General features: G+C 29.8%; 5 protein-coding genes across 6 annotated transcripts; 4 read left to right on the top strand and 1 right to left on the bottom strand.

Annotated features, from left to right (window-relative positions):
- Positions 1-1,884: 1,884 nt before the first annotated feature.
- On the top strand, positions 1,885-5,330 carry LOC112685371 (cell division cycle protein 20 homolog). Its single transcript, XM_025557226.1, has 10 exons — positions 1,885-2,285; positions 2,367-2,503; positions 3,461-3,564; positions 3,637-3,777; positions 3,836-3,965; positions 4,027-4,220; positions 4,284-4,463; positions 4,562-4,689; positions 4,749-4,998; positions 5,085-5,330. Exons 1-10 carry the CDS (start codon positions 2,173-2,175, stop codon positions 5,274-5,276), a joined length of 1,569 nt encoding a protein of 522 aa, XP_025413011.1. The 5' UTR covers positions 1,885-2,172; the 3' UTR covers positions 5,277-5,330.
- Positions 5,331-6,836: 1,506 nt separating this feature from the next.
- Positions 6,837-25,001, bottom strand: LOC112685358 (blastoderm-specific protein 25D). Of its 2 annotated transcripts, none has more exons than XM_025557213.1 (18): positions 15,657-15,830; positions 15,078-15,358; positions 13,148-13,302; positions 13,012-13,084; positions 12,637-12,946; positions 12,303-12,566; positions 12,097-12,237; positions 11,845-12,007; positions 11,651-11,767; positions 11,217-11,347; positions 10,940-11,132; positions 10,248-10,844; positions 9,955-10,083; positions 9,708-9,890; positions 9,500-9,643; positions 7,549-7,681; positions 7,085-7,185; positions 6,837-7,019 (listed from the first exon to the last, which is right to left on the bottom strand). In XM_025557213.1, the coding sequence occupies exons 2-18, from the start codon at positions 15,328-15,330 to the stop codon at positions 6,894-6,896; spliced, it is 3,213 nt and encodes a 1,070-aa protein (XP_025412998.1). In that variant the 5' UTR covers positions 15,331-15,358; positions 15,657-15,830; the 3' UTR covers positions 6,837-6,893. The 2 variants fall into 2 exon arrangements, with proteins under 2 accessions (XP_025412998.1, XP_025412997.1); XM_025557212.1 differs by lacking the exon at positions 15,657-15,830 and adding an exon at positions 24,729-25,001 and having other exon boundaries at positions 6,894-7,019.
- LOC112685360 (ribosome biogenesis protein NSA2 homolog) lies at positions 15,945-17,391 on the top strand. The gene is made up of 2 exons (XM_025557215.1): positions 15,945-16,097; positions 16,552-17,391. Exon 2 carries the CDS (start codon positions 16,561-16,563, stop codon positions 17,338-17,340), a length of 780 nt encoding a protein of 259 aa, XP_025413000.1. The 5' UTR covers positions 15,945-16,097; positions 16,552-16,560; the 3' UTR covers positions 17,341-17,391.
- LOC112685359 (retinol dehydrogenase 11-like) lies at positions 22,156-28,982 on the top strand. The gene is made up of 7 exons (XM_025557214.1): positions 22,156-22,338; positions 24,316-24,437; positions 25,784-25,987; positions 26,070-26,228; positions 26,373-26,498; positions 26,603-26,810; positions 28,728-28,982. The coding sequence occupies exons 2-7, from the start codon at positions 24,317-24,319 to the stop codon at positions 28,852-28,854; spliced, it is 945 nt and encodes a 314-aa protein (XP_025412999.1). The 5' UTR covers positions 22,156-22,338; position 24,316; the 3' UTR covers positions 28,855-28,982.
- Positions 28,983-48,448: 19,466 nt separating this feature from the next.
- Positions 48,449-50,669, top strand: LOC112685377 (RNA-binding motif protein, X-linked 2-like). The gene is given in 3 exon segments (XM_025557234.1): positions 48,449-48,462; positions 50,203-50,355; positions 50,444-50,669. Coding segments are annotated over 3 exon segments (393 nt in total).
- Positions 50,670-72,089: the final 21,420 nt, after the last annotated feature.

The following is a 72,089-nucleotide window of genomic DNA, read 5'->3' on the forward strand; positions in this document are numbered from 1 at the left end:
CCGGGCACCCGGGCCTGAATGTTAAAAATAATTATTTTCACCGAAAAAAAAAATAATCTCTTATATATAAATATAAAAATGATAATAAGTATATCATTTTGAAATACAAGTCTTAGGAGGAATGCGTTATTCTAGACAAAACAAGTAGATGGATGAAAACTGTAGTTCTACAAAAGTAGAGGGATGCCATCCTTCCATATCCCCCCCCACTTCGAGCTCTGGGGTACACATTTTAAAAGTAGTTGTTTTCACAGGGATTTTAAAGATTACGGTCACCGGTTCAAAGAAACCGTCACCAACCATTTCCTTGCGTGCACTTCCGTGGATCGAAACAACGAGACAAGTTCACGTAGGAAACATAATGTTATTAGATTAGATTTATTGTTGATACGATAAAGATAGGAACATTATAGGAATTTGTACTGGATCGAGTACGTTGCTCGATTGTCATATTATTCTGGGATTAATGTTTTTGGGCAATACCCTAGTGGTTCTGCTTTGTATAAGCGCCTCGCGGTGTATTTCGCCAGTGCCTCGCAAAAGCTTGCATCGGCCCAGGGGTGGTTTCAGGAGGGTTCCTAGGAGCCACGGCCCCCTCCCATGCTCGTACTGTATTTATAAAAAATTGTATATTGTTAACAAAAAATGCATATTATAATATGTACTATCATACTACACGCACAAGTATGTAGTTAGAGCCATAGAGGTATGACGGTTGAAAGGAGTTTTTCCACACTTCGGAGACTAAAAACCTAGCTTCGTTCAATGATGATTGAAGATAGGCTATCAGCATTATGTCCAATTAATGTATATCATAAAGTAGATATTCTAGATAAAATAGATCATATTATTGATATTTTTGCCAATTTTAAAAATAGACGACTTGAATTTGTGTTGTAAAAATTGTTGTTTTCTTTTTGTTATAAAATTTTGTAAAATTATAACTTGCCCTTTCCCCCCCCCTAACCAAGGTTCTGGAGCCGCTCCATCACCGGCCCTAATACTGATCCACATAGACATGCACTTTATGCGTCCGGGAATGTCGAAAAAGTGTGAACCGTCGGTTTATCTCGTATTCAGTATGTAGTAGTTACCGCGATGTTTACGGGCTACGGAGATGTGGATATTCATTCGGATGTTATTATCGTGCTCCTAAGTGAGACACAATATTGTGTTCAACGACGGCGGCGGGTGCTAAATTGTACTTTGCATATTTTTACATAATATTTTTGACAATTCGAATGGATTTATTCTGGTTTTAACGCACACGCGAACGCACTACTAACAGTGTACACCTGCGCAGCCCATTACTAATATTATTATTTTTTTTTTTCGACAACCACTTGTTCACGTTTTCCATTGTTTACGTGACATCGGTCATTACCGTCATTGACGAAACGCGTTTATTTATTGTCACGAGCTGTGTGTACGGGTGCCGCGGCGGGAACCGCTCGTCGTTAGTTTTCCAATTATGAATTAATCACCTTTTGTTTGATTTCCCGTTCGCGGGACGATTGGTTTTCGAATAATCACAAGTCGCGAGAGAAAAAAAAAATATGTAAGATCGACGTCGCCTCTCGCGTGATTTTAGAGGACGCCACTGATGACGGGTTAAGAAACTGACGTAAATAAAACCGCCATGTTGTCACTGAAGAATATATCCATTTGTTGTGTGAACCTTAAATTAAACATGAAAATGAATTCAGAATCTATGAGTTGTGAAAAAATAATATTATTTTATAAATCGTATGTGCCCGATAAACTCTACCAGTTCGTACACACCAGTAGGGCCGTAATCGCCGAACGTGGTCACACTGGTACGACCGTGAGATTTCCCCGCGAACCTTTATCAACACGTTACGGGTGCGTAGAAGATGAAATAATAACGGTCGTTTGATTTGGTGTACCTTGTACGCCTGTTGTGAATATTGTAAGGCCTGTGGATCAATTGAACAAATCATAGCCCACAGTTGCACCTTACTTTTGTGGTGCCATTATCCGTCTAGACTGTTGAAAAACCCATAATTATTTTTATTTTTTTTTTAAGTAATATAATACAATTTTTAATCGTTACGTTTGGTCCGTCATCGTCATCACCATTGTTGGTTTTATTTCATTTCCTTTATTTTCCCTTAGTTTTACTCGCAAAGCGTTGAAGATATTAATTTTAGAATGTCTCAATTCGCGTTTGTCAATGATCTTAAAAGCGCCGTCAGGATGGACGAACCAATAACTAATGGTCCAGCTCCGCGCTGGATGAAAAAAAGTGTTGAATCGACTTCAAGGTGTGTGTGGTTTGCTTAATTTTTTCATTACACTTGATATATTATATATATATATATATATATAAATATATTCTCTATTAGCTCATCCAACACTTCTAGAAACAAAATATCGACTTCGGGTTCATTCAGTGGACACATGAAACTTTCTAAAGAAACTATTGACTTGATGGCTGCTAAAAGAACACCATCAAAAACACCTAAAAAATCAAAATCACCAGGTTAGTAAAGTTGTATCTATGTTACTGAGGTTATCTAAAAGTTAAAATCTGTTTTATATCCAAATGATAAACTAGATTTAATTAATCTATGTAATAACCCTTTATCCAGCTTATAAAATATAAATCATACTTTATAAATGTTTTATAATTATCTGGTATAAAATGAGTGAAAATCATATTGATAGGTTTTTCAAAATAAATAAATTAACCCCACGAAAACTAATTAATGTTCTTGTTAACTCTCCTGAATCATCAGTAAATAATAGTTTAAAAAAATTATTCACAATTGTAAAAGGTGAGAAATTAAATTTTACTTATGATTTTTATAGATTAAATAATAGATAAATTAATCTAAAATTATGATTCCATTTAAATATAAATTACTAATTTTTTAAAAAGATAATAGCAGTGATTTTAAAATATAATTATATTATATAGGGGTGGCAAACCTTTTTTGATTTAAGTGCCAAATTTTTCTTTTTTAGGTTTTGAAAATTGTTCACGTACCCAAAGAAAATTACAGATTTATTATATTATTTTTATTAAATTTCAGTCATTCTTAATGAAATGCAGGCAGCAATTGTTTCATTGGTCAAAATGTTTCTTTCCTTCGATTTAATTAAATTTGTTATGGCGAATAAGCTTTCACAAACATAAGTTGATGAAAAATATGAAAGAATAGTGAATGTTGTAATTTTTTAAACATATATAATTTGTTTATTTTAATTTTTTACTACCAACATTTTATAAGTAGTATAATTTTTTTTTTTTTGTGTACAATTTTTAATAATTTCAATTTTTTACACATGCCATAGATTCACCACCTGTGATATAATATATAATATCTATATTCTAAAATCAATGATAATAGGTACCTATTTATGAAATACATAAAAAATATAAGTGTCATCGATTGTTATCCAATGAAAATATTTATAGTAAATCATTCATTTTTAGCTTCAAGATCAGCATCTAATACACCAGCTAAACCAAAAACCCCCGGTGGTGATAGATTCATTCCTTCCAGAATGTCTACAAATTTTGACATGAGTCATTTTAAAGTAAGTCAAAAATGTATACTCAATGTATTAATAATATTTATCTCAATAAAATTATAAAATTTATTCATTTAGATGAATCAAGAAAATGAAAACTTAGACTTGAGTCCAACTCAAGCGGATTATAGAAAAGCCATGTCTGAAAATCTCCATGGTTGTGACATTAATAATGTCAGAGTTTTATCCTATCAGAACAAAGCACCAGCTCCTCCAGAGGTAAGGTAAAATCTTAAGTATATTTAATTAATTTTATAAAATTAATAATTTATTTTAGGGTTATCAAAATGCTTTGAAAGTAGTTTATAGCCAATCTAAGACTCCCATGAATGTACGTGGAAATACTCGTTACATACCACATGCACCAGACCGTATATTGGATGCTCCTGAAATTGTTGACGACTATTGTATAGTATTCCATTAATTTAGATGACTATAAATCATTAATAATATTTATATTTTAAACAGATTTAAATTTAATTGACTGGAGTTTTTCCAACATATTGGCTGTCGCCCTGGGTACAAGTGTTTATCTATGGAATGCTGACACAGGTGCAATTGATCAGTTGTTGGATTTAGAAGGTGCTGATTATATTACATCTTTGAGCTGGATACCTAATGGACACTTATTAGCAGTTGGAACTTCCCTAGGACCTGTCCAAGTAAGTACATGTCTGCTTTTAGTTTGTAGAACATGGCGTAAATTTAATTATTTATTTGTGTAGCTATGGGATGTGTCACAGACAAAGCGGCTACGTATAATGAACAGTCATAGTTCAAGAGTAGGTGCCATGTCATGGAACAATCATATATTAACCACAGGTTCTAGAAATGGACAACTTGTTCACAATGATGTCAGACATAGAGAACACATTATTACTATAATTCAATCCCATACACAAGAAGTAAATACAATACAATACAACGCTAAGTTTCTAATGAATATTTTGTTAACATTAATAACATTTATAATACTATATTAACATATACTTTTTTCTTGCAGGTTTGTGGTTTGAAATGGTCAACTGACGGTCGTTACCTAGCCAGTGGTGGCAATGATAATCTGCTAAATGTGTATAGTGGCTTACCCGGTCAAACAACTTACCATTCTGAACCCATATATAGTTTTAGGTAAGTTTGTGGTTAAAAATAAGAATTAATAATTGAAAATAATTTCATACTTGTATTAGTCAACATCAAGCAGCGGTCAAAGCTTTAGATTGGTGCCCATGGCAAACTAATGTATTGGCCAGTGGTGGTGGTACAGCTGACAGGACTATTAGATTTTGGAATTGTAATAATGGTCAGTGTATTAATTCTGTCAATGCCAACTCACAAGTATGCGCTATTCTGTGGTCTAAAACATACAGGGAATTGGTATCAGCACATGGGTTTGCAAACAATCAGCTTACCATATGGAAGTACCCATCACTGACAAAGGTATATTCCAACATCGATAAAATAACAATTTGTTAATAAGATTTGATCAGCTGTTTCAAAATTCTGATTTTATTACTTCCCTTAAGGTTGCTGAGCTAACTGGACACACCAATCGTATTCTTAACTTAGCCATGTCACCAGATGGTTCTACAGTACTCTCAGCTGGAGCTGATGAGACCTTAAGAATGTGGAAGTGCTTCTTGCCAGATCCAAACAAGAAGAAAGAGAAAGAGAAGCGATCTTCTAGACCCACTTTGCTGGGTCCGGGCTTAAGATAATTAGTGAGCATTTGTTTTTCAATATTTGTTTGTCAATTAGATTTGTATACAATATTTGTGTGTTTTTTTTTATTATTATTATTATTACACAGCTTTAGCTTTTTATTTTACTTTTTACGACTTAATTGTACTTTTCTAATTGTATTTTTTTCACTTTATATTTTTCATTATTACTTATGAACTAAACTGTATTTAAATTTTATAATTTCTATGTGAACGAGTTTTCATAAACAAGTCATTTTAAATTTTTTTGCCTTCTTAATATTGGATTTATGCAGAATTAGTGTGTACGTAAAATATGACTACAAAGATAATTTTTATTATTTTTTATATAATAACTTTAATTAGTAATTACTTATATTAATAAACAAGTCTTTGGCTAATAAACGTTTACATTTAAAATAATATATGCTCAAAGTAAATTATGATATTGAGGAGTAACAAAAACAAAAGAAAATATGAAAAAATAATGATTGAAAGAAATAATTCGGTTGGTTTCTTGTACCGCTGGTGTGCAATCAATACTACTACAACTAGTCACGTATTAATAATGTAGATGGCTGCCAGCGGTAGCACAATTCAACACAACCATTCAATGCTTAATATTATACACTATTTAAAGGTGTTTTGTATAAAATAATTATCAACATAAAAAAATGGTAAGCAAACATCACTATTACGTGCACTTAGAGATGAGGTATGGGGAAAGGTGAACTGACAAGTATTCAATTTAACCTTGCTGTAACAGTTTTCACTAAAAGATGAATAAAGTTGAAGAAAATGACTAGATATTAAACACATGCATAGGAAGGTTTATCAAAATGTCACTCGCGTGAAGAATATCATTGTGGCAATATTGAATTTTACAATAATATTACCTCATCTCCAAGTTTACAAAAGAAACTACAATTCGAGTTATATGCGCATAAAAGTATATATAAAGTAAAAAATAAAAACTTACAATTTAATATACATAATCATAGTGAACGCAAAACCATTGATTATAAATTAAGAATTTATAATTAATGGTTTAACAAAAATAGTCTAGTGAGATTTTAATGAAGCTTATGTTGGTTATAATTAACTGGAGAACAGTTTTTACCAGAGAAAAACTGATCAAAGACCAAATATATAGGTACTAATATAATTGTTATTGCAACGATCTATATAATATATAACAGTTAATATGAAAATAGTGCACTATTAATGTATATCAATAATATATATATATATAACTTAAATTTAATTTGACTAATATACAATAGATTATATTGTTTTTTTTTTTTTTTTAGGATTTTTGTCAGTTTCAAAATAACCCTGCAAAATTTTACGTATATAAACTCGATAGGATGAGTCTATATAATAAGCTCCTCATTTAAGGCACTGTTTTCAGTAGTTTTATAATTAGGAGAAACGTTAAGTCTAAACTTATTTTAACAAAAAAAAAAAAAAGTAGAAATAACACAACAACAAAAAAACCACACCTTAAATTAAAAAAAACAGTGTTTAAGTCCTTAAAAATACAATAAGCTGAACAACATTTTGCAGTATTTCAATAATATATAGAGGGGGAAAAACGTAAAAAATAATTAAAATAGTAGTACATTACAATTCCATTTACATTGAATTATAATTTGACGAGCGATCAATTTGAGTTTGGAGGTTATGAATTATAGACACAAGTTTGGCGTTTTCGATGAATAAATCTTTAACAATCATATCAGCGCTCATGAGTTGTTTATTCTGAAAAATTATATTAGATAAGCATTGCAATGAACTACCAATTATTAAGATCAGATGACATTTACTTGTTCATGTCTCATTTTAATTTGTTCTTCAAGCTTATCTTGGGCTGTACGCAATAACTTGTGAGCCACATCTATTTTTGTTTGATGTTCATTCCATATGGCTATACAAAAAATAATCATATACAATTAAATTTAAATTAAAACATGATTATATTCATAAGTGATGAAAAATGATCATAAATTCTTGAATTTTAGTAATATTTTATATTAATAACATTATTTTTGTACGAATTGATAGATTAAATTATAAAAAAAAATGTATGAATATGTATTAAAATGTAATTAAATCATTTAATTTAATTAACTAAAAATTTTTCAATTAATGATAATATAATCTACAAAATGATATTGTAAGCAAAATTACATTAACATCAGGAAAATGTTTACAAGACATTGTGACCCAACCATTGTAAGTTTTATTTTACTTAAGGAGTAAAATTAATAAAACATTAAACTATACCAACCATTGGTTAACTTTTGATGTCTGGCCTGTTCATCATGAAGCTTCTGCTCAAGTTCTTTGCATTTCCTGGTATCTACAGACATCTGGTTTGCTTGATTCATTTCTTTCCGCACAAATAATTCTTTGTGGGTGTTCTGCAATATAAATATTCAATAAATTTATATTCGCACAAATAAAAATATAACTAATCCATTTATTTCATATCAGCTATAAACTCAAAATAATTAAACCATAAATCATAATAAATAGTTATTTTCTTTAACTCCAACATTAACTTAATTTAGCATAATTTTTCTTCATTAAAACTATTTGATGTATTGACATTATATTGTTATTTGATGAAAAATTAAGAGTAATATAATCTATTATAATAATTATATTTGAAATAATGAGTTTAATTTATTCCTTACAAAATAATTTAATTTGGTATACTTTAAATTTTTGATTAATTTTAAATTAATAATAGATTATAATTTTAATTCTAATTGATTTATAAATTAATTTAAATTATATTCAATATTGTATTTAAAATTAGATTAAATAGTTTGTAAAATATGTAATTACTTCATAGTGTACTAAGAAGTATATAAAATGTAATTTTGTGTTACAATTATAAAATTTACATTGAGCTAAGGTTTTATAGAGAAAATCAATTTAATTTAGTAATTATAATTAATTAACTAAAAGATTTTTGTTGGCATGGATGTGAAACATAGGATTAAGTGCGGTTGGATGAAATAGAAGCGTATGGCATTTTATGTAATAAGAGAATTCCAATGAGGCTGAAAAGTATTTTACAGGAGTGTAGCAAAACCAACTACGTTATATAGTTTGGAGTGTCGGATGATACACAAAAGAATTTATATGATAAGAGAATTTCAATGAGCTTGAAAGTTAAATTTTACAGGAGTCTAACGATACTAATTATATGTAGGCGTAAACTGGGGGGGGGCAATTGTCCCACCCCTAGAATAAATTAGGAGAGGCAGTGCTCCCTCTGATATTTAACACACTCTGTTTTAAAATAATTACAAAACAGCTGGTTATAGCTATTACTATACAATTTTTTTTTTTAAATCTTAATTTTAAATGTTAGCTTATCTAACATATGTTAGAAAATGAATAATTATATATAATTATACGTTAGGTTAGTAATATGTTAGGTAGTAAAGCGGCACTTAGCTTCGGACACCCTTTTTGTTAGATATGTAATTATATATTTGCCCCCCCCCCCCCTTAATAAATTTTCAAGTTACACCTATTCAACTATGCTATATAATTCGGAGTGTTGGGCGGTTGATAGAAGAATAAAACAGAGTATGGGTGTTGGGAAAATGAGAATGCTTAGATGGATGAATGGAGTGACAAGAGAAAGTAGAATGAGGAACAAATATGTAAGAGGTAGTACTAGTGTAGCTCAGATAGTGGATAAGATGAGAGAAAATAGATTGATATGATTTGGGCATGTGATGTGATAAAAGAAAACAAATGCAGTAAGTTATTATAATGAACATAAAGAAAAAGAGGAAGAGGAACACCAAAAAAGAGATGGTTGGAAACAATTGAGAATGATATGAGGGCTGTGGTGGTGTATGTGTAAGGGATGTAGAAAATCAAAATGAGTGGAGGTTTAGGACAACGATATCTGACCCCAAATAGTTGGGAGAAAGGTGAAGGAGAGAAAGAAGAAAAGATTGTTGTTTCAAAGGCTGAGAGAAAACAAAGAGTCAAAGTATTTTATATAAGATAGTGTATACTAATAATCTAGACTGAAGTATTACAATCTTAGCATTAAAATAATTTTTGCAGTTAATTAAGTAGTTAAATAGAATATTAATTTAAAAGAAAACCATTTTTGAATAACATTAAATTTTATACCAAATATATCCAAATTGTATCATTATTTAATTACTTCAAACTCAATGAATATATTTTTATATTAAAGTACTTACTGAAAGTACATTTAGATATTCTTGTAGTTGTAATATTTCATTTTTAAGTGTACTCCTTCGTTGCAACAAATTACGGCATTCCACACCTAATTTTTCACGATTTTTTCTTAAGTCAAACATTTTATTTTTTAAATCACTGTACACCTAAACAATAAATAAAATATAAAGTTAAAATAAATAAACACAAGATTATGAAAATAATGCATACTTTTGCATTTTCATAACATTTTTCACATGGTTCCTTAAATTGACAATTTGGTACTTCACGATCTATTTTTTCAACCGGTAAGATGATTTGAGATTTTAATTTATCATTTTCATTCTTAATCTTTTGCATTTCTTCTTCTATTTTAACACGATAACTTGAAAATTCTTGTTGAATACAGTTTATCTGTAGAGAAATAAAGATTAAATAATATTATTTAATTTAAAATATTTTGGAATAATAAAATTACTTGTTCTTCAAGTTCAGCATTTTCATCAATTGGAGGTAATCTTTTAACAGTGGTTGACTCCATCATTTCACTATATTCTTTGATCTTTGCTTCTAGATCATTCAATTTTTCTTCACTTACTTTCTTCTCCTATTTAAAAAAAAAAAAAAAATGAAATAATAACAATTTAATGATAATATAATTATGGTACTATTGATTAATTATAACCGAATGATAAATATTTATTCCATTTATATAACATATAATCAGAATTAATGATCTTTAAATATCATCTAAAAATGAATAACACTTACTAATTCATTTAATTTACGTTCTTCATCCAATTTTTGTGACCAATATTCTTCACATTCAAAGTATTCATTACGTAATGCATCGATACCATTTTCCAGATCAGTGCATTCATCTTTCAACCGTTTAGCTTCGTCTAAAGCTTTGTCTGCTACATTGCATATCTCATTATATCTAGATTCCCAATCTTTCTCAATTTTTTCACATTTTTCATACAGTTCATGATTATCTGATTTACACTGGTTGAACATTTGTTTCAATTGTTCTACACTACCATTTGTCACTTCCATCAAAGTAGTATCCATAAATTCCATTTCTAATGAACTCTCAAATTGCTTATTTAATGACCTTCTTGTTGGATATTTATTTAAAGGCGATGAAGTCGCAAAACTATCTAGAGACTCTTGTAATAGTAACTTATTTTTGTTAACTTGTATCGAATTAATGACTTGAGGAGTATGTTTCAAATATTCCAAATAGTCAATCAATTCATCTAAATGAGAAGAATCAATTTGTGTCTGGGATGATAGTGTTGTTTTTATACTAGTAACAAGCATTGAAGACTGAGAACACTTTTTATCTGATTCTCCCATATTTTCACACTATCAAATACAATCAAAATAAATATAAAATATAAATAATTTATAGTTGTATACGTCATTATTAAGAATAACCTAAGATATATTATTTTACTTACTTTATTCCATGTTTCAAAGTCAGATTCAATGGTATATGTTTCAGAAGTATTTGTACTATCATTCTCTCCAACCTCCAAAGAGGACTCAATAGGAAATTCTTTCACTTTGCCAAAACAGTTGGGACTATTTTCTTCAGCCAAAAAATTCCTGACATTAGTTTCAAATGACCTATCAGCTTCCAAATTTTCAATTCTAAAAGTATAAAAAGAAAAGAAAAATAATAGCATAAATAAAACATTTTATAAGTGTCAAAAATACTATTATTGTATAATATACCTTTTAGTTGCTTCAAGTTCAATAACTAGTTCATCATTTTGATCTCTGAGAAATTTGTTATCATTTTTTAAAGTATCAATTTTTTCCACGAGATCTAAAATTTGCTCATTATTTGATTCCAATTCCAATGTCTATGATTCATTGAAAATCATAATATAATTATATATTTAAATTTCAATTCTGATTTACATTAAATTAAATAAATATATGAAAAAAATTAATATAAAATTGAAAATAAAATTATATTTTGATTTTTAAACTATTTGATAAAACTAAAAATAATGTTTGTTATCAGTGATATAGCATGAGATTTTTTTTATTACAATTAACTATAGAACAGTTTGTTCATACTATCACTAATTTGTTTAACAATATTCAGAGAAAATCAAAATTAATATATATTTAATTTTCATTAATAAAATAATCATGTTTACCTTCAATTTTAACTGTGGAATTTCTTGAACTTGAATTTCTAAGCACACATTTTTTTCTTTTATTTCTTCTAATTGTTCATTCAATCGTGTATTTTCATTTTCTAATAGACTCAGTTGTTAAAAAAAAAAAAAAATTGTTTATTAATAAATTATAAATTAATTAAATTGCAATTAAGTATTAATACTAAACATACTTTTTTGTTTTTAAAGAGTTCAGATTGTAATTCATTTTCATAATCTTGTACTTGCTGTAATTTATCTTTGAGCAAAATATTTTGATTCAACAATTGGTCTTTTTCTGAATCCCATTGATCAATAAGTGTTTTCCGTTCTTCATGATGTTTGTGTTCTAGAGCACTTAAATAAAATTACTTAATTAGATTATCTAATCATAATACATTTAATTTTTTGAAATCTTAAAAAATAATTTAATGTAGAACCCTTACGCAATTTTATCAGCTGATGATTTTTCTAGTCGCATATGATTTTCATCAACTTCTTGCGCAAGCATTGCTGCTCTATTATTAGCAGTATCAACATCATCCTTTAATTTCTCTCTCTCACAGTTCATCTGTTCAATAATCATTCTATAATCAAACAAATTAAAATTACAAAAAATTTAATATACATACATTAATATTATTTTTCTTACTTTAGCCATTTTACTTGATATTCATTTAATGAACTTAAAGCTTTAAGTAAAATAAATGGTGAGTTAATCAAATCATATTCTGGTAATGATGAGTCAACAAAGTTATTTCGTACTTTATTGAGTTGGTTGTTCACAATAGTTACTAGATCAGGTACATATACTGTATCTAAAGAAGTGTCAATCCCTAGTTCTTGTAACAAGTTAACTGATTCAGGTATACCACTACTTTCCCATAATTCAATAAGAGTGCAAACATTTACCACCCTAATAAAAATCATTAAATATAGTTAAATATAAATTAAAGTTATGGTATTTAGTTATGAATGACGATTACATTGAATTTGGTGAATTATCTTCTCTATGATAATATGACGTTGATGAAATTCCAGAAGTTGATGTTTCAGAATTTGGTGAAACAGACCGGAAATCAAGACTGCTAATTAATTCCAAAACTTCTTTAATTGTTATATTATCATTAGAATATTTTTCATTGATCTTCTCAAATAATTTTTCATTACAGTCAAAGTGTTGGATTATACTGATTAGTTGAGGTTTTGATACAAGTCCATTGGATGTGATACCCATGTTTTCACAGACTAAACTTAAATTGTGTTTATCCATAATCAACCGTTCTCTTAATAAATCTAAAAACCATCATTTATTTTTTAATAAAAAATAACTAAGTAAAAGTTTATTTTTATAAACTTACCATGTTTGTCATCACATTGTGATAATAGGTTTTTATTTAGTGTTTCATCATCAGGTTTTATATCTGAATGTACCTGTAATTAAATAATTATCAATATCATTAAAACGTTGAACTAAATAATATACAAGAAACTTACATTGACATATTCTAGTTTTCGAGGAGATAACGGTAAGCTACTATTTAAATCTTGAGTAATTTCTGATTGATTTAGAGTAAAACTATCGTCTCGAGGCTTTGTTCGACGGCCATATTTTTTTTCACCAAAAACATACTTAGGTGATATTTCCCTAACTGTAATGTAAGAAAAAATATTTAACTATTTAAGAACTATATAAAATCAAACATTAATGAGATAATGATTTGTTTATTAAGGTCACACAATGTTATGTTAACGTCCTTCACAATCAGATTATTGAAATTGAATAACCTTTCACTATTGTCATGATATATATCTAACTTATGATTAATGACATAAATTATTGATTTTCAAGTTATTTATACTTTATCTAAAATTTTTAATGTTAAAATTAAGATTATTGAATTGAAATAGTATAAATTAATCGACAAAAAATAAGAACCTATATTTTTCATTATTATAAGCATAATTTTAATTTGTAAATTTCAAAATAACTGATTAATTAACTTTTTAAATTTCCGCATTAAAATTCAAGTTTATATCTTGGTTAATTTAATAGGTATATGTAAATGTATATTTATGTATATAATATCTCCCATTCACTGTACTTTTAATACTGATTATACTAGTTCCTTTAAAAGTTATTTGTTTTATCATTTTTTAGGAGCTTCAGTTATAATTTTTTAATATGATTTTAGGTATTGTTGATTAATTGTAAGTTGCTAAATTAACATAATATTTTTCATTGTTGATAAATAATGACAATGTTTTACAATTTTATGTTTTGTTTTATATAAATAATAATTAAACTATAATTTAAATTTATTTTAAATGCTTTGATAATTTATTATCAATATAAAATAGGTTTATTATTTACACAACTTATTTATTTTGTTATATTATACATAATTTATTAAATTATTATTTTGATATATAAAAATATTTTTAAGTTCACACTAAAAACAAGAAAAGTAGAATCAATAATTTGATCATTTCTATTTGAGTTAACATTTTTTTTAGGGCGAAGATATTAAAATAAATAAACATTAGTTTTTCATTATTATTATTTACTCAACAAAAAAAAACTATTTTCTATATTATATGTAAAATAATGTATTGTATATTATTCATAGACAGAGAAATAATTTTAAGTCATCTAATTATTTTTAATAATGTTAATTAACTGAATAATTACTAAACAGCTTAAAAATTAATGTCTATAATTATAAAACTTAATTTATAATTAAATTAATATGGTAAAATTCACATTAAAAAAATGAATCAACATTCAGTACTATACACTATATATAATAAGTACATTTAATATTCTATATTTTAAAATTCATAAGAAGTTATTAAGTATTTTGAGAAATTTTAACTTATCATAAATTGTTTTCAGGTAAATAAAATTCATTTAAAAACATAAATATTATTCCAGTTTTTACTTCACTGTTTTTTTTTTATCTTTCAGTGAATGGAGGGAATAATTACATAGATATAAAAAATAATAAAAACATTTTCCTAATTGAAAGTATATTTACCTAACAATTTAATATTATTAAAATTATCATTTAATAAATTCTAATCATAAATTATTAACTTATCAGATCGACAAGACTTAATATTTTAAGAATGTATCAATCAGTACACATCAGTTTATACACAATTAAGCTATTGCTGTAAGTTTAGTTAGTAAATATTCATAACATGTCAATAATAGCTTATGATGATAAAATAATATAATAGGCTTATCTATATAACATACATAATAAAAGGTAGGTGAAAGGAGTAAAGAAAACAAGGTCAAGTAGTACCAAAAAACAGAATATTTGACAACAATTTCATATAATATGTATCCTGTATGTCCATTTTAGAAAGCAATTGTTAAATTGATCGATAAAATAAAAAAAAAATACTTGAAAATTCTTACCCGGGGAAATATCTCTAGAATAAATTTCTTCTTTTAAACCATTATTGGCCAAACAAATCAAAGCATCTCGAAATTGTTCAAAAGAAACAGTTGAATTCTGATCCAAGAACGACCATAATTGTTTACGTTGGCCAAAATCCAATTGTAGTGTATCACAAAGAGCATTTACTCCTTTATGGTCCAACTCATCATTTTCATCACTTTCAAAACTTTTAAAAATATTATACAATTCTTTTTCATATGGTTCTTCCATGACTGCATGTAAAAATCATCACCAGTATCTATTGAAACAATAAAACAATATTAAAGTTAACGTTAGAAAAATTAATAATATATACTACACAGCAAAAATAAAAATAAATTGTAAATGATACACTTTTAAGGTAAAAAAAAAAAATAGATAAATGGTATTTAAATTAAGATAATCAAAATTCAAGATGTTTTTGGTCACGGTATTGAAATGTGAACATATTGAACGTTATTGGTATAATTTTTTCCATTTTCAGGACAGCTATGATAATATGTCAATCATTTTCACTTTTGATTTGAATTTTATTTATTATTAAAAATATTACTCACCGAATTTTACAAACATATGATATTACAGAGGTTGTCTAAAATTGCAAAATTAGTTATGACGGACGAATGAAACGTTTAATAATGAAACGAATTGATTACGAATAGAAAACATTTGTATCCCCAAAGAACACAATATTGAAATTAGTAATTGCTTTTATCAGTGTTTCGCTAAAAATTAGTAATAAAATGTATTTATTCTGTGCCACACGACTTTATCATTTTACCAAATACATGGAGGTCGTATAGTATCTAGTAAAATCTCACCGACCTCATGAGTTTATTTGAGGTTATCTCCTTTTGAAAATAATAAACATTAAAAAATATTGAAAATACAATTTAGAAGAAAAACAAACTAATCCAACTGTCAATTTTTGCTCAATGTTTATTTTTATTGAATTGTGAACAGTTTTTATTATTCCTCATAAGCCGTAACACAACAAAGTACATCTATAATTATTCTTAACGTTTTGTACAACTTCTGATGTATACTGTATTGCGTATTGATTATGTTTCAGTAAATAATTAATAATACATTTTGATATAGAATATATTTTTAGTATTAAAAATTTAATTATCAAACAGTCAATCTGTAGATATTGGTTTTGCTTTAAATTTTGAAACGTTTATTAATAAAGATATTAAAACTATTAGTATAAAATTATTTTTGATAAATGATAAGATGTGATAATGGAATGGAAAAGTCATAATCCTATTTTAATACATCTATTTCTGTATAGAAATATTTTTTAGTTTTATTGGGTACTTTATATATTTAATTTTTAATAAAGGATTTATGTTGGGTCCTATTCAATTGATTTTTTTGGTCATTAGATTATAATAAGTTTAAAAGCTTGTTTCCCATCTTTGGTTTATATACTTACTTTATTTTTTAGAAAAATCAATCATGCCACAGAACGAGTATATGGAGAGGCACCGTAAATTATACGGTCGCCGGTTAGATTATGAACAGCGCATGCGTAAGAAGGAAGCCCGAGAGCCTCATCTACGTTCTGACAAGGCAAAACGACTTCGTGGTCTAAAAGCTAAACTCTATAACAAGGAACGTCGTAATGAGAAGATTCAAATGAAGAAAAAGATCAAGGAACATGAAGAAAAATTACAGAAAAAGAAAGAAGAAAAACCTAAGGAAGGAGCACTTCCAGTTTATTTACTTGACAGAGATGTTCAGTCAAGTGCCAAAGTCCTCTCCAACATGATTAAACAGAAACGTAAGGAAAAAGCTGGCAAGTGGGATGTACCTATACCTAAGGTGCGTGCGCAAGGAGACTCGGAGGTATTCAAGGTATTTAGAACAGGCAAATCCAAAAGAAAAGGATGGAAGAGGATGGTCACAAAAGTGTGTTATGTTGGTGAAGGATTTACACGTAAACCACCTAAGTTTGAAAGGTTTATTAGACCTATGGCTTTACGTTTCAATAAAGCTCATGTTACTCATCCAGAATTGAAAGCTACTTTCTATCTACCTATTATTGGTGTAAAAAAAAATCCTAATTCTCCAATGTATACAAATTTGGGTGTTATAACTAAAGGTACTGTAATAGAAGTAAACATTAGTGAATTAGGTCTAGTAACACAGTCTGGTAAAGTTGTTTGGGGAAAATATGCACAGGTTACTAACAATCCAGAAAATGACGGTTGTATTAACGCTGTACTTTTGGTTTAAGTTTGTATCTTTATTTTTATTTTTTTTAATAAAATATAAATTTTATTATTATTTTTGATTTTTTTTTTTTCATATACCTAGTGTAATATATATTATTTTTAAAAATTATATAATATATTAACTACTACAAAAGTTATGTTTCTTAAAATAATTCAGATATTCATGTATTGGTATTGTGTTTGAGAGTCAATAGTGTAAATTAACAAATATTAATCAAAATTTTGTTGAAATATGGTTTTTTGTTTTATTTTATCCATGTAACACTTAGTTTATTATTTATAATTTAATAAATAGTATTATTTATTGAATATAATATTATATTTAATATTTTTAATTTATCTTCAAATAGACTAATATACTAAAGCTCAAATACAAATGGTTTAAATTGGACTTGAGTTGTTATAAATTTAATTAAATATACTTGTTTTTTTTTAAAAAAAAAACAAAACGAGTTTTGATAAAACTAATTTACTTTTAGGATTTTGATAATTATAAATGATTATTAATAGATTAAATATTGAATTATATTTTATATTCAATAGATAGTAAATAATTGAATATCAAAATAGTAGTATAAACAAACTTCATATTGAAACATTAATTATATGAAATAACCATTTCTTAAGAATATAAGTTTTATGTTAATTCTTAAATATATATAGAGAATCTAATAGAATGTAATAATTCAATGTTAATGATGACAGTTGATTTTTGACATTTCACTATTTCTATGATAAGCCAACATCTTAAAAATGGATATTCAAGACTTCAGATACAACTCAAAGAAATTACAAATGCCAGTCTCAATCAAACACTTGAGCCACGTCTATAAATATACCTGTGCAGTACTCTTTTTATTCTAAGAAAGGCTATTATATCAAATATTCTATAAATTTAATGAAGAGAGTGGTGTTTATTTCTAAAACCAAATTAAGTATTTTGTTAGAATTCTTTTGTTGTTAATGAATGGGTTAATTTTTTTAGTTTTTTTTTTTTGAGGATTTTTAAAAAAAGAGGGCAATAGGCTAATTGGTCTTAATGAAGGAGTAATTTCCGTTGGTTTTCCAGACTTATGAACGAGTATTATTACAAAATGTTTCCAGTAGTCAAGAAAATAGGATAGTCTGATTATAGTATTTTATAGCAGTGTTAGAAACAATATAGTTTTTTGGGTAGATGTTTATTGATTAAGTTGGTTATAAAATTTTGACCTAGAGATTTATTTAGGCGTAGTTTTTTAATTAAATACTGGATTTCAGAGGGAGTGGAGTGTTTAGTTGAATTCGCGGGCGTTTCGCCTCTGCCGTTTCGTTCCCGTCAAAAAAACAAGTCCACGGACGTTTCAACCCCGTCTATAATTAACATAGGACATTTGGTCTCCGGGAATTATATAGATTTATTTATACTTACCCATAAGGCTTGATTTCAAACATTGTGAGAGGAGACTTTAAATTGGATTTTCGATAGAAGGTCAGGTGAGTCGATAGAGTTGTCAAGCAGTGGCGTATTTAGGAATTTTGCTAGGGGGGGGATGAAATATATAATAATACATCCTAACACCCATAAATTCGTACATAATATACATTTTTAAAATCCCCTAACTTGTTACCTATTGAGGTTAGTGTGGATCAAGGCAAAATAAGAATTAATCTTTATAATTACCTCATCCAAACAAATTTTTTTATTTGTACTAAAATAAGAAAATAAAGTTTTTTTTTGTTTTTGAGTATTACTCATATTGTCTTAAAACTTCACAGTTACAACTTACAAGACGCAAAAAATAAAGTTGAACAATAGTCAATTCGGCAGTAAGTCAGTACTCGGAATGGCGCGGCGTCGCTATCCGTCAACGTCCAACGACCGTACATATCTACTTTTAACGAATCACGATATCATACGATAAAATATATATATATATAGCTATACATTAGCCATAAATCTACTAGTAACAAATTTTCTAAAAATAAATCCGCCCGGCCGCCCTATAGTTAATCCACGGTCTTCATGGTCGTTTTGTTTACCGATTGCTCATCGGGTTTATTATAAACACTCTTGCATGAAAAATAATTCGCAGAAACGTACAAAATACAGTACACCATAATATAGGTATAGTTTTTGTTGCCTGATAGTCGTACATGCCGCCAACGATAAACGATTAGTGGCGATTAGTATATCAGACTATCAGAGCGGTACAATTACCACGACTAGAACATTTAGAAAACAGAAAACATTCATGCTTGAAAGTAATATCATATTAAGAATTTAGAGAAAATGAGACAACTTATAGCTACCTAGGAAAAAAAAAAAAGGTCAAGGGGGGGGATCTATCCCCCATATCCCCCCCCGTAAATACGCCACTGTTGTCAAGAAGAGCATGAATGAACTGTAAATCAATATGATTGCGGCGTGGATGACAGAGAGGGTATACTTAGAAAATTGCCAATATTAGAGTAGGTTTAATTACTAAAACTACAAAAATCATATATGATTAGGATTTGGTAATTTAAGTATAAATGCAGCGTAAGAAAGGAATTTATGCTAAACTCGCTTGAGGCGCAGCTAATCCTTAGCAAGGTATGGGTACTAAACGACAACCCCATATTCTAAAATGGATATAAAAGAGCAAAATATAAAGAACGGAGACAAGTAGGTGATGAAAAAAAGCTCGGTATTTATTATAGTAGGTATACTACAATTATATGACAATATACTCCATGAGAAATTAAAATTAAATTATTTTATACGAAAAATATGAATAATATTTTCTAGTTGAGAGGATAAGTCTTAAACTATTAATCTATATAAACTAACTTAAACTTCGACAACCATTGCGTATTTCTCAATTATTGATGCATAGTAGTATATTTTCCAGCCTTTATATTATGTATCTTATAATTCATCCAATTTGTAAACTAATCTACATTTTCAATTATTTCTTATATTACCATGTGATTACATAGTTACAGGATAACAACTGCATCCAGTGACAGATTTGTTTTGGCTCCAACAGGCTAAATCACTCTGGCACCCCTCCCCCACTTCACACTACTAAGAAACCAATAATATTCGATCTGAATACTTTTCTTCAAATTGTCAACAATTTTTTTTATCAAAAACAAAATAAATTATCTTTAAAATAGAAAATTATCTTTTAATTAGAAAATATCCATATTCGGATGTTCCTAATAATATGTACAGATAAGTTACTAATAAATAAATAATAGTAATTAATAATTAATTACTAACTGTACTACTATTAGTAGTAATAGATAATAAATACTTAAAAAAGTCGCGCTTAAAAAAAAATTGCTCCTAAAAAAAACCGTGTATTTAGCCTGCTCTTAAATCCGCCATTGACTGCATCTCAATATCTTAAACACTTTTTATTATTTATATATTAAATTTTACATTATATTGTTAATAGTGGTATTAAAAAAATTGTCTCTGATGTTCATAGATTAAAGATGTATTTTTATTTCTGAGTTGATATAATACACCTAACCAAAATAATGACTTTAATTCATTAGTCATTGAAAGAATTATATGATATGCGTGAATCTTTATGATTTTAGTTAAATAAATATTTTGCGTTATGTGTATTTTGATAATACAAAACACTAGTAAGTCATAAATTATAACTAGAGCTGGTAAATCGTAGGAGCTAAAAAGGCAAAATATGCATTAAAAATTTAAAATATGCAAAAAAATATTATGAATTCTAAAAAAAAATTATATCTGATGTTATTAATATATTAATAATATAAACAAAAATTATTAATAACTGAAAAAAAATGTATAACTAGTTGGTATTCTAATATCTTATTTAAATGAAAGTATAATTTAAAAATATTTTTTCTTAATATCTAAAGTTAAATACGAAAAAATAAATGTTTTATAATGCCTGTTAATTTATTGCATTGAACCACCAATACTTTCTCAAGATTTTAAATTTCAAATAACGACGATATTCAATAGAATATTTTTATATCGAAAAAGACTTCTTTCAACGTCAGGTTAGAGGCTTAACTTTACACAGGTTAAAAAATTAAAAAATACATTTTTTTTTAAACTATTAAATATACATAATATACATATGAAAATCTACAAAATAAGCACTTTTTTCCTAAATGTAACCAAATAAGCAAAATATGCTTTATTAGATTTCGATTTTTAAACAAACCCTTGTATAGCTGGGTCTGCTATAAATTGAGAGTATATGCAATTCCTACAACTTCCGAGTCCTAAATAAAACAGTTTATTTTAGTATATTACTAATATATCGGTTATTAGTCATAATTAATTGCGTAAAAAATGATGTGATCATCAAGCATCAACATAGGATACCTACCTATAAGATCAGTGCAATGTTCGGTTGTAACGATGTATTCAACGGTGGTGTAATTTGCTCGTAAATAATATGACTATTGAGTAGTAGCGAACAAAAATTGAAATGATAAGAATCAGTAAACAAACACGTGCAGGCAAGTCTCAACGAGGAGATAATACATTTGATCTAATAAAATATTTCATACAAATATATTTATATATATATATATATATATTAGTAAAGAAATACAATGACCTTTCAGCACCTAACGCCAATCAAACTTTTGTTATTCACTACTCTGAGTTTTAATTTTTTTATCTAATTCTACAGTTATGTAACTTGTTAGTAATATTCAATAATAATTTGTACAAATGTCTGTAGGCATACGATCGCAAAATGATGTAGAAAACGATTAAATCATCCTCCCCGTGTCATGATATCAGCTGTGCGCATGCGTTAGTGTAAACATTTATCGTTAAACGATATAAATTATGTTGTTTTATCATACATTAAATAAACACATTCGCTAAATGAATAGTTTAATATTTAAGGTACACATGCATATTTACCATAACTTCATACATACTGTATTGCATTTTATACTGTAACTGTGTGTGTTGTATATTATATTATAATACATTGTAGTGTAACTATTAACGCAGCCCAAAAAGGTAAGTTACGTTTTTCATAAAGAAGTCGTTTAATTAATAACATAAAAATAATAGGGTTTGTAATGTAATATTTACTTCGTAGAGAGTTTTGTTAAACTATTATAAGACCGATGATGTTTATAAATTTGATAAGTAAAATATATAACAGGATCACAATGGTTTTTATTATTTTTCATAGATGTTATTCATATAAATTTCAATTAAGTGACTTATGTACCATAATACCTGTGGCTTGATGGTTATTGGTATGTATGTTTTCAATATTTTCAATATTATGGGACCGCATTAACTGATGGAATTATTATAAAGTGATATAGGCATATATAATGACCGCTGAAGAAATTAGTTCGTAAAGTGTGTCTGTAATGTAGCAATAAATGCGTGTTACACTTACAATACTATATTATGCCTTCTTATATTTACTGGTCTTAAAAGTACATTGTATACAGCTGCATCAAAATGGATCTCCATTGGTGGTGTTATTATTAATAAGAGTCTATTTAACAATAATATTCGTGAATCGTATGAGCTCTGAATCTTACCATAATGATAAACCGTACTCTGTTTAACGAGAAATTATAAATAAATACATTTATGTTGCAACATTTAACCGCCTACGGTATTGATATTGCATTGTGTTCAACTTGTTGTGCAAAATAATCGCGCTTTCGTATTAATAATGTTTAACTTTTAAAATTTAGGTTATCAACTTTATTATTATAATTATTAGTTATAGGTACAACTTTCAGTAATAATATTTTTCAATCATCGTAGTTACATTATAATAAGTAATTTACAATATTTTTACCTAAGTTCCCATCACTACAACATAATCCCTGTCGTATATTGAAAAAAGTATAAACTATTTTATTTATTGATCTGTTTCTGTTTGGATTATTACTTTATGCTTATCGATTTATTAAAATTAAAATGATGCGTGCATAATTAATTTATAAATATCATCAAACGATAAAATATGAACTATAACATAGTATCAAATATTATACACTCGTCCTATATTTGTAATAGGTATTACCATTGAAAATAAAACCTATTTTTGTTTTCTGTTTGTGAATCGTGTGAATCAAATATTATTTTGTTAGCGCTTATGAACGATCAATATACAATTTAGGTGGGTATTTAAAAAATAAAAAGTTTCAGTACTTAGTGTTTAAACAATATAATTTAATTGATTTGTCTCACGTTTTATTTAATTTACTCCGAAAAAAATAATTTTAGTTTCTTAAAAAAAAATAAAATAATAATTTAGGATATATAACAAAATTTAATAATTAGTAATAATAATAATAATTTAATTATTTCAAATTTCGATTGCAATAACTAACAATACGTACGGAAAAAGCGTCCACAAATGACTTCATGGTTTAAACCATCATAATGGTTAGGTTAACCATCATAATGGCTCCGTGCTAGTTAAAATAAATTTAAAAATAATAAAATATAAATATGTAATACTAACTGTTAAAAATAGCCTATGTATCATGCGTGTGAAACGTATAAATAAATATGTTATGATTATAAGTTATAGATGAGTGTAATTAGAAAAAATATTATTATAAATTTGCATAAACATAAACGGAAATAAAAAATAAAAATGAATAAGTTTGAATTTTAATTTACTTATTGTATGTATGCTAATGTTATGTAACAAAATATGGTTTCATATATCAGCTCATAGTAGGTATATCGACATTAACTAGGTAAAAAGTTATAACCACGGTTTTAAACCTAAAGGTATAATATCGAATTACGCGAACTACCTACTAAAATGAGACGTATGATAGTATAATAGTTGTAGTATACGAGCGCATCGCAGTCAAGATAATAATTTTTGTCGGAAAACGTTTGATAAATTTGTATTTGTATTTAAATAACAGATACGATAATATTAAAATAATTTTTTCGTTTCTCGTATATCATTATATTTGATGTTGTTGTATAATAAATACATTTCAGGATGGAATATATATTGCCGAATCGTTGTCAATCGAATGCTCGACTCGATGGAAAAACGGTCGTCGTAACAGGAAGTAACACCGGAATCGGTAAAGAGACAGCTATGGAATTCTACAAGAGAGGTAACAAAGTAAACGTACTTTTGTATTGCTAGTATTTCGCATACGAGTAAATGTTTTTGTACATGTAAATACATTTTCAGTTTTATAATATTATTTTGCGGATACTTACGCATAATAATGCAATTATATAAAAACACGATTTTTTGAATTCGATTTCTTTCCTGTTTTTTTTTTTTTTTTTTTTTTGTCAACTAATGATTTACGTAATATTATGATAACTTAACAATTAAAATAAAAGTTAATCGCTATACAACTAAAAAAAATAAATATAAATAAAATATATATACGTACATAACTGCATAACCGTCATAAACACAGACCGCGCAATCATGGAGATATTGTCCACCATATAATTATAACAAAACGATTGCGTTTAAAACGGTGTACGGTTTGTACGGTGTATTTATATACGTAACGATCAATATCAAATAACATCAATATAAGCACATAATATTGTAACCAACGATCGCAAGGCCGTTTCGGAGGAGGGGGAAAAAGGTTCAAACCCTCCGACACTTTTTCGTGTTATATTATTCATGATGAAATAACTATTTCAGTTTAAAATACTCAATAAATTTTGTAAGTTTACATAAAATAAATAAATATAAAATTATTGTGTTTTTATAGCGTATTCTAATATTCGAAGCGTATTGTAACTTTAATCAACAATTTTTTCAAAATATTTAATTTGTATTAAAAATTCTAGTAACTTTACCAGTAATTACAGCAACACTGGAATGAACTTTTTTGACCCTGAGAAGAATAAAAAATTACCTAAGAAGTGTATCTAGGGAAAACCGATTGAATAGCTTAGCATTACTTAGTGTACATAGGAATAACGTTGTAGATACATAAGAAGTTATTAATTGTTTTTCAAATGAAAAACAAAAAAATATAGAGTTTTTTTCAAATGAACAATTTTCCAATTTAAATGTTTAGGAATTAAGTAAATATTTATTTTTAAATTTAGCAATAAAAATGTTTGAATGTTAATTAATAAATATTAGTACTACAATATTATGAATTTAATATTATATTAAGTTACCTACGCAATATTATATTAAAATTAGAGCAACACAATTTTTTAGCTTACAACGCCCCCCCCCCTCGAAATGATTTCCAGTTACGACCTTGAAGATCGTAAAAACTCTTGGTTTGTGATACTTTAAGACTGCAAATTTATGTGATAAAATATGTAAAGAATACCGAGAATATTGTAGGTATTGAACTCGATGAAAATGTAACTATACCTAGGTACATAATTTGAAATTAATATATTTTTATCATGTAAGTGCGATGCGGATATTGTCGTATCGAATTACTTCAAACGATATATTTCGTTCAAGGTGCTCGGGTGATAATGGCATGTAGAAGTGCGTCCAGGACACAAAACGCAATAGATAGTATCAAAAAAAAAACCGAAGAGGAGAAAGACGTCGGCGAGTTGGTCTTCAAGCATTTGGAATTGTCTTTTTTGGCCTCCGTGAGGAAATGCGCAAAAGAAATATTGCACACGGAAAAAACCATTGACATTTTAGTGAACAATGCAGGTGAGTCAGGAACGTTAGTTTTGATTATAAATACATTTAGATCAATGGTATAGAATTATAATTAAAAACAATTCACGTTCAGGTATAATGATGTGTCCAAAAACGTTGTCCGAAAACGGGATCGAACTTCACCTTGCTACCAATCATTTGGGTCATTTTCTGTTTACGCTCCTTTTATTACCCAGGATTCTGAAATCCACACCAGCGAGGATAATCAACGTTACATCATTGGCTCACACGTGTACGTAACTATTATTATCGTATACATTATCATAGTACTCTATAAACTTGACTGATTCAAACCTTGTAAATTAATAATTAATTACACGATGTGTCGTTATGAATATTTAAGTTGTCGTTATAACTTCTAATGTGTATTCAATAGGGGGTGATAAAAAAATGCATTTCGATGACATAAACCTGGACAAAAACTACACGCCCAGCGGGGCGTACGGCAGGTCCAAGTTGGCCAATATTTTGTTCACCGTGGAACTGGCCAAACGTTTAAAAGGTACGCGGGAATCCGTAAACGTATATAAATTCAATATTATATTATATATATAATATAATTTAATATTATAAATATCCAAATATCTGCATTATTAAAATGTGCAGGAACTGGAGTGACGGTCTACGCGGTTAACCCCGGCGTCGTTCACTCTGATTTGAGTAGGTACGTCGATCAGACCATATTTCCAGGTGCCTCGTGGTTGTACAACATCTTTACTAAAGTCGTTGTCAAAACACCCCAGCAAGGTGTCCAAACCACGTTGTATTGCGCTCTGGACCATAACTGCGCCCACGAGAGCGGATTATACTATAGGTGAGTCGATCGCTTAATAATACACCTGACACCCGTGCAGTTTTTTTTTATTTTATTATAGTTATAAAGTTTTCTTGACATCATCATCTAAACTTAAGTGTATAGAATTACATTTTTTTTGATATTTTTAAATTTGGTCACTGTTTAGTATATATAGTTAGAACTATGTGTTTAAGTATTGAATAGAGTAACAATTTTTACATTACGAAACATTAACAGTTAGTAATAAAATATGAAAAAATAAAAATAATATACAAAATATACATAATACAATTGTAGTTTCGTGATCTAAGGCGTCGTGAAGACGGCCATGTTGAAGTCTACGACTGTTTGAACCAGTGTTAAGCCTAAAATGCTGTAAACCACTTGTTTTTGATAATTTATTGAAGAAGGTTACAGATTGTTCTTTAATGTATTTTTTAATCGTTGGTAATTTAAAATCTGAATGCAGAACATCGTTTCGAATAAATTATGGGGCATTTGATTTTACGCATAGGACTTTGGATTGTAATACTTGAATTTTGTTTATGTGAGTTGTTGCAAATTGGCCCCAGACTGGGACTGTATTATAAAATTATTTATTTATATAATATAATGAGCACTTCCAGCTCAATGAAGTTTGACGGTTAATCAATGAATTTAATATTTTTAAACGCTGGTATCCTTGTTGTATTTTGGAAGATATGTGAGGATTCTATGTGAGTTTTTTATTTAATAATATTCCAAGATATTTAATATTGTGATAGGTATCAAGCTATATTTTGTTCGTTGAACTTTAAAGTTTTGTAGTTTTTGGGTCTGCGTAAAGTGAAAAGATCAGTTGAGCTTTTCGAAGGGTTGAGGGAAATTTTCCAACTTTGTGCCCATTTTTAGACTTCGTGGAGATGAGTTTGGATGTTATCTATTACCTTTTCTACTTTGTCAGATCTAGAATATATAACACTATCATCCGCGTATAGAGCTATTTCCGTGTTTATCGTTGTGGGAAGTCATATATGTATAAGTTTTGGGGATAATTTTGATCCTTGTGGTACGCCTGCATTAATATGTTAGATATCCGAATTTGTGTCTTCTATTTGGACGGCGAAACTGCGCGAATATAGAAAGGATTTTATAATGTTAAAGATAACTAAGAGTGTATTAAGGCCTTTTAATTTGTAAAGCTGGCTGTCACACCTTATCGAATGCATTAGCTATATCTAGGAAGGCTGCTCCGGTGTGTTTTTTTTTCGAACCCATTACTTATGTGCTCTGTATTACGAAAAAGTTGTTAAGTCGTCGAGTGATTTGGTTTAAAACCAAATCGACAGTGAGGTATTGCTTCTATTGCGTTTAAAAGACTAATAAGTCTGGAGTGGATAATTTTCTCGAATATTTTTGACACCGACGATAATAAGCTTATAGGCCTGTAGTTTTTAAAGCCAGTATTATCGTTGTCCGGTTTTTTTAATCATTATTATTTCAGCTTTTTTCCAATCCGTCGGAAAGTAACTCAGTTTTAACAAGACATTAAATAGAACTGTCATAAATATAACTGCTTTGTTTGGTAGTTTCTTTAGTATACGAGAATTGGTGATCCACCCGTACAGTGTACATGTTTATTTACGGGCACGGTCAGATATCGGAAGTGTTAGGGATTAATCCCACCAAGGAATTTGTTAAGATTTATCTCCAAACATCCAGGAACTGAAGTTATTTTTTGGTTTTATTTGTTTGTCTATGCAAACTAAGTACATCACTGCATTATACGTGACAAAATATCCGAATATGTTCATTTTTTTTCTATACGCCAGCACTTATAAATTGAGTATAAAATGCAAAATATGTAGCTGGAGTATTAAATACCTGTAAACTGGTTGATTATTGGAATATTATACTCGACTGCTTAATCTATTTGAGTAATTTTTGTACTTTCAGTGATTGTAAAATAATGGAACCAGATCCTGCAGCCAAAGACGAACAAGTCAGCCAAGAATTGTGGGACACCAGTTGTAAGATTATTCGTTTAGATCCTGAGTACAATCCTTTCAAAGCAGACTTGTAAATGTCTGAATGTTAAAACTACGTTCCTGGTGCATTTCTACATAATTGTGAATAAGGCAAATCTCGAGATTTATATTATATACAAATTATTTTTATATTAAACTATTGAATAGTTTTTATTTTCTAAAATCAAATGTTGCTTGACATTTTACAATAATTTTTAAAATGATAAATATTAATAATAATTTGTATGTTTAATGTTATATTTTATTGCTATTTACCGAAACGCTTGCAATTCGTTTACTCGTTTTACATGATGAATATTTATTATATTTATGATCGTAATATTTTTTTTTTTAACATTTAAAAACTTAAAAGTATTATGAACAATTTTTTACTTTATGATATTCTTATGCTTTCATTATGTAAATGGATATATGTACGTGGCAATTTTGCGACGTTGCTATATTTTTCTCACTATTGTTGTACGTACTCGACATGTGAAACTGAAATGTGGTATTGCCAAAAATTCAAAAATCGAGTTACACATCGATTTATAATGAAAAAATGCGACAATATCGAATTTGCGGTCAAAATTATACAAAATCGATTATTTCTTTAAGTAAAATCGATTTAGAAACAATTTTGAGCCATATTAAAATATGGTATTGTTAAGTTCATGCTGAAATGTGTTATTGCCTATGCTATATGTATTGGATCAAACTTTGTACTAGTGCAAAACGTGATATTATCATTTACATAATTTGAAATACAACTAAACAACTCTTAATAGTTTTTTTAAATGTTTGAAGTGATTATAGTTTGTAATTTTGTCATATTACGAGTATAATAAACCAGAATATTTTTTATAATTCTAAAAAATTTCATATTGAAATGTGAATTGATAGCTGATTAAAAATCTGGTTTGAGGTTCAGATTTTCAATACCTTTCACATTATCACATAAAATAACATTTATTTAAATCATATTTTGTTATAAGATGATGTTTTTAGGTTTATTATATAATTTAGAATATGAATAAAAAAATCCAAGTTTTAAAAGTTGCTCAAAAAGTAGATACCTACTTGCTAAATAAAAATATAAGACCACCTACAATATAATTAATAATAATATTACATAATTGTCGAATGAGATATTTAACTCAAATGGAACATGGACAATCGACCAACAACCAAAATTCCGACGGAAAATCGACCGACATTAAACATACTCTGCATTACAATTACATTTACAACAATAATTATTTTTATAAAAAATTCAATATTATGTAATATGTACTCGATAAATAGACGGATATAAAACCGTATTTTATTCTTCAATTGCTTCTAAGACATAAAAAATGTATTCTTCTGTTAATAAACTCATGTCATTTTGTAATTCTATGTATAATATTGATTTGTTTTATATATCAATCACTGAATTAACAGCGTAATTTAATTTAATTTTAATTTAGAATTCTAGAGTCTATACTTAAAGAATTGTGCTCAACGATTGATGTCTAGCTTAATATTCTTATTATTTTTCGAGTGAAGTGGTAGATATACGATCCACATGGCATTTTTTCTACATACAAAAATGTAGTAACCAACTTATTGATGTGGACGCTTATTGATTTCTCCGCTACTATCTTATTTAAATATATATTTTTTTTTGAACCAGAAATACTCAACAACTCTCCTGGTACTTTCTGCTGGAACTACGTCAGGAAGAGAGAATGATGCCATCATTTATTTAATAATATATATCAATATATCACATGAGGCTACGTTCACAAAGAGTTACGGGGCCTTAACAAATATACCATGATTTTTTCGTTTTATTAGTTCATACACTTAATTGCAAATGTGAAGGATTTGATCGTTGCGGATCCGTGGTTGATGTCAATATCTCAATTCTGCTTGGTTAGTTCGCCGGTCACGTACCTATCTTCACGATTCGGCTTGTTCGTCCGCCAATCTAGATATCTCGTGGTAATCGGCTGTGATCGTCGTCCTTTCAGTGTTAGGCGGTGGCACCTCCACCGGTTCCGCGATATAACGGTGCTCCATTTCCGTCCCCGTTGATCTCTTCTGTCTTAAGGCTACTTCTTCTCGACCCGGCTAAAAGCTCGTCGGTCTCGTCGAATCGTGCGTTCTGCTTTATGTTATTCAACCCTGCTTGATCCTCTTTTCTTTCTCCCTCGTTTTTATCTTATTTAAATCTGTATGACTGTTGGCAAGCTTTGGTTTATCAAAATATTGGATGGTTTCTTTTACATTGGGTAGTGATCTTAGTATATACTACATCTGAGTACTGTATTTTCCGAAATCCTTGTTAAATCGTATAACTTATGTTGATACGTATTTTGTTTGATTTCGATGAGTCCCTTGGTTTATCATGGAAAATTGTCATATTTCTTTGTGATCCGTTTATTTTTCGAAGTGGCCTAACGGACGTGAGCTATGTCCCGACAACGTGGGCTGTGTTTCGAATAGACGTAAGCTCTGGCCCTTACGGATGTGGCATTCGACTGTAACACGGGCTGTAATCCAAAAGACGTAGGCTCCTGATGGTAATGTTGTGATTGATGTGGTAAGCTGTTATCTGAAACTATATGCAAATGTATGTTTTAATAAGTTTTTAAAACATGCTTTAAAAATATGTACGGATCAGTAATTGGAATGATGATATAATAGTGTACCATGCTGTGGGATCTTTGTTTTATTTTACTTATTTCCTCTCCCTTCTCATGGAAATGCATATTTTAAGTAATTTTCTCTTGATGGCACTTCAATAAAATTGTCAACCAGAAGTAAATACAGGTAGATGGAAAACTAGCAAGTTATATTTAGGTTTACTGAACTCTACTGAGATATATATAAACATGACCAATTTTTCAATAATAAAAACTTAACAAAATAAGTAAAATAGAGAATATATATCTATCAGTATCTGTATTTAAATTTTTTTTTTAATTTTACTGAGTCTAAACTATTTTTGATTTAAGGCACAAAGTAATACGTTGATACATGATGTATATATAGTGTTAAGTACTGAACATTGATAAATAATTAATTTTATAATAACTTAATAAAATCTCATAGTGTATTCTGACCTCATGCAGTTCGGCTTTCAATATAAGTAATTAGTGATTAAAATAATATAATATATTATTTTGTTGGTATACCTATTTTTTCCTAGAATCATTATGATTGGATCTTTAATTATTATCAAGTAAAACAAAAGGAATAGTATTATTTTATATTATAAGTATAATCATTTTTTCTAGTTAAATTTAAAAAAGTTTACAAAAAATAAATAATATGTACCTATATAAATTAAAATAATTACAATTGGATCTATCCTAAATTTTGATCCTAAGGGTGCTTCGTTATAGATATATTAAATATTTCCTTTCAACCTTATAATACGAGCATTTTAAAACCATATTAGAAATATATATTGAATTTGAAATATAAACGTTTTTAAATAATGATTAGTGAATTATATGTTATAAGTTTAATAAAAGGATTAGAACTACTCGGAATATCAAAGAAGTATATGAATCGCATTAAAATTTGTAATAAGAAGACAATCTGTTAAAAATATTATTTAAAAAATTACACGGATATATTTGAGGTAAAATCTAGCCTACATCAATCTCTACTACATTATTCAATCTAACCCCGGAAAAAATAGTGAAAGATACAAACGAACAACAGAAAATGAAGATAATTGGAAAGTAGGTGATTTTGGCTTAAGCCGATGATATTGTAGTTTTGGAAAGGACTAAAGAAGAAATCGTTCATGCAACGGAGAAACTCATTAATGCAAGTAAATCAATGAGCCTATGTATAAATGAAAATAAAATTATATGGCGATGTCAAGGAACAATCAGAATTTAAACGATCTTTTAGTTAATAATATAAAACTTGAAACAATGGATAACTTTATGTTCTTAGGAGTTTATGTCAAAAATAAGAATAAAAATGACCAAGAATGAATTAAAGAATATTATGTAAGGACAGGTGTTATTATAATATAGTCAAACTACTAAAATCAAAGTTATTGTCATAGACATAAAAAGTTCGTCTAAATCATATTCAATTGCGTTTAATAACATATGCTTGCAATACATAGTCCTTAACAAAAGAAAATTAATGATATTTGATAGAAAAATATTCCGGAATATCTACAAGCCACAATTCAACCAAGAAACGAATACCTATGAAAGAAGAAGAAACGAGGAATTATAGAATTTGTACAACAAAAACAAACCAAATATCTTAGCATTAATTAGGGAGAAAATACCTGTGGTTTGGCTACACTTGAAGAGCTGATGGACAATTCATAAAAAAGTACTCGTAGAAAAAATGAACAAAACAAAGTCCCTAGAAAAATCAAGAACCCGGTGGATTAATTTAATAACCAAAAATTTACAAGAGATAAATCAAAATGTAACCTTTGACCTGGTTTACAACAGAGATGGATGGCAAGGCATCTGGAAAGCAGTAATGGTCCTTAATGGACCGATAAGCTGAGAAAAAGAAGTATATTATGATATAATAATATAAGAACACAGCATTGTGTTAATATTATTTCAACGATAAATCAATAAACCGAAGAAGTGTGAATTGTAGATAGTATTGATGATTGTTTCCAGGTAACAATTACCTGTAAAGCATTATTTTTTTAAGAACTGTTATTTTTGAGCATTAATTTTATCTTTTATTTTTTTTTCATTTAAGTTATATTAGTTTTTTTGCTTAATATTATGTTTATATTTATGTATGTTGTTCTGCTGAATACGTTAGTTGGTAAGTTTTAATCGTTGTGATTGTTTATATTTTCAAAGAAATAGCTTTAATGAGATCATATTTTTAATAGCCAACTCTGTATTATCATCCGATGAAAAATTGTCAAAATTCATCGATATTCTGAATGAAAAACTAGTGTCAGCCAAAAGTAACATTGATAAAGCTCAGACGAGTTTGTCGAAAACAGAAAAAGGTACGATGGAAAACTTAATAAACGGACTTCACAACAGAGTTATTGACGTTGATCAACGACCGACAGTTGTTCATGTTACAAAAGAAGAAAAAATAACCGATTTTCATACATTACCTGGTGAAATCTCAAAGGATCATAATATTAGGAATGATAACGATGAAAAATATATTGAAGATGAATCCAATAATGATAAGGAAAATAATTTATCCAAGAAATTGGTAGATGAAAGAAACTTATCTAAAATTATGACGACTACGGCCGATGAGGTAAGTCTGTCGATCAAACATGAATACAAGGATTTTCAGAAAGATTTTGTTCGTTGTACAAACTCTGTACCAGTTCGATTTGGAAACTCGAATAAATTCAAACGATTTAGTAGAATGATGAACTCCGAAAAACGTAATATCCGAACTATATCATCGGGCGTAACGAAACCATTGTACAGCCCTTTAGTGCTACGATTCGCGCATGTGATCAATGTATTAGATCGGTCTGATGGCGTAGATGAAGCCATGCAAACCCTTGGGATATCGACAATCTTAAAAAATTCGGCTGTGTTTGACGTAAAATGTCCTTTTGATAAGATGGTCGGTGAAGAAGCATTGGTGAAGTCAATTTTAAAAAAACTCCAGTCTTGAATGCTTACACAAGCTTGATAATATATGATAATGCTTAAGTTGATTATTCAACTATCTTGTTGATTTGATTATTCAACTACTAGTTAATCATTGCTGTAAAATACTATGAAACACAGTGTATTCTAAATATCACAAATTTCCATTCGATTGTAATACATTTGTTTTCATTGTACACTTTATCCCCAGTTTTGTGTTCCTCTTTAGGTCCTCATATATACGATGATAAGTGCACGCTTACATTTTACGACAATATACAGATTCTATTATGTATTTTTATGTCTTCATCATTCAGTTGATTTAAAATTCCATCGCGTAAACTATTTCTGCTTAGCGGTTGAATAATATATAAAGCGTAATGTGGAAAACGACAAATTTTTTGCATTTGACCAGCAGAGTCGGAGCACTCCAATCCCATTTTATTCTGGCACAACTAAGGGAAGTGTTAAAAGTCCACCACCAATAATAATAATAATAATTACTGTTTGCTGCCGGAAAAGCCGACCGGTTATTTATCGGTCCCTAGCGACGCTCGGACGAAATTTCAACGACGGCCCCGCGCTGCCGACCCTTACACGACCGTGTTTAATTATTCACAATCGGCACTGACCGCCGCCGCCTTTCGCACCCGCGAGAACGTGTGAAGAAGTTGCATTATTATTATCCGCGGGAAACGGTCGTAAATCACACGCGCGATGCGGTCGAGTTCGGTTACCCATAAGGGACTTTTGGCTTCGCGTTAATCAACTGCGCGTATGTTACACCGCAAGCGCACACTCGCCCGCCCGACACGGGCCTACACGTCGCACACCCGTTCTCGGTCTGCTCTGAAAAACAGGTGAACTTTTCCGTTCTACACAGCAGGTGTGATGTACGCGTACATGTGTCGGTATGCGTATGCAGATTTTATTGTACGTTGCGTGTACGTACAGATCGTGTTCCGCAGGGGTTGCGGTTTAATTAACGTGCCCGGGTAGGCACGATAACGAACGTTTTACAGGAGCCGAGCGAGTTGGACATTCATCCGCGCACCTACAAACTGCCACGGATTGGACGCCGAGTAGCGGTGGCACCGGAAACAGTCATCAGTACACGATTTACGTAACGTGCGATATGACTACTTATGAGTGAACGTTAACAAAGTACAGTATTATTTACACGCGTAGTTGTAAATGTAAAACAAAAAAAAAAAAAAAAAAATACAAAAGAACCTCCGCTTAAAGCTACACACTTTTTTTTTTTTTTATAAGGGTACAGTAAAAATAATACCGATGCATGCGAAAAGTTATAAAATTGTAGTTGTCTCACACTCAACGAAAACAAGAGTTTATCATGGACTGAAAATATGCATTTGTACATAATCCTCAGTATCTTATTATTAGTTTTACGGTAACGTTTCAAAATGCAAACAAATCAATATACCATAATTAATTGTAGTGGCGCACCCAAAGGGGGGTGCTTTGGAGCTGAAGCCCCTCCCAAAAAATTTGTTGTACATTCGATTATACATTTTAGCACGTCGTCACAACTATAGTATTACAATCATATGAAAGATGATGTTTTTCTCAAAGTTTTATTATTACGTTAGTTACACATTAATAGTTCAATTAGTACGTGATAAGGTTTATGGCAATCGCCGATCGTTAATTTCGTTGAAAATTATTTTTAAATTTATAGATAGGTACTAGCGATTACGTCAGTTTATCGACTTTGATTGGTAACTACAATAACAATAATAATTATTTCGTAATTATTTCTAGAAACACAACAAGTTGCCTCTAATTTAGACGTAACTATATCTATACCTAGACAAATAGTACACCAAACGAAGCGATGTAACACACCATCAGAAAATATTGAAGAATACTAAAGACGTTCAATTTTTATTCCTTGGATTGATTCATTTTTTAATAACTTTTCTGATCGGTTTTTAAAACATAAAAATCCTTAAAGTTTTAAATGAATCAATAAATTAATTAGATGGTCGTGATATAATATCACGTATTTCTATAGAACGTATTACAATATCATCCGATGCTCTTCTGCAATATATTTGTATTTTTAGTATAGGTCATAGGTGAACCTTGCGCGTGTAGTTAATCATCGCGCCGATCGTCCTCCAAGATCAATATTTTAATCACTCTAGTACGTGGACACGGCTTTTCGCAGGTTTTCGATGTAAACACTTCTCTATGGAATCAAGCACCATTACGTGTGGTTATAATAACGAAATAATAAACATAACAATAATAATAATGTTATACATATTGCAGCACACGTGCACCGTTTACGCTGCGGTGTGTACAGCATATGAACGACCTATCCTGTGAAACAATAGCGATGAATACACGGGTTAATAGAGTGGTACCCACGAACGGTCTCATGGCGGATTCTGTCGAATGCAAATACACTTCACTCTCTGCGGGGCCAGCAGTAGCAGCTCGCGAATAATAAATAATAATAATAATAATAATATAGAATACACCGAGGGGCACCGACGCTCATCGGAATTGCTAATGTCCGGCTTTAACGACGGACGGACGGACTGCACACACTCTTCGCCCTTGTCGTCCAAAAAGGGTTACACGTACACACGTTGTCTGATAGCAACATAAATCATATACGACCATCGTCCGTTGTTTTCGCCCGTACAAGTGCAGCAGCCTCGGGATCTTTTCCTTTGAGCAGGTTTTTTTTTATTTTTCAAAATGAATAAATATCCATTAACAAAATTAGTAACGGTCCACAGACACCGCGCGTCAAACAATAACGTAGAGCATTGGCGAAGTAGTGGCATGTTATTCTACAAAAACTCAGAGTGCAGCGCGAGGGGATAGGGGTAGCGAAACGAATCGCGAGCTACGATATACATTCGTCATAATGTATTGTAATAATGGCACTACAGTGTGAATTGATCTTATTCGTTTGGCACGTACCTACCGTAGGTGGTAGGATCGGTGTTGAGTTGTTCGATAGGAAACTAGCATTATTTCCATTTTAGTTCCGTTTTATTGTTTTGTTTTTATTTCAAAAAAACAAAAAAAAATTATGTGTGTATTATGCATCGGGTTTCAGTTTAATAAACATTTACGGTTGGATAGCAAATTTGCCGGTGTCACACTTTCGCCGTAACACAAAACACGAATGTGCAATACATGAATACGACAGGAATAAAAATGAAAATTAAAAACGAATTCAAATTTATCTGAATCATGAGTATTTCATTCTTCTGATGAGGTGGCGTGTTGTGTAGGTAATTATTTATCTGTTAAGAAAAAAAAGAAAATAAGTTAGCAAATAAAAAGTGGTTCATCCTGCAGTATACACTAGTTCAGTGATTCTCAAACTTTTTTTTTCGTGAAGTCCTTAGGTTCCTGGAAAAAATTTACGGAGCCCAGAAAATCAAGAATTTCTATTCGAGACAACAATAACTATCAATTTCATGTTGAGAAAAACACACTACCCGAAATTTCATTTTTTTTAGAAACTTAGATTTTGTTGTTTGATGTGAAAACCGTAGTCATTTTACCTCGTATTCATTATTTTACTTAATTTAGTTTAAATTAAATGAAAATATTAGTCAAGCAATGAAATTTAAATGAACAATTTTATCAGTAGGTTGTAAATGAAATGAGCGTTAGATGAAAAAACTTAAAATTCATTGCACAATTCAAATAATTATACAAGAATTTCCTCGACAACTAAGAAATATAATAATATTTGAATTAAATTAGTTCAAATCTGACTAAGAAGTTCCTCTTCGATCGTGGAGCCCTAAGGCTCCGCCAAGCACAGTTTGAGAACCGTTGCACTAGTTGTTGAATTACAAATGAGCGTCTAAACGTGAAATATAGTTGTATGAAAAATAAAAAAGCTAAATAATATAATCATTGGTATAAAAGAAATAATAATTTAATACATTCGAATACCTAGATTCGTTTTTATAATATTTTCCTGATAGTTTGTATTTAACATCACAGTACATAAATGAAGAATACGTGAAATAAAGATATAAGAATAATTACACACCAAATAGTAAAACAGTAACAAAATTAATTTCAGTTAACTATTTCTGATAAAGACATCTTATTACATATAGAACTTTTTAAAAATGTATATAAATGATTCTTCATAAATATTCATTCATGTCCAACGTTATATCAACGTGTGTATCGCTATACTATTCCGATTACATGATTACTTTATATATACTCCTACTCTCAATACAAGATCTAAAATTGTATTATATCTAAAAACAAAAGTAGCTAGTTATCATGCCTAGTCATAGCCTTCACAGTATAGTAACGGAAACGATAAACGAGTTACAGACCGATTTGTTCATATTATCATAATTCGACTCTTTAAAATATATTGCGATCATAGTTATAGATATTTGTTATGTTTTTAGTTGTTTTTAATTTTATTAATTACGAACGATTGTTATTGTATTATCTAATTGTGCCTGGCCCGTTAAAAGCTTAAATAAATAAATGAATAAATAAATATAACAAATAATATACAAATGTGTACGTGTAGGTGGATTAATACTGAAACTTTCCTAAATTAAGACAGCGGTTAAAATATCGATACGATTAAATAAATCGGACGACGTATGATTGTTGTTTGCTCTTTTCTCTCTCCTTTTCTGTTTTCGACTGAAAGAGAATTAACAGTCGACTTGTCTAGATGTACTTAAAAGCTTTAAATGTATAGATATTGCTTTGGGACGACGTGGTTGATTTGGTCGGGTAAAAACTCGGATCACGCGCGCGCGCGCACACACACATCATTTTTATTTCGCGAATTAAGAAATAGAATATATATAATACAAGTTTGGTTCACGGTCGACCGACAGGGGACAAAAGCGGCTTAAGCACTATACCTCGTACACATATATTTATGTACATACTCGCATTGGACAATACGCGATATACCTTGAAAGTATATCGGACACAAACTGACGGTCGAGAGGGATTTTATACAGAAACGTACCGTTTTCGGACACGTTTCTTCCATTTTAAAACAAACCGTTTTTGAAAAAAGATTAGGGTGTTTGTGTTTTTTCTTTGGGAATTCCACTCACACGACCCTCGTCTGATAGTAATTGAAAACTCGACTGAACAGTATTTATTTCATACGAATCCTTAATCCTGTCGTCGATTTTCGCACGCATATACATAGACATGTATTACGCATAGATCTCGTCTATACTATATCCCACTTATTTTCGTACATAAAATATACACTCATGCGCTGTTATAATGCATATGCTTATACATGTCAACCTGCACAATCCTCTTGAAACTCTTAAAAATCCTGTTCTACTTGTTTTTTAAATTATAAATATATAATATCGACTTTTGTTGCATTTTCACCCGAACAAACGGACAAATATTGATGTTTAATCGTAGTACCTAACGTTATACGTTATACTTATTTTACATTTTAATTTTACGAAATGACTCACGAAAGTATAAGTATATAACGTACCGACGATGAAAAGTCTTAAGAAAAAGAGCACATTACTATTCACTACGGCCACTATAACCTTATGTTATGAATCTTTTAATTGGCGGTTAAGATCCGGTACAATGGTTACCACGATCACAAAGGACATTTTTGATACAAGAAATATATTCTGAGTTTTAAATGAAAAATATTTAAACGCAAAAAAGTTTTGTAGTTTGTTATACGGTTGGTGTACGTTTTGAACTGTGCAAAGAGCTTATCGCGGTAGTTGAATAAATATTATTAAACATGTGCAACATATCATATATTATACCGTCTAGAACATGAATTGTTGTGAAATTAATTGCGATTTATTTTCGAATTTCCGAAATTCATCCCGAAGCACGAAAACACAATAGGAAAATACGAGAAATATGAAAAAAGTATAGAACACCCTCAATATCGTATACACCCCGTTCGTATATATTCACCGAGTAACTTATAGATGCGGCAGCGGTGGCAATAATAATAGATCGTCGATGATACAGCGGAATTATGGTCGTTTTCCGGTCGGCCCGACGGCGTCGTCCCCGCAAAAGCAGAAACAGGTTATCGCCGCCGGAATAATATTTTGACTCGGGATTTTATCGCTCACCGTGTTACATATATATATTTATGTATAGAAATCATTTCTTTTCACTATCAGGTCTCCTTCGCCATGATATGTAAATTCGGACATCGAGTCGCCTGCACGCGCACGCACACACGTACTCGTGCGTAATACTATACAGTATATCAATTTTATGTAGGAAATGCATTTGTATATGTATCGCGCGAAACGACCAAACATTTGGACGGTACGGCAGTGAAATATCGTTGCCACCAACACCCTTAGTCCGTGCGGGTAAGGTCGTCGTCATCGAGAATGACGTACGGACTTATATTATTATATTACATAATATATCTTTCGGCGTCTGCTGAATGCGTGTATTACAGGACACCCTTCACTACGTTTGCCGTTTGTTTTTCGTGGTCATATAAATAATATGCACGCACGCATATACATGTATGTGTATACCATATAACGTACATTGCCAAATGGTTCGGACACTATATTTATTTACACGAGTCTACAGACACGTATTATTGTTCGATCATGCGTGAATGTTCGGAAACGCGTCGTAATAAACATAAAGAATAGATGCTCTCGGGAAACGATGACGATCAAAGGGCCGGTAAATCATCGCGCGGTAACATCAACAACCAAAGAAGCATATTCTTACTTGAGCACGAACAACACGCGAGTACCTGCAGTAAATACACGTGCACAGAGTAATTGGTAAGATTACGGATAGTAGTGCGCAGTACATGAAATAAATACGAACCAGGTATTAACTTAACGATTTTGTATAGTTTATTGTATATTATAATATGACCGGAGTACGGGTGCGGTGATCGAGCCATATCATTTAACGCAGGGATGGCCAACCCGTGGCCCGCGGACCGCATGTGGCCCACCTTGGAATGTTTGCGGCACAAATTATTTGTATCTATATTTTATTATAAAATTATTTATTTCGCGAGATTATCGAACATTTACAAAAAAAAAATTATTTTTGTCCCAATAAAATATTCTGGAATGCCTGCACAATGCAGAAGCCGTATTATTAACAACATAATCGCAACAAACTGTTTGATTCATCAACAAAATCTTTGTTCCTAAGTATTGTCGATAAATCATGTTATCCTAGAAGTCATAAAAACAGTGAATTACATTCGATCACATACGCTTTCGAATCGACAATTTAAAGAGTTATTGAAAGAATTAGATTCAAAATACGGTTATAAAAACAATAATAATTCATTCTGTTTATTTCAAATAGTTAATACACCAAAACTTATTTTATAATAGCAATTAATCCTGTTTAAAATGTTTAAATTTTTTGTATTGGAGCAAAATACAATTATGATTTTATATGCGGCCCACGAGTTCGTAATGTATTTCCAAAGTGGCCCACAAGATCATTTGGGTCGGCCACCCTTGCTCTACACAGTGCTCACGACGTTTGCAGGACTTGGAAATTTAAGGGATTTTAAAGGATTCTATTTAAGGGATCAAGTCCGCGCAAGCACCCCTCTCACGTTTCAACGATGAAACCATCCTTTCGCTTTACTGTACTCGGCCCAGTTCGAATAAATAATAATAGCCGCGAAAATCCAAGTGTTATTTATGTCGCGAGGTTGACTCACGTATTATAATCGACTTTTTTCGTTTGCAATTTGCGGCATGCGAATTTCGACGGAATTAATGGAAATTTACGACTCTATGGCTAGCGAGTTATGTTTTCCAGTCATAAGCACACCCTGCAAAAACGGCATAACTCTACGTGTAGCAATGTAATAAAATTTATCAACGAGAAGGAGAGACTGCCGGTGGCCGACGACGACAGAAACCGGGAGCTTTATGCACCTGTCGTTGTGGCGAGTGGAGCGAATACGACGCGGTGGATATGGCGGTGGCAATAATTATTACCGCAGGCACTCGCTCTCTCTAATGGATTAATGCGCGAGACCGATTTAAGTACGTTCGTTATTAATTATTATTGTTACACATTCCAGTAAATCTTGTTCCCAATACCCAAGAGAAACGCGCAATGTTCTGCATACAACATTGGTGTATAATAATATACCACTGTTACTCGACAAAGTTACACGACAACCCGAATCGGAGTTTCATCTGGACTTTTGTTTTCTTTCGACGGTACGTGATTCGACACGCGACACAGCAGGAGATGAATACGTCAAATATAATATCTTACTGTAAAGGGATTTCCTCGCTGAAACGTATATTATTGTAAATCATATTATTACTATTATTATTATAATTAAATGTGTATTGTTATACTATACGAGTTCCTTGCCGTTGGGCTTACCCTCGTCGTCGTTAATGACGATCAAAAAAGTCAAACAACACGCCAAAGTAAGGCAATACGTGACGACAACGATTTTGGCAGCGACGACGATGACGGTCCCTGCGGTAGGTTGCCGACGACGACGGATGCCCGTGTATATTAATTAAAACGTTTTGTTTGCCGTGTGCCGATCGAGGTGGCGCCCGCCGGCTGAAGAAGAGGTAGTTGATTTTCGGGCTGCGGAAACCCTACTCGCAGGAAGAAACACAAACAACTCTCGAAACATGATCGTATATAACCGTGTTATTATAACTGTATAATATACGTGTGCTTTACACGTGGAAAACCGTATAAAAAAAAAATGTATAAAAAAAAACTTAATAACTCCGTTCAGTCTGAGCTTAGTGTAAAGGAAAACCGGGTGAATACTTTTTGGTGTATACGTCTTTAAAAAGACTTTCGGCGTATATAATTCGTACACAATAATGCGTATATACACATTGTGCTACACGCCCAGAATTCGGTCGCAATTAACGTGTATTGTACGGTGCGTGTTTGCGTGCCATCGACGTTGAATATGCTGACTTTTTGTTTGATTCGTGTAAAAAGTACTCGTTTTATTATACGCAGAGATACGGTGTAATGGGAGTGAAAACAACTTTGCTTCGAGAAACATAAGTAATGAAAATATGCTGTAGTAATTATATAGTCCACAGGGTTTGAGAACTGAGTATTATGTAATGTCAATGAATAACCACGAAAACAGGCGTGTTTTCAGTTTCGAAAGAGTTGACTTGTTAGTAAACTTAGAAAACAAAAGTTATGCGAAATAAACTCGTACGATATTGTAGCAACGCAGCTATGGTTAAAAATATTCTCACTCAGAATGCGATTATAGATTTTGGCTACGATGGTTCGCATTTCATTTTTACAAAAGTAGTTATCTGTTACTATTCGAAAGAAAAAATATTATACTTGATCTGATATTTTGACAGTAATCTGAAAATGTCATACGGTTAGTAACCATTTTATACAGTATATGCATAAACTGATATGCCAAACAGTTAAAATACGTGTAAAATAGTTATAGATCGTATAAAATGTTAAAAAAGTAGATTTATGATTATATTTTTAAATTCAAATGATATTAATGTCAGTAAAATTTATTGTTGTAATAAAGAAAAATGTTTTATAAAGTTAAGAAAACAATAATATTAGAATACTATTGCTTAGTTATACATAAAGATATGTTTGCTATTTTTAAGCAGTTTATAACGATTCAAAAGAATGTACTTTTCAACAGCTTTATGTATAAATGTAATATATTTGTAATGACTTTTCATCGATACATCCATATAAAACATATAGAAATTATAATAAACTGGTCAATTATAGTTAAATTGCAATAACCACGGTTCTCATTTAGTATGATATTTATAATATTCTTAAATATTATAACAGGTACAGATTTATTCTTTTTATAGTATCAAATCAAATTTAGAAGCTTCAAAAGTCACAGTATTTGGTCTAAAGGTCGGACACCAATATAGTTTTCCTGAATTTATTTATTCCATATTTTAATTGTATGTATATTATGTTTAAATTATTGTTTACGTATAGAACAAATTATACCTGTTAACTTCTATTGTGTGTTATTTTTTTCATTAATACGAATGAATATTCTAAAAGTAAAGTACTGTATTTAATTCATGCAGAAATCATTATATTATAAAATTTTGTTTTATTTCAAAATTATGGTACTTATCTGATACGAGAAAAACAAAAACAATTAAATAATTTGATTTCCACACTAGCAAACAATATTAAACATTAATATTTGTTCGATAATACCGACTGTCATAACGCTGCTGCTCCAAAGGTATATAACCTCACCCCATTCGTTCTTACTTCTTACACAACTACCAAGTTGAAAGCTTAAACCCTTAGGTAATGTATTTTCAAAGTGGCAATTTATAAATGAATACCGGATACATTATTTACCATTTGTAGCATTAGATATTAAACAGCTGAACTGAAGTAACTTATCTCATGATTATTTACTGATGTACAAATAAAACCTACGTGCATTGAAGTTTTATATACTATTATGTTGGAAGATCTGTTGAAAAACTCATTCCAGAATTCGCTTAGTATTATTAATATTATAATGTAGAAGTTAATTTCATGTTTTTTTATGTTATTATTGATGAATAATTAAAAAAAAAAAGTTTTCAGTCATAAACAATTATTTAGAAATAATTTTTTTATAGTAATTTAATAAATTTATTTTACTCAGTAGTACAAGAATACAAGAATTAAAGATAAAATATAATTTAAGTAAATAGAAAAGTTATTAAATACAATTTATATACGAATTTATAATCACAGTATCTAATCAAATTATAATTAAAAACGATAAAATGTATAAAAAAATGGACTTAGTTTTTAAAGTATTAATAATTTAATATATGTATATTGTACATTGTATACATATCACAAAAAATCGGTAGCATTTGAATATTATTTTCTTTATTTTTGAATTGAACAATGCTAAACAAAAATAAATGTTGGATTTTTCATTCAGTTTTGTAACTTAAATATTTAGTATTATTATTAAAGTACCAAAAGTCTGTGTCGAAATTAAAATCGCAGAATTCAGCAAACAATAATTACCTTTCTTTTGTAGAATGAGCAAACATAAATGCGCTCATCACTGATATCTTTTATGTACTCATTTTGAAGACTAGAACTATAATGAAACGCCAAAGATCAGATAACAAATAATTGTAATATTTTCGGGGAGCTTATTCTTATGAGCTACTAATATATAGCGGTATATTGTGAATGTTATATATGTTTTTCGTTTTAATGAGAAAAAGTAATATTTCATGACTACATTATTTTTAATTTCAAAATGAACACTTTACTTACTATTCTTTGGCTGGAGCTTCTCATGAAACCTATACAATCGTTTTTTGATAATATTAGTTGTATTGTATTAAATACTGTATTAACAATTTTGTCTTCTAAAAATTTTGTATGAAAATATTTTAATCGTATAATCAGAATTTTTCTATGCAACATTTTATGCAAATATGTATCGAGTATATATTATCATGTATTAAAATTTCGTGTGATATAAAAATAATAATATTTTATTATTTATTATTTTGAGAGCAATAAAAAAAAAATCTAAAGACAATGACAAAAAAAAAAACACAGACGGGATAGATCTAAAGAAAAATATTTGCATTATAAACATCAAAAGGAAAGATTGAAAAAAAAATATAAAAAAAGATATAAAAATTAACGAGATAAATTTTATGAAAAAAAAAGTAATAAACGACTTAAGATTTAGTCCTAGTCGAGGAAAAATTTAAAAGTAAAATCATATAAAGAGTAAAATAATTGAGATCACTTAAGAGAAAGAGATAGAAAACCATTTAAAAATCACAGAAAAGAATACAAAAAATTAAAATACTATTAAATCTATGTAAGTATAATGTTAGTTTATACCAAAAGCTTTACTCTTAAAATATAACATTCTTTTTTTTTAACGTTCTTAATTTGTAGTTTATTCTTCCATTATAGTTTTAATAATCATTCATTTTTTATTTGATTGTGAAAATAATGCACAGTTGTCATCTTTTTTTTTTAAATTAATTTGTTCACATTAGCTTTTTCATGCAAGTAATTTAATTCAAGAGTAGACTTAAGTAAGTTCACTTTAGGTGGTTGCAATGATGTACATCTTATGTCATTATGCGATTTAGAAGCTGGTAGTATTTCTTTATCTAATGATGCTAAAGAACCATGATAGTTAAATTTAATCAAACGTCCGGCCTCCGATTCTATATCAGACAAGTCTTCTTTGTTTTCTTCTTCTTTTTAAAAAATTGAAGGTCTAATTATTCATTTTTTATAATTTTATTACAAATTTCATAATAATACAATAAAAAATTAAATTAAAATTAAAAACTAGTAAATGTGTGATATTTTAAATTTATATTATTATATAATTTCAATATAATATATATAATAATTCATATAAATTACCTAATAAATAATTAGGAGCATTTAGTTCTTTAAGATATAAAAATAAGCAAGACTATAAATCTCCAACGATTATCAAGCATAAAAAAAAAATATAAATGCCTTTATATGTGTTGATTTTAATATTTCATATAATCATTATTTTTTTTCGTCATTAATAATTAGTATTCATCTTTATGACTAGTATTTATATGCTTTTTTAAGTTTGAACTATGTTTACCTACTAGTTCTGGATTAGGACATCCATTTATTTTACAAATTATAAATAAATAATATTTCATTAAACGTCATAAACGCACTTTATCGTATGAAAACGTTCGCTGTTAATAACAAAGATCCCTGCCTATAATATTATAAATTATTTATAATTATAATGAAATCTAAAATGTTTAACTTATCAGTTATAATGTAACTCAGTGAGGATTGTTATTTACTTTCATGTTTATAAATTATTATTGTTCTCACAATATTATAATCTTTAGGATTACGATCTATGACAATATTATTTGTGTATAGTTGTAGAAATCCAGCTATTTTTAGATTTAGATATTCCAGTACAATTTATAATAAAGATGACCGGGATTATCGAGTACCGACTAACGATATTACGTTTATGGTTTATGTTATGGGTAGATAGAATATCACAATTATTTGAATTATTACTACACGAATTTAGTCTAGGGGAAAATATTAAAACAATGAAGATAGTATGAAATGTAATTATTTAATATCAATATTAAAATTTAGAATATATTAATATTAGACTTTTGTAATTTATAATAGCTGCAAAGTACAAACTTATAATTATATATAGCAAAATTAAATTAAACATTTTATAGTTCATACTGTTCATAGGTAAAGGTAGTCGGTACTCACTAATTATAAAGCCGGGGTTTCCTATACACCGTGCACCATGTGGCCGTCATTATTATTATGTATGCACATACAATCCCACAACGTTTTGGTACTAATGGTAACAGCTACATACCACTTGGGTAACTACATATCAAGGTACTTTGTAGGTTACCTGATAAAAATTATCTAATTATTTTTAAATTATAATCAAATTAAATATATTTAGAAAGTGCAGAAAATTAAGTAATTATAAATAGCGTAATAATAATAAATATTAAAATAATCATTGATAGTCATTATAACTTGAATTATCTAGTACCAGCATTACCACTGTATTACCAAACGGTGAAAAGTTGAATCAAATTCAACTTCGTATTATAAGTGGTATACATGACATACAATGATAAAAAACATTTAATTCCTGCTATCAACCACACGGTTCAGCCAATCAAAATGTCTAATGTAACTAATACTCGAGACACGGTGCACAGTGTATTGGAAACCCGGCTTAAATATCGGTAATCGGTTCTTAACCGTTTAACACATACCTATAATGTTATTAACGTTTTAATGTTAAACCTTATATTTTAAACCGTTTTGGTATCTAATGTAATGGTTATTATAATCAATATGTGAGGTTAATTTGTTGTTACGTTTGTGATAAGCACATTAATAAACTTATTGTATTTTAACAATTTTTAAATTAATATCTAATTCAAAAAATTTTTAAATTACCATTAAAATGAACCCAATGACGTAAGTAAAATTTTTGTTCTTGCTTGTATCATATTTATACAAAACAGTTTTTTTTACATTTTTATTCACTTTACAACTATCCAAAAAATAAAACAGTAATGTATTTGAATGTAAATCTATAGTTTTCATACATTCCTTCCCTTACTACAAATTAAGTAGGTACTGTATTAAGTTTCAATTGAAATAACTTGTACATACATGATACGAGTGTACGAAAATATCTATTATAATAATATAAATATAATTTTTAATTTGCATGTTTAACATCTTGCCACTTTTACAAGTATAACTTTTCTGCATGAAACTGTTCATAGTATTTTAAAACAAAAATTATTAATTATTACCTGACAGAAGTGTTAGATTAAATATTTCAAATGAAACAAATAATTTTTTAAAATTAAATTAATACAGAAATAAGTAATTATGTCAATATAAGTTTGTGATAAAAGTTGAAAAAACAAATCAATACCGAGTACTTAATAGAGTGTGGCATGAACTGAGCCTAATTATGCACTTAGTACGAGTTGTCTGGGTCCATACAAATCCGGCTTGTGCAGAGCTCTAGTATTTACTTATTGTATTTGCAGTTTACATGTCAAAATATCTATAGTTATTAGTTTTCAAAAAATGTATTATAAAAAAAAATTTTCAACAAGTGAAATAGAAATGTATTTATAAAAAGTGGTAAAATTAATGAAATCATCAAAATTAATAAAAAATTACCATAATACCCTTAAATTTTTCGATAAAACAAAAAATGCGAATTAAAAATGTACCATTAGATTCTACGTTCCAGGAAATTCCTGTAAATTCCTGTAAATACTATGTACGTATTAGAGCAATTTATGTAACATGGTTGCTATTTAGGTTACCGGTGACCTAAACCGAATTATTTTTCACGGGTCGTTTAGGTTTCCGACGGTTCTTCAAACCTTTCATTTTATTTAATAGACTATATTTTTTGATGGTGTAGAGAACAAAGCTTCCTAATGACACCGTCTTAGAGATTGTGGTAGTCAACGTGTTAATAATATTTAGTTATCTTCTACCAGAGAAACTAAGTTTATCGGTTTTAAATAATGGAGAAAATGAAATAAACGATAAAAAATTAGTAAAAATATTGTTGATATTGAATTACTAAACTTGGAACTATAAGAGAGTTGAAATTATGCAGAAAATATCGTACAAATTCAAAACTGAAAATGCAGTTGAAACTTTTCTTCAGTATGATGAAAATGTTTTCTTGGCTGTTCATAAACTATTGAAATACCTAATTAATTTATTTTTAACTACTTTAAAAATCTACCTTAGAAAAATAGTATTGGAGAATAAATTAAATGGTTTGGTGCTTCTAAATTTAAATTAAGACATTATATTTACACCTTTAAATGTAATTAATAATACCTTTTAATTTACAATGTCTTAAACTTGTTAACATCTAAAACCAGAAAATTAAACTTTAGACTAGACTATTTTTAATTTTTTTATTTTGTACAATAGATAATATATTATAATAATAATCTTACCCTCCTGCTACTTAAAACTTCTTACCACTTCAAAATCCTGAGCACTCCACTGTATAGAACTAAAAATATTCAGCAATTTATTTAGAATAATTGTATTATTTATACAATTTTCATCTTAGATATTTCTGATATAGATAAATATAAGGTATTGGCACCAGTGGGCTAACGTTTATTAAATATCTATTTAGTTTTATTTTGTGATTTATTTTTCTAGGAATATGAGAAATGTGAAAAAACTGAGTGAACAAAAATTGCAAAGTCTACCTAAAATTTCTTAGCATGATTAATATAAATCAAATGCATGGATATTTGTTGGCAGTTCACCATATGACCTTTCTGAAGGAGACATTATAGCTATATTTTCTCAGTAAATTAATTTTATATAATTTATTCCTCTAAGGCAAATTTATAACAGAATTAACATACTTAACTATTATTTTTATTATTAAATATAGAAAAATTACCAACTTAAATTTAGTACGTGATAAAGACACAGAAAAACAAAAAGGATTTTGTTTTGTATGCTATGAAGACCAAAGAAGTACAATATTGGCAGTAGATAATTTCAACGATACGCGAGTTCTAAGTCGTATATTACGTGTTGATCATGTTAAAGATTATAAAGCATCAAAAAGTTCAGAACCTACCCGTAAGATTAAAATTCAAAGAGGTATTAAATAGGTTTATTACAGTGTGCGCCCATTTCCATTTTCATTCTAGTACCCTGTCTATAGCTATAATACTTCATTCATGTGTTTGGTCAATCAAAGTAATAAAGATCCTTTTTCTTCGATATTTGTAACTATTTTAATAATTACTATAGATATAAATTTTTTTTTTTTTTTTTTGAGTTTATTTTATTTTACTCTATAACATTTTTGACCTTTTGATCGATATTCGGGAAAATAAACAAACAATCTAAATAATCGTGTCCGGAACAAAAGATTATAAAATGTATTGTAATTATCCAACGCCCATAGTGCAGTGTATACGCAGAGTACCGAGTGTTGAATAAGAAAAGAGAAAAAAAGGTCGAACCTATAATACACAATCGTGATTACGTCTGTATGTAAAATGAACCGTTTTTACGTGGTGTTCAGTGGTGTGTAAACGCTCGCTAAATGAGTATTACAGTACTATAACGTATACGTGTAAAACCGACTTACCGCGTAATAATGTGATGGGCGTGATGAAAAACGCTTTTGGTTTATTGTTTTAATTATTTCGTGTGTTATACATAATATATATATTATTATTATTATTTTTTTTTAAATGTCTGGTCATACGTATACGCGATACTTCAGCACGAGCCGACCGGCCGTAATTATTGTTGTTTGTCCATTGATTAATGCGCTCGTTTTCGCTGCTGGGTCTCTTGGGCTTACCGTAGTAGGTACGATATTAATTTCATTTTTATTTTTTTACGCCCAGAATAGGCATGTATGAGCCTCCTCCCGCACCCCGCGAGAATCGTTGACATTTCGATTTTGACGACGAACGCAGTCGGCACATGTCGTCACGGCCATTGGACTGCATAATAGATATGCGCAAAATTCATGGTTGAACAAATAAATTCAATGCTTGTTTTGTTGTTATATTATATATATGAAAACCGCGTGCTGCACGTGAGACGGAACCCTTTTCTTGACGCCGCGTGTATTCTTGAAAAGGTTCCTGTGTACACGTACACATAATAATTTTGTCCCCTTCACTTCGAATAAAAAAAAAAATAATAATAATACAATTTTGTGGAAAACATTAACGATCCGGAAAAAAAAAACTGACTTTATCATAGGAAACGGAAATAGTTTGCTTCTTTTTTCAAGAGAGACAAAAAATCATTAAAATTAATGTGAAATTTGCGTTTGACGGCAGAAACACGTTATAATATTTTTAAATTAAATGTATAGTTATAGATAAACTTAAAATTAAAAACTAAAATTAGTTTTACTGAAAAACGTATAACCACTCAAGAATAATTTTTGAAATTTTATGTTTACATCATAATATATACTTTCCTCTGTAAAAAGAGACATATAATTGTAATAATTATAGCCAAATAGTCAAAACAAATTTGTTCAATTTTTTTAAATGATAATATTTTAACATCTATAATGCCCGAAAAATTTATCTTTTATTTATTTTTTATCTATCAATTGATTTATGTATTTAACTACCCATATTAAGGGTCTACTGGCGATACGTTATTTTCACTAAAAAATCCTACATAATTATTTTTTCGGGGACATATGCTCATTATATGTCGTCGTTGAATCATTAATAGGTTAATAACATTATCAGAGAACCTTTTTCAAGTGAGTATACAATATTGCAATAATAATTGGTATAGGGCTAAATATTTCCATCCAACATATGATATGGGCTGTTACAATCTTTTATTACTTATAGAAACTGAAGTTTAGGCTACAAAAACGCATAATTATGTTATTAACAGGGAGTCGAAAGTTAATCGTATAGAATGTATGCATTTCATATTTTTTTATATTTTTGCTTCTTGGGCTCTTGTAAGGTATATGCACACTATAAAAATAATTGTATAGAAATGTTATGTATTCTTTAGGCATACACAAATATATATACGATAAGTTCGATTACCTATTTAGTAGTTTCCAGGAAGAAAACAAACATAGTGAAATCATTTAAGAACGCTCGTTTAGAATTAGTGCATTAATGTGGAGTATAGATTTTCAAAGTTTTACTCGGTTCGTACTCCACAATATGTATAATAGATATAAGGATGTTTTATCGAAAATACATAACATGGCCACGCGTAGAACTTACACCGTACGGTTTCCTTCAATGACATTTGACGCGGTATTATAATTCTCCGAGACGGCAATAAACCGTAATCGTCCCCTTGTTTCATTACGAAATTATTTCTCTGACAAACTAAGCGTACTTTATTGCTGCGCACGCCTCCATCGTTCTTTATTACCTTTAGAATAGAATAGAAATTAGGCAAAAGCGCACGTAGATGCAGTAATCTCTTTTTCGTATTTTTTAAATATCACTTGCAATAAAAGTCTTTTTTTAACAGCGCCGTTTGTATTTTTTTCATTAAGTTTATCACAGAGAATGTCAATAAATTTGCGCGGACTTAATTTTTCCCTCTCGTTTACGCCGATGATGCTCTACAGGAAAAAATAAATAAAAAGGCACACTTTTAGTACACGTATTCCGTGTTTTTGTTTTTTATTAGTCTGGTTTTTTTTCAAATAAAAGCTCACGTAGTATTAAACCCTTTTTTTCGTTCATTATTAAAATTTGTGCTTGTGTTAAAAAGTCTTCGGGCTCTTAATTTCCTCATCACCCTTCAAATTAAAATGAAAGTAATAAAATATCCAATGCATTTATTGCATTCGTATTTTACAGTTTTTTTAGCCTTTTTTTTTTTTTAATTTTTACGAAAACAAAACGATTGTTTCTTAGTACCGCTGATTATCGCTATAATAACCAGTCAAATTTGAGTTGTTTTAAATGTATATGTTAATAATTCAATGGAATTCGTTTCGTTATATCGAGTATATTGTTATGTTTATAGTGAAATATGTAACATAATTATTCATTTAAGTTACTTTGAATCTAATAAGTAAATATATATGTCTAGTATAAAAGACATTTCCATTAATTTTCAATTTTAATATCGTCAAACGTCGATGTAAAATGTATGTACTTGTGTATTGAGTTGATCGATAGTTAAATATGTTCTATTTTTGTATTAAAATTCGTATACATTGTATCACTTTTCGCATTGCCAAACAAAAATGTATTTTTCTTTGGCCGTTCTTAAAAAAGCTAAACCTTTTTTATTCTTAATTTAATTTATTGTTTTTTTTTCTTGCTTATTGTAAGCCCATCATAAACATGTCTTCAACAGTACAATGTTTTTTCTTTCCAGAGTATTAACCGCCTTAATCCTGAATTTTAATTACGTCGAGTCTACCCTAAGACTTCGGGTTATTAGTGTTAATTAATTCGGCTTGAGCTTGTTGTGATGGGGAGGGGGAGCTAATAGGCGAACTACGGGAATTACCGGGCACGTCACTTGTCTTCCCATGGGATTTCTCCATACATACCGGAGTGCGGGTAACCCTTTCGTTTGCTCATGACTATATAGTTAATACAAAAGCTTATTAATTGGGAATTGGCCCCCTGCAGTTCACATGTCGAGGTTTCTAAAGCTCACGATCAGACCTCGTTATGACCATGTTCAATACATTACAATATACAAGGATTTAAACACGAGGATATATATTATAAAATATGAAATCTAATATTATGTCTTTGATTTTTTCATTGAGCTGCTAATATAGTATCTTGCATATACATGTACTTTAATTACGACTAACGAGAGTAGCTGAATTAAAGTAATTTATTTTGTATGAATTGTACTCAAATGTGTCAGTAGGTAATGTGGAATGCTTTGTAATGTTGTTGAAATTTTTTTTCATGTAAAAGTGTTGAACGAATAAATTTTTTTTTTTTTATTAAATTACCATCCTGGTACAAGCGTCAGCTATCGAATAAAAACGACTGCGAATACTCGGAAAGTCACATAAATGCGCAGTTAATACTTAATCAAGAAAAGTTTTTTATTAAAGATATCTCTCGAAAACATACGTTATTGTATGATCACCAAAATAAAAGGGAAAAAAACAAAATCATCGTTTTTTCATGTTTGAAAAATATGCCGATCGACGAGTTTAACGAGACAAAAAGATAAACAGTAAATTAAAGTTACATGAATGATTACCATAGCGTTTCTTCTACAGATCAACAAATGCGATAAAGTTATTCATCGGTATTTATAACGGTCCGAACATAAAATGTGATGTCACCAATCCTCAGTGTTCGCGAGAACAAAAATGTACCAAGTTCTTTCGGATATTATAATGACGTAATGAAAAAAAAAAGGGAAACTAAAAAAAAATGGACAAACGCGGGATTTGTGTATAAAAAGTGCACATACATGTCCATTAGCGCTCGACGACGTGACCGGAATGTGTTCTAATCGTTTGCCGCGTGATCATCATTTTTCACACTCATATAATATCATATTCAAAACTGATTTCTAAAAAGCTCCGTCAGCGACGGACGAGAAATCGTTTAACGGTTGCAAACGGTGGAAGGAAAAAAGGTCGTGCAATATGTCGCGTGTACTATAATATAGATCAACGCGGTGACGAACCGAGCTGTGCAGCTGTACACAAACCATTAACCGGACGATAAAAAGCGAGTTTAACTTTTGAACCCGAATTACATTGGGAATTTTTCAACAGCGGCGGCGACAAGAAAAAAAAACTGTTATAAATGAAGATTGATAGTATAGTAGGGCGCGCGTTGAAAGGATGACCGCTAAGGCGTGTTCGAGGCAATTTCACTCCCTTCTAATATCTGTACGTATCATATATACGTAGATAGTACAAGTGAGGTAAAAGGGTCCCATGACAGTTTAGCGATGACCTGAACTTGTTGGACCGCGGTAATAAAAATGGTAAAAAAACAACATGGACCCTTCTAAGATTATTTAATGATCGAGCATATACGATTATAATGCATACTATGTACTATATAAATAATGTGTATCGGTTTATATACCATTTATACCATAATAACTATATATATAGTTTACACAAACCTTGAAATTCGGATGCCGGTTTGTTGTGGTATAGTTTTTAAGGATCGTAACTACTTATTTTTCGAAACACCTTCTGTGATTAGCACATTGACAATTAGAAAAATAAAAATTGATATTTTGTTTCCTTCAAATTGCCGCTTAAGAGGATCAAGTCGTCAATTTCATTAATCACGGTTTCTCATCAAAATTACAGCTGATCGTATTAAGCTGGCCGAATACTTATTGTAGCCGAATGCGTGTTAACCACAGTAGGTATTTAAACTATTTAACTATTAACCAGAGGGATTCAGTTAACATTACAATAAAAACCAATTATACTTTTGGAACCAATGTCGAAAACACCCATATGGTTTTAATAATTACTTTTAAAATAGTATTCTACTCCATCAAATAGCTTTGGTAAACAATAATTTCTCCGGGGTGGATAGACCAGGACGTTAATCACGTACCTAAAAGCTTCTATTATTTTATCTCGTTTTTAATAATTGTACAAAACATCATTATATTATGTTTCAATGCTATTATTTGAGCGTATGAATTGCGCATGTATTGTTGATTTCGTGTACCGAATAAAGCATAACGAACAAAGTTGAAACGAATTCGAAATGATTCGGTTTTAATATAATTTATGTTTTTATTAATTAAACCCCCTTTGAAATTGAAAATGTAGTATTCTATTTGCGATTGGTATGAAACGCTAAAATAATGTATGTTAATTCTATTAAATTTTCAACAAAAAATGTATAAATTATATTTTGGTTTTACTGTCGATCCTCCTTTATCAAAACATTGATAACATTCATACGAAATAAAAATCAAATATAGGTTGAAAAAGCTATTTTAAATACTAACTACATTAATTTAAGTAGTCATTGGGAAAACATCAAACAATTGTTTTGGGTACCATGCAAATATCATGTTATGTTTTTCGCCATTTCGAAAACTGACTCGCGGGGACACTGAAAAAAATGATTGAAAAGATAACTTTGTTACAAGACCGTGGCTTCCTTTAATTCACCCACGTCAATATGTTTGCATATTTTATGCCCGGGTCCCGTCGCGAATATAGAACGTGTGCGTACGCGTAGCGTGTTAGTGTTTGCCGAGTTTTTCGTTTTGAAACAATCATTCGAGCGACATTTCTGCACAGTAGTAAAAAAATAAAAAGTATAATACTATACATACATTATATACGCGCACGCGTTCAATCCTCCGGGCGGTGCAGCAGGTATGTAAATTTTCATTTCATATTATTACATCTAACACACATTGGCTTGCTTCGGAAGCGCGGAAACCTTATAACAAAAATATCATCGTATTATACGTATTTTTTTTTTCGGATGGGGGTAAAAAAATAAAAAATATGAAAATATAGGGGAATACGAAATTACTTGTGGGTAAATGAAGTCGGTGTGCGGTAGAGCTTATCTGTGCGTTGTATGCGCGCGCGTATGTATAATATATGGGCGCAAGTGTGTGTATTCTCCTCAAACCCCGGCCCACCCTGCCCGCGACCCCTGAAAGTCCAGAACGGTTAAGCTCGGACGGGAACGGTTTCGGATCCACATAGTTTGACAAATGATAAACATTTATCAAATCGAATTCTCCGTTGTTTATTAAAATAAAATAGCTATTTGGACCGCACCATCACCGTTGTCATCATCATCATCATCATCATCAACTCGATCGTATGCTACCGTATCGTCTTCGCATATTTTTCATTTTTATGATTCAATTCGTTTTTTTTTTTTCATCCGCACCGCCGTTGTAGTCATCGTTGGCGTAGTATATATCATATTATTTTGCATCGTAATGGATATGAGTTTGAAACTTCCGGATAATTCAAACCTAAATATCACTATACATTATACTGTACGTAATAACACATATATGACGTAACACGTATTATGAACTCGACAACTACAACAGCTAATCCGACATAGGTATACACTATACGTATATGAATATTATTTCCTGTGCGGGCGTTATGAAAATTTTCTCTTTCGTTGTTTTACGGTTTGTTTAATATTGATCGCAATATCTGAAACAATCCGACGGAAATATTTAGAATACTATCAAACTTTATGATTTAATTGGGTATAGCCGTATGATACATAGTAATTGAACCCGCTAAATGTATAGCTACATTTGATATTCTTATATATTATAAATAAATAACGTGATGGATGTTTAATTAATTTAGCGTCAAAAATGGAGTATAAAGACACAAATAAAACATTTTACAAATTTCAAAAAATTCAGAACCTATAATAATTTGCATGCATTACACCATTGGCAAATCATGTTCATTGGTATGCACGTCTACATAACTCAATTAATTAAATTAAAAACACATTAAGTTTAACTACTATACTTTATTATAATAATGTTGAATTTAAAAATAATACAAGGTCTACGGATTTACGAGAGGAACTGCTGGACAAAGAACATTGCTTGTCATGGACCCAAAACTCTATACTCTATACAGTGGTTTACGTGTGACCGGGCTCGAACGCTAAATCCTATGATCATACAGTATTTGTTTAATAAATTCTTACTCGAATTACAATATATACATATAATATTCTAAACGACATCCATTTATAACATCATATATGTATCGAAATACATTTTAAACATGGTATGCTGAAAAACTGTAGTAAAATTTTATCAAAATCTTTGATTAAAATTTAATTAAAAATAAATTATCTTCACACAATAAATTTAATTTGTAATTAAAATTCAATTTCATGTATGTTTTATGATTGAATGAATAAATGTCGATCACGTTGAAAATGGTATTTATGATACTCATTTATGGTATTCGAAATGTACTTTCGTGTAAATTTAAATTTTTATATGTCTGTTATTGGTTTTTCTTTTTTTCCCGTGCGTAAATGCATTCGTAAATGTGTTTTAAAATCGCTAAAGTTTTTCGATTATTTTGTTAGTAATACTTTTTTTTTACACTGGTGTAAAGGAAAAATAATAAAATTTATCGCTAGAACATTTTGTGTAATTATATATATTTAAATGTAGGCATGTTCTAGTTTAAATTAACTTTCAAAATCGAGCATGATAAAATATATCTATAAATGAAATTTTTTGAATTGTATTTTAAATATGTATGTTACCGTTAATTATGTAAATTACGTAATATCATAAAAGGTTAACATTAGTAGACGATATTGTCAATTCCTAGGCATTAACTGATGTACGCAATATTGTATAAATCATATATTTTGTTTACACGTTTACAACTAAAACTAGGAAATTACCTTAATATCTAATACTGATTGACAATGCTGAAAATTTTTTTCAGCGAGATATTTAAATTAGGTGAGAATTGTATGAATATAATATAAATTATATATAATTATTTATTTTTAAAATTTATTTTACTGTGATACTTTGAATTGTATAAAATATTTTTTTTTTCAAGCACATCTATAAATTTTACATCCTGTTTGAAATCGAGTTTTCGGGTGTAGCTGTAGGTTTTATGTGGGCGGTAGAGTTAACATTGATATTGACATATGATTATTGTTTCTTGTTTAAGCTGAAAGTATCATAATATATGTGTATATTTTTATTTAAACTAAACGATTAGAATTAAGTTTTAATTCATTAGTTAAATTTAATAAAATATAATGTTCAAAAATTGTTTAAAATAATTGAAAATATGTAAAATATAGTAAATATACTCGTATATCAGAGTTATGCACCGAAATCATTTATTCGGGTTTCAGGTTACGTTCGGGCAAGTGCGTAACCAGGGGGGTGTTACAGGTATAGTAACACCCCCTCATCTAAATTGTGTTAATCTGAATTCTAATAAAGATAAAAATTGATCATAAACCGTGATGAAAACATGTTTATCATAACGAAATATATATATAACAATAATGTAAATCTGGGCTTCTCATTACATCGTTTTGTCTAGTAAATCAAAGCCTTGGTTTTATGTCGTATCATGCGCGATTTAAAAAAATAGGTACATATGACAAAAATGTACATTTGAAATTTTAATAAAATATTTAAATACTTTTTCATACAAAAGTACATTATATATAAATAGATATTCATGTGTACTAATGTGTTTGTATGCTTGTACAATAAAATATACGTAAAGTATTTATTTTGTTGTGTATAATTTTGAATAACATCCTCCTTTTGAAATACCTAGCTACGCGTCTGAATTCGGGTGTAAAACCTGATACATATTGGTAATATATTATAAACATTTTAATTTAAAAATTCTATAATATTTATTTTTTTAAATTTTTTTAGAAATATTGGATAGAAAAATTCTGTTTCGAACAGACGCCAAAACGGGTAACGTTCAAATATCCTAATATTTAAGAACTTATAGATTATTATGTTCTTATATTATATTATTATATATATATTATATTATATTATATTATATTATTATATTTCTCTAAGTTAAATTTGTCAAAAAATTCAAAAATAATACAAAATAAAAACTTCATTAAATTGATCAGTATCACTCGAAACATTTTCTGCCTATGAGTCTAAGTGTTAGGACACCAGAAAAAAGGATTCATTTTTCCCAGCCATAAATCCCAGCCATAGTAATTACATATACGTTCATCGACGAGAATTTAAATTATTATTATTATTATTTCAGCTTTTCGTGCAAGCTCGTACACATGACACATTATGGCTGAGAATGTCACCAATGGGTTATGGTAATAATGATCATAATATAATAATAATAATAATTGATGTTATTATTATGAAATATTGGGCATGCGATTTTCTCCAGCCCTGCGAAACCACGACGAGTACGGGGGATAAAATGTATTATGTATAGGTCGTAATTGTATTAAGCAAACACGCGCACGTACTGTTTCTGTACGCCAGTGGATCGATGGTAGTAATTATAGAGCACGAATTTGGAAAACCGAAAAAAATGTGTGTACGAAACGCGAACGAACGGTAACGAAAACGATTATATTAGTGTTATAAGTCGGGTGTTGTGCAAATACATATGGTTTAGTTGACATCAGTGCGTGTGTGCTGTATGCATGGGTTAAGTTCCGAACCATTCGTATACGGATGGTGAAAAGCTGCTGTTGAAACGAACATTCGTATAGCGCCCTTCGTGGTCGCCGACCGATAACTTTTGAATAAAACGATTGAGAGATTTTGTTTAAGTACTTATTGAACACACCTATTGTTATCATACACAATCCGTATAGCAAGTTATATTATATCTATGTGTAGAGTAGTGACCCAAAAACGTGTTATGCAAATAACGTACAGTAGATATTTTCGCTAGAAAAATCAGATTTTTACTGAATATTTTTTAGTTTATACCATTTTATCGACCCATTAAAGATTAATTTTCAGGACATATTATATACTCGTATATGTTTACAAAACATGCCGACGAGTTTTACTATGCTTATTATTTTCTTTTAATAATAGTTATTAAAATGTTTCTTATATTATAGTATCAATTTCTTATTTTTAGACTTCATTATATTTATTCGGCCTCCAACTTTACTGTAATACTGAATGTGTTACAGCATAAAAGCGTATAACACGATAATTTGACAATATTCAATGTTGTTTTTTTGCTTTTTTTGTATAGATAGATTGCTAACTGCGGAACCACAGTTTTCACCCCAAATGATACATTTTCATATAATTTTAGTTAGTGTTCGACCATGCGAAATGGTTACAAGCAAAAACGCTTTCACAGCCAATCTGCTTCTCTCTTTTTTTTTTTTTTACAATAAATATGGGGATCGTATCTATAGACAAATCGAATAACGGCCCCAAAGTGTTCTTTTTTTGTACCAAAATGGATAATGATGTTCCGACGTCGTTGCTGGAGATTATACATTTTTATTATACTGATGGAATCGAACGATGACTCGAACGTTTTCTTTATATTTCCCCTTAAACTTTTTTGACCTAGCCAATAGGGCGTGTTTGATGAACCGAACACAAACGGCCGCCTGCCAGCCTGTGGTAATTTGTCAAAGTCCTCGTAGGCTCAGTAAACTTCCGGGTGTAATATTGCACACCACGAAAACGAGATGTCTCTATTTTCAATACATATGCGAATGGAATAATATTAAAATTCTATAATTGATTTGTTAGGTCTTTTGTAGTGTCTAATGTATTCTGAATTAATAATATTGTGATCGCATTAAAATTAAGAATTATATACTGCCAAATTATTGAGTTCTTTTCACACTCATTATTATAAAAACCTTGATTCGTTACGTTTTAATAGGCACACAATGTAGCAATTTATAGATAACAGAAAAATACTCGTATTATCCAGAAATAAAGAAAAAATTATAGTTATAGAAAAAATGAAGTTTGTGTAACTAACAGAAAGTGAACAGCATAATATAAATAATTAATCACCAACATAATAATAAAAGTTGTAAATTAATAGCGGGAAAAAATGGATAAAATTTAAATAATTAAAATGTATTTATAGTTTATCAAATAACGAAATGTCTTATTCAGATCAACAATATAATTTAACATTGTTAGGTTAGGTTTACTTGAATTATAGCGGACTAAGTTCTACCATTTTTTGTCCTACCTGCTTTTTACGTTCAATCAATAAACTCATTCAAATGAAACAATTAATATTACAAAATCACTCATACAAATACACATTCAACTAACAAAAAATATCTTTATTACATAATATTTAATATACTTTATTAACTTTTTATAATTATATAAATATTTATGACAAATTTTAAAATTAGGATGGTTTTATATATATATATATATATTGATTTTAATTCGAATAAGTTAACTAGGTATTTAGTTGATTAGTTAGTAAATAGTGAAATAGTTTAGGTTTTATGTAAAAAAAATTGAATATTCTGATTAGAATTTTATCACCCGAAATTTGGATTCTTAAGTCCAAAAATCTAAAATTTGGATTTCAAAATCCAAAACTCGAAAATCCAGTTTTCGGACTTTTGGATTTTTGGATAATCCGTATTATCGTATATTTGCGTATATCTCGTATTTTACATCACTAACTACACGCTAGTACACGCATTTCATCATTGACCTACATTAAACTATAATGCTGTATAAAAACATTTCGATGCTTTTTTTAAGTTTTTACATTATCATCATACGGTAGTATCTGTGATTTTTTTCGTGACACTTTAAATTAATATATATGGTACAAAGATAATTATGTCACTGTCAATATATAATACCACTTCGTAGTGTAACATATGCTACTGCACAGTTTAGTTTAAATTGTTGTGCTGATAAATAATAATAACGACAGCTATATATTTCATAATTGCACATACCGTGTGATAGTATGTTATGTATTACATATTAATTTTATACTAATTTTATAGTAGTTTCATACGTTGTATACACAATTCAATATAATATTTAGGACGAACACAAAGCATGATAGATACTAATAACATGTGGCAAACTGGTAACTATAATTGCTATTTTAAAAAAAATTGAAACATTCAAACGAAAAGTGAGCTTCAGACATTTAGTAATGCATTTGTAGAAAACACGATATGAATATTACATTTATACTCAAATAACAACTAAAACATAGGTGGAGTATTGTAATTTGTTCTATGGCTGCGGTTTTTTAATGTACCCCACCACTGCTTTGGGGGCTCAACGAGAATCAGTGGCGGATTAAACGTTTTTTCGTTTACAAGCACGAAAATTTGTGGCCCTTTTATTTTCAAAAGTTTCTTTGTTTTAAATATCAAAATACATAAAGATGTATTGTTAATTAAATTATTATTTTAAATTGAATACAATATAATAATACAATTGCAATGATGGTATTATTTTTGTTTGATTTTTGAGGTTGCAAATGTGTCAATTATGTCTTAAGAGTCAATTGTTGACATTAATTCCTATTAAGGCACAGATCCTGGCACAGAAGAGCCAAATAATTTAATGTATTTTCGCTAATAGTAAATCTTAAATTTATTTTAGTTTTTTTGGGACACGAAAACGATCGTCCTGCCAAACAATTAGTAAACATCATACGTGATTAACTTCTTAAAACGAAGCTCATATTCAGAAATAGTTTTACTAAAATCTGGTTTCGAAAAAAGGTAAAAAAAAAAGACTTTTATTTAGTAGTTTTTTCAGTTTTATTGAATTAACCTTAAAGTCTTAAAATGTATGTATTTTTGTGCAAATATTTTTTTATCGATTTCAATTTCAATTTGTATAGTTTCTTGGTTCTTTGATATCATCGTTACCAATTGACTTGTTGTCTATGTTGATAAAAAAAAATTGAATTTATTGTACATTTTTGCTCACTCAGAACTGAATGCTCATAAGTACAATATCGTTTGTATGATCGAAAGCTCTGACTGTCGGTTGTCTTGTAGTATACACTACTAATTGTTGTTTAGCCTCTTTTGCTTTTTACTAATTGATATAATACGAGTATAATATAGAAATATATGTATGCAATTTCTTTTAAATCCAGACAATTTTCCGGAGCTATTCTTATATTCGAACTACCGTCATGTTTCTGCTCTAATATACGGTCTGCGTATTTGATTGTAGACCATAGGAATTTGTAGTCCGCATACAAGTGTAGTACCAATTTGCTGCCCTCAAAATATTGTCGTTTCAATCAACTGTTTACTCTGCCTATAAGGTAACCCGACGCTGGTGAGAATGATCTAACGATTCCGCAGACACATCTAAATTAAATTCAGATATTAATATAAATTAAATTGTTACGTTTACATAAAATGTACGTGTATACGATTATTAGGACCGCATCATTATAGTGCATGAACATGATAAAAAGTAATAGGTGTTGATAATTCTAATGTAAGCCCATATAGATTATAAAGAAATAAATTAAAAAGGAAATAATCGATTGATCATTTATTTTGTAATCTGTGGTGTAAAAGGGCATTCACCCATTTCATCTATTACCGCACAAATATGCCAGAAACATATGAGAAATTTACGAATACAGATTTTTAAATACTTAACAGCCGATTATCTTAAACGAATTTTCGATTTATGTTCAGGATGCAAATTTTAGCAATACACTTATTACAGCTATCGATTTGCTGATATCATATCCTAATTAAATAGGGGCGTAGTTAGAAATTTTTTTGAGATAAACTCATATAAGTCTATAAGTCTTCTACTCACCGACGGCAATAGGGACTTTTACCAATTTCTGTATCAGATTTCCATATTTTCTAAATTGTCAATGATTATTTTTATCAATAGTTAATAACTTCAAACAAAGCAAATCAAAAAATAAGTAGATGGTTCTTAAAATATAATTATAGGTAGGTTGTAGATTCTAAGTATATTAAACGTTAATCAATAGATAATAATGAAATTAAATTTCCAGTAACTTAATCACCAGAATTGTTTAAACAACGTTTGTATTGATTATTTTTCAATATTATTTCTATAAATCGACATGTGCTATAGTCCATAAGGTCTATTTGACATTTACGTTGTAATATAGAAAATTATTTTCCTTTCGTATAGCAAATTATCTTGCGTAACTCTCTGTGTGGCTTTAGCGTAATAGTGTTGAAATACATATATAATTAGTCGTGAATATATTATTTCAAATATAAATATTTTTTTTTATCAAATCTATGTAGACTCAGGTGCTATGCCAGGTCTACCTAATGGCTACGGCCCTGTTATTAAGATTGTATAATAGGTACTACACTACAGTGGCGTATTTGAGAGGGGATGGTGGCAATCTTCCCCCCCCCCTGAAAATTTTTAGACCCAGACAATTTTTATATAAGTAATGGGTATTTTATTAAGAAACAAAAATTAGGATTTATTTTATAGTATTACTACATTTGAAAACGTTTCAAATTTTACACTAATTTAAATAACGCAAAACGCTAAATTTTTCATAACGTTTTAATTGTCAATAACGGTAAACGTTTATATTTGTATAACGTTTAAACTATTTATAGCGTTAAACGCTCAATTGCTATTAACGTTTATATGTCCCATAACGATAAATATCATAAATAATTTTGATTGAAGACCCAGTCCATACTTAGTGAAAAATTAGATAAAACACAAGCGAAACTTTCAAAACAAAGATAGGTGTTAAAAAAGAACTACACAAAATACCATTCTAAGTGGATCCGACATTAGATTAAAAAAAAAACCGCAAATATTAAGGATTCATCTGATATAAATACTACAAAAAAATTTTATTTGTAAATGTTGAGCCTGAATTTAAAGAAAAAATTTGAGTCGGCCCCCCTCCCCGTTAGAATTAAGTCTAAACACGTCCCTGCTACACTGTCCGATCGAAGTATCTTTATTAAATCTTGTCGGATTACGAAATCGTATACACTACGTAAAAATTCGTAGTCGATCACGTTTCAAGTGTTTCGACTTACGATCTTCGAACCATCGCGGCTACGTGTGCGCGCGCAGTAGAAAAAAAAAATCGGTTACCACGAAAATACGGCTTGATATTCACGCTAATACCGCGCTATTTTTGTGTGCGGTTAGTCGGCGTTCATCGAACATTTGACATTTTAAGGGTTTCGCGAGTAAAAAAAAAACGTAGGACCACAACAGTATACGGCATTTCGTCCGCGTATTCGTGTCCGCGGGCTCGCGGGTACGGGGGACGGGGAAAATATACGATAAAAAAATATGATAAATATGTTCGCACACGTGGACGACGACCGGACGGACGACGAGGCGAGCGGGTCGGCGTTGTCGGCCGCCACTAGTCTACGGACGATCCGTTGCTGTTGCGCTTTGTCATCATTAACTTTATGATAATGCGCCGGGCCCGCGACGACGCCGCTGCCGCGGCGAGACGTGTACAAATTCGCCGGACAAATCGAATCAATGGCCCGGAGTGGAGCAATGTAGTGCGACCGTATACATAAACATCGTTGTACACAATAGCTGTGTACACGTATATGTATATATATTTGTAAATGTACGAACAGAATGCAATACGTAATACGCGTTATAATATCGTAAACGTATACGTATATACATCGGCGGACCGGCCGTCGTGTGATGGATGCGTCGCCCCGAGTCCCCGGGCCGATGAAACGTGAACTGATAAATGACCTCCGCCGACGGTCCCCACGCGCCGTACGTATAAACATAACGGGCAGTGATAACGGATGAGCGTTGACGTGCGCGCGGACGTTTGTAAAAACCTAAAAAAAAAAAAGAAAAAAGAAGCGAAACGAGAGTAAAAAAATTGATACCGAGGGAAAAAAACAACGCAGCCGCTCGCCAACCCTCCGGTTATTAACGGTACACGTGTTCGTAGTACCGCTACGGTTGCTGTGATGTGCGAGGGGGCAGACCGTCGCTGTCCACCGGTTCGGAAACGATCGTCAATTTGTCTCCGCTGATATTTCCCCTCCGCGAACAACAAATTCGGACCTTTCTAATTCTTCCCGATTCCACCGACCAAATGTTTCGAGAATTAAACGACCGGCGTGTACACCGCACGGAATGTTTGGAACTTTTTCTCTTTCTCTTTCTTTTCCTCCATTATTCTTCGCCGTGGTGTGTTTCGCCAAATTTGCCGTCCTAAAGAAATCATGAACAATATAAAACGTTAAAATTACTACGTGATATTACCGCAGTTGAGTTTTAGTGCTCCGATACACAAAATTACATAAATTAAAACCATGTAGTGTATTCATATTATTTCAACTATCTATAGCCACACGTGATGTACGATCACATTTAAGTTTGGTTAACGAGGTATTAGAACATACTTAAAAAAATACCCCAGATAATGGATTCCCAACCTTTTTTGAATGCGTCGCGTCCCCCATGTTCATACTATTGCATAAGGTCACGATCCCCTAACCACTACAAAATTAGAGTATAATGATTGTAATAATCGTTAAATAATCAACATTTCATTAAATTTTAAGCAGTGCATTTGTAGGGTGAAAATTAAAATTGAATTTTCAAATATTTATAAAAACATATTTTATAAAATTACATTAACTTTTTTAAATATTAAAATTTTAACTTAGTATTAATAAATATAAATTAATGAGAGGATCACTGTTTAGCTTTAATTAATTTTTTAATGTTTGACCTTGACTGTGATGGTACATATAAATAAATGATTGTGTGGACAAATAGAAGTTGACGTATCTAATTATTCAATATTATTCGATAAAATATAAATAATCGAAAATAAAGTTTTCAATATTTTACAGTTTTTAAAAATATGCACGCCTCCCTAGGGAGAGCGTAGTCCCTAGGTAGAGAATCATTGTTCTATATAAATACCAAAGTGTGTATTCTATCGAAATAATTTTGTGACATGTTGATAGCTTGTTTATAGTATAATATATATATATAATATATATTTATAGTACACATATAATATTATTTTTTTTTTGTTGTAGTGATCTCATCAATGTGAATACAATTTATAAAAAATAATAATAAAAATAAAAAACACATTCAAATGTATTGTTGGACAAAAAGAGAACCATGGATATTAATATTATTTGATCCCGTATACAAAAAACTTGAATACCATTCTGTGAGGGTTATTTTAATCTGAAAACTATTTATTTTAAATTCATGTAAGTATTAAAATTTACATCTTCGGAAACATAATATTTGATTGTTTGTAATAATTGCAGTTATTATAATAACGTAAAATATATAGTCATCATTTATAATTTTCGTATAACTGAAAAACGGTTGTACCGACAATTATAGAACACGATTTCCGAGTTAAGTATTAAAAATTTAACTTTGAACACGTATGACCAACTCGTTAGTCGTATGTACATCGCATGTAGTTTATCAATGATGTACTCCGTATTATGTTTGGTGGTCATTTGTAGTAAAAAGTAAAATCGAATTTTTCGACTAGACATTTAATACATTATACACAAGTTTAGTATATATTATTCTATACAATACTTAATTCTTATACTACTTCGTTTGTGGGGCGATGGAGGTAGTTGTCACGATCGATCTGGTTACGTGAAACGAGTGCAGCGCGACGATAAGCGACTTTGTCGGATTAATAAATAATTGTACACCATGCGTACAGTTAACAGTAATATGAAAAAATGTGTTTGTCTTCAACAAACATAACATATTTTATATTGTTCCAGAGCCCGCTAAAAGTGAAATTTTGTAAATCACAAAGACGTTGATTTTAACGGGCAGTATAGTTTGAACGCAGAAAAAAAAATCAAAAAAAAAAAAAAAAAACAGAATAAACGTTTCATCAACACTATAGATCATTGTTATTGCACCGAAAAAAGTTTATAGCTGCTTCTCTTAGTTCAGCTGAGTTCAATAGAAAACCCTGTTTTAATCGTGAACAATTAACCGTAATCGATTTCGATACAATAACGATTATAAAATTTATAATTATATAAATAATGATGGTTGTCGACGACGAGGACCGAAAGTTTTTCACTTGATCGACGTGTTTGCGAAGCGAATTAAATATATTTTAGCGATAAGGAAAACAATATATTATTACTATAATGGTGCTTTGGCCCGACGTCACGTAAGACCCTAACTTTTGTCACGATAAAAATAAAATTATATGAGTATATTGATGGATCTCATACAATCCGTCAAGTAATTGTGATCGGTAACGAAAACAGCAGAACTCGAGTACTGACTGATAAGACAACCAGACAAAAAAAACTACGGACGTCAGACAGCTTTCCAAATGATAGAGCTACCACGGAGATATTACAGGGATGTTAAACTCAGATACGTAAAAAAATGTATGCATAATTAGCGCAATTGTTCGATCGTCTTGAACATACTAGCCTGCATTAAACCACTTCGTCATGGTTTTTTTGATAAATATCGCAAAATGTGTATTTCGAGTGGAATCAGTTGTCTTCTAGGAATATTGAGAAATAGTATTATTCTCTCGTAGAAATAAAATAAAAACAATGTAAATACTTAATTTTATTGTTGCTAGCAGAATCTACATTAGATGCTATTGAGAGTCCAAATTTTAAAAATATCTTGTCTTAAAACTAATGTTTATAAGATATTGTCTATTTCAGGGGCGGATCCAGACCACGATAAAGGAAGGAGGCGATTTTCAACGGACACACATGATATAGATAAAATTAAAAATATTAATTTTGATATCGTCTTTTAGAATGCAATAGTGCGTATCTCAAAATTTGACAAAATGAGTTTATTTTCAATATTAATAAAATAAGTGATTTTCAGTATTTAAACATCAGGGGAATTTTCTGTGCGAATTAAAATTAAATATCTAAATAAATTAATAATATATTTAAGTAATGCGGTTAAACAACACAAGAAACAATATATTAATAAAAAAATAAGCAAAAATCTGTATTATTTAAGTTGAGATTAGTTAGGCTATTTTTTTCTTTTGTCTACTCTTTTATATTTCTTGGCGATAATCTTAAACTGCAAAGTGGCGTATTCGAATCACAAATGTATCAGAATAGATATGATTATATTATTTGTTCGAAGCATGGAAATGTAAAAGAAGTATTTCATTAAGTAAATACATTTTCTTTTTTTAGTGTTCTGCAAAGCACTCTTCTACTAGAAATTGAAATAAATATAAATTTGGATGAGTTAATACTCATTTTGATTTTAAATTAATAAGCTTAGCTTTTGGTAAATTATTTGAATTTTTAATATAACTACTGTAATAAGATAGCTCTACAAACTACTTGCGCTTTACAGATGTGGCGAAAATGTGTACTAAACCCATAACGCATTCTGACCGATAGCTATCAATGCAATTAAGATATACGATAGCTATCCTGTATATCTTAAACCGTGTAGTAGTATATAACTGTGATATCAGTATATCACCAAATAATAAATATAAGTGATAACATAGTACCAGCGTAAGTTTGGTATAAAAAAAATAGTTTCAAAAACTTAAGCCTGCGGAGGGAGGGCGATCGCCCCATTCGCCCCCTTTGGATCCACCCCAGGTCTATTTATTCATATAAATTCCTGAGATCGAAGGCTGCTCGAGTGTTTGATTTTTTCCAACACTTCCAACATCTTGAAAATGTTACAGGAGATGAAGCTATTGAAAAACCAATCGTGGTAATTTTTAAGTAAAAAATAATTAAAAAAAAACTGAAGCATAGTGGTTCAAAGAAAAAAATATTTGGAAAGTTATCTTGGATTTGAAAATACTCAAATGAAAATAGTAAAAAAATTTTCTTAACTGCTAAAAGTGTATTAATATGTAAAACGTATGGTAAAATAATATTATGCATATTTATAAAATAATTACATTTTTATAACAAATTAAATTAAAAATTATTAAGTAGAATGTGATATAATTTTTATTTTTATTATTAACTAAGAAAATATTATAATCCATACACATACTGTACGATAAGCATAAGTGAGTATGATATACGAATAAACAATAGTTTTAGTGATAAATTAAAAGCATTTACAAATAGTTCTTACCAATATAATAATATTATATTGTGTGAAAACTAAAAATGCGAGAGAGGCCTTTCAGTGAGAGAACCTTGGCAGGAGTATTTTTAAATGTTGTTTTTATATTTTTATAATGGAATTAAATATTTATGTACAATGATAACCAGGTTATTTATCAATTAATAAATCTCTGGGCTATATTCGCTTAAGTCTCTTTCTTAAGTTTATTATTTCTTTATGTTTCTTAAGTTTATTCTTACACGTTATAAGGAGTACCAAGGTGATATGAGGTTGGGGCGGTTTTACAATGATGACGAAACCGTCAAAGAGTCCGTTCGTGTGCGAAATAAATAACTTTGTCGTCTGCTTATTCTCATGTATCAGGATGTATGGGTCGATGTACGATGTACATGTTGTCAAGTGTGAGAGATAACACTGCACCTTGGGGCGGCACATCGGCTAGAATCGGAGAGGTGTTAAAAAATCCATATACGGTAATTGGAATGTACTATATTTCAGATAAACCTAATAAATATTTTTCTAAGTATTTTATTATAACAGTATTTTGTGAGAGTTAAGATCTGCCGGTTTCCATTATTGAACTGTTTTGCGACGATCCCGGTTCAGTTGGCAACTTGTTAATGTTGGAACCGGGCACGTTTTCGTTTCAGGAATGTGCACGCACAAACGGATACGTAGGATCTGCGATCGATAAAAATAAAAACGACGTCGCTGAAAGTTTCTACTCCTGCGAGAGCCGGTCCGGACGTTCCCGCATCTCGCCGGAACGCCCTTGCACCGCGCACAATACAGCCGGGCGAACGTAACGTGGTTTTCAAGAGCGCGATGGCGCGCGGCAGCAGTTTCACCGGTAGCGTTTGAAATTCGCCCCCCCCCCCCCACCCACCCACCACCGGGTTCTCGACCCACCCGCTTCCACGTCAACGGACGAAGGCCGCCACCCCGTCGAGATCGGC

The sequence above is a fragment of the Sipha flava genome, unplaced genomic scaffold (genome assembly GCF_003268045.1).
Source record: "Sipha flava isolate LNK unplaced genomic scaffold, YSA_version1 274_pilon_pilon, whole genome shotgun sequence".
In the NCBI taxonomy this organism is placed as follows: domain Eukaryota; kingdom Metazoa; phylum Arthropoda; class Insecta; order Hemiptera; family Aphididae; genus Sipha; species Sipha flava.

Coding starts and splice junctions, on each gene's coding strand:
- LOC112685360 (XM_025557215.1), top strand. CDS start 16,561: ATGCCACAGAACGAGTATATGGAGAGGCACCGTAAATTATACGGTCGC.
- LOC112685358 (XM_025557213.1), bottom strand. CDS start 15,330: ATGGAAGAACCATATGAAAAAGAATTGTATAATATTTTTAAAAGTTTT. Junction 12,947..13,011: donor ACAATGTGATGACAAACATG/GTAAGTTTATAA, acceptor GATGGTTTTTAG/ATTTATTAAGAGAACGGTTG. Junction 10,845..10,939: donor ACTTTGAAACATGGAATAAA/GTAAGTAAAATA, acceptor TGTATTTGATAG/TGTGAAAATATGGGAGAATC.
- LOC112685359 (XM_025557214.1), top strand. CDS start 24,317: ATGGAATATATATTGCCGAATCGTTGTCAATCGAATGCTCGACTCGAT. Junction 26,499..26,602: donor ACTGGCCAAACGTTTAAAAG/GTACGCGGGAAT, acceptor TAAAATGTGCAG/GAACTGGAGTGACGGTCTAC. Junction 26,811..28,727: donor GAGAGCGGATTATACTATAG/GTGAGTCGATCG, acceptor TTGTACTTTCAG/TGATTGTAAAATAATGGAAC.
- LOC112685371 (XM_025557226.1), top strand. CDS start 2,173: ATGTCTCAATTCGCGTTTGTCAATGATCTTAAAAGCGCCGTCAGGATG. Junction 2,286..2,366: donor AGTGTTGAATCGACTTCAAG/GTGTGTGTGGTT, acceptor ATTCTCTATTAG/CTCATCCAACACTTCTAGAA. Junction 3,565..3,636: donor TTGACATGAGTCATTTTAAA/GTAAGTCAAAAA, acceptor TTATTCATTTAG/ATGAATCAAGAAAATGAAAA.